Source organism: Dama dama, chromosome 31 (genome assembly GCF_033118175.1).
Source record: "Dama dama isolate Ldn47 chromosome 31, ASM3311817v1, whole genome shotgun sequence".
Classification (NCBI taxonomy): Eukaryota; Metazoa; Chordata; class Mammalia; order Artiodactyla; family Cervidae; genus Dama; species Dama dama.
Genome location: NC_083711.1, coordinates 7,044,119 through 7,115,578, shown reverse-complemented (window position 1 = coordinate 7,115,578; position 71,460 = coordinate 7,044,119). Strand labels below are relative to the sequence as shown.

The window sequence follows — 71,460 nt, the reverse complement described above, 5'->3', positions numbered from 1 at the left end:
CCGCCAGGCTCCTCTGTCCATGGGATTCTCCAGACAAGAATACTGGAGTGGGTTGCCATGCCCTCCTCCAGGGGATCTTCCTGACTCAGGGACTGAACCCAGGTCTCCAACAGGTGGAGATTGCAAGTGGATTCTTTATCATCTGAGGCACCAGGGAAGCCCAGGAGAGCTAGAGGCAATTGCAATAATCCAGATGAGCCGTGCTGGAAATGCAAGAGGAACCTGGGAGGGGGTGCGGCTCCAGTGCAACTTCCTGGTTAGAGAAGGAGGGATGTCAGGGAGGCCCGAGGTTTGGGCAGGGGCAGCGGGAAAGCTGGACTTCTATCCCCTGGGATGGGGAGGCTGGAGAGGAGGCCACCTGAGGAGCCTGGCGGACCCCAGTGGCGGCGGCAGGCTCAGCTCAGTGGAGGCCTTGGACAGATGGGTGTGCTGGGGACCCAGGCTCAGTGCTGAAGGAGGACCTGCCTGGTGCTGGCTGAGATGTTTGAATGGCCGAGGAAGGGTGCATTTGGAGTCCCTTGGCTTGGTAGGCCCTCAGGTTTCTCATCTGTGAAACTGGCACTCTGTCACTTGGCCTGAGCCTGGTTTTTCTCCGTGGGGCAGGGACTGTCTCCAGCAGGAGCTGCTGAGGGCCGTTTGAGGCCCCAGTGCTGGGCTGTTGCCGGGGTGTTGAGTGCTCTCATGGCCTTTAATTACTGAATGCTAACGAGCCCTGAAATTAAATTAAGAAGAGGAGCTGACCACCAGCGTCCCTTCTCCCCCGCCGTGACGGAGTTAATGGGGATCCTGGGGACAGGCTGGGGCGGGGGGCGGGGGGTGGTGTTAATGAGGGCAGGGGGGCTGGAAGTTTGCAGGGTGTTCTGACGTTCAGGCTCATGTCATTCTGCTGGCTCCTGTGGCCCAAGGAGAGAGGGCAGGGCCTGCCCCAGAGCATCCCAGCCCCAGACCAGGCAGTCTCATCGTCCCCCACTCTCCCAGCTGGAGAGACTCAGATCTGCCACCATGGCGGGCAGAGCGACCAGCAGGTTCCTGGTTCAGTGTCTGTGCTTCCGCTGATGGCCCTGAGCCGAGGCCAAGCTCGCTGGCCTCTCTGGTCCCTGGTCTCCTCTTCTGTGGGACAGAGGGACGGGTGCACCTTGTGGGGTCAGCTTGTAACTGTAGGAAAGGGTGGACGTGCGTCCGAGCTTAGCCGGGCTCCGGCCGCAGGACGGCTGGTCTCCCCTGGCCATTGAGGCCTCCCGCCTGGAGCCCGAGGCACCTGGGTCTGTGATGGGCCAGCTTCCCTGGAAGGGGCCTGTGTCCTCTGACCCCAGCCCGGTCATCAGTCCCTGGCCACACTGGCCGCCTCTGGTTCCCAGGCCCGAGAGCGCTGGAGAAAGCCCCCAGGAACACGCTCCTTCCGTTCCACATGCGTTTGTCACAAATCCATGAATATGCCATCTTTGCCCACCCCCTCCAGTGAACTTCCTCCACTTCTGCAGCAAGTTCTACGTTAATCATCGCTAATTGCTAGCGGGAGTCGTTTATGTCAAGAGCCATTATTCCTGGGAATAAAGAGGAAGAAAAGATGCTGCCTTTCAGGAACCCTGGTGTTGGCTCCGGGGGAACAATGCCAGGCCCGGACGAGGGCCCGGCCTGCCCGGCCCACTTCCAGCGGTTCCAAACCGCGTGTGACAAACGTGGGCCTCTGGCCTTGATGCATATTCATGGGAATGAACGCATCCATCATGTTCACGCGGTCTTCTAAAGTTGTTGTGAGTTTCCTTGAAACCAAGGAAAGTTTTTTTTTTTTTTTTTCCCCTTTTTGGCAACAACAGCTGGGAATAAGTTGACACTTGCTAAAAACTGCCACTTCTTGCTTGGGGAGGGAGCAGAGGAGAGAGACCCCTGCTCGCCGACACCCAGGCCCAGCCCAGAGCTTGCCCGCCAGGACCGGTCTGTTCCGGGTTCGCTACTGGGAGGTCAGGCTGGGCGGTGTACCTGCGAGGTGAGGGGCGGGCCGCAGCTGTGGGCTCCGGGACCCAGAGGAGACCCTGAGGGCTTTCTGCACGTCTCACGTGCTGAATGTTGCTTCTGTGTTTTCATTTTTTTTGGGTCTGAATTCAGCTTATTAACTGGAATATTTGATCGGTATTTTCTTATAACCAGAGTACGGCGTCTGATGTCTGTTAATCCTGCCCGAGGCCACACCTGCGAATACCGGGGCATGAGAACAGGTGGGCACAGGCCGAACACGCATGTGCCCGTGTGTGGGTGTGCAGATGTGGGCCCGTGTGCGTGCTCGTGTATGCGTGTGTGCACATGCATCCGTGCGTATGCTTTTGTCTGAGTGTGTCTGTGGTCATTTTACACAAACAACACAAAGGTCTTCAAAGTTCCTGAAGCCCCCCCTCCTCCCTCTCCCCCCAACTCTCTGAGCTCTGTGATTTTAGGCCCATTTTATTGATGAGGACACTGAGGCTGTGAGGGCTTAAAGGGCTCTCCTGAGGCTCCCAAGCGGAGAACCAGCCCAGCTGGGACTGTGTCCACAAGGCCCCCTTAAAGGTACGTGCGGGTAGCCGGCCTGACTGCTCAGGCCCCTTCTCGGCCCTGAGAGAGATCAAGAGGTTCCTCTCTGTCCCGCCACCCCTGATTTGTTAAAGTGCAAATTGGCCTTTCTCACCTCCCTCAAGGAAATCGCTGCAGCCACCATTTGCCCATTTTCCTGACTCTGATAAGATTATCGGGCTCCTGTGAATGGCTTATGTCTAGGTAGTCTTTACCTGATTGTAAGATGCTGGTGCCATGCTCTGCTGGAGTTTTATCTTAACTCCTGAGCTAAAACTAGTGTCTGCAGTTCTGCACGTATGCAAGTCTTTGATCTAAAATTTGGTGAATCCTGTTAGTATATATATGTATGTTACCCCTCAATAAAGTCGTCGGAATCAGTCACAAGCTGACTCCGTCCCTCTCAACCCCATCTTTCCTAGTCTTTTATTTCTCAGGTGCTCTGGTGATTGCGTCCTCGACCTGTTCATTTTGCCGGCAGGTACGGAAGTTGCTGCTTGGAGGGGCTGGGGGCTGGGGGCTGGGGGCTGGGGCCTGGGGCCAGGACACAGGCTCTGCGGCCCTTCCTGCGTCCTCCCCCCCCCCCGCCCCCCGCCGTCTCCCCCTTCCCTCCTGGCTGGTCCCGGGCCCTCTCACCAGCCCCGCCTTGTCTGTCTTTCCCCCTCTGAGCCTGTGCCCCTGGGTGAGCAAGTCAGAGCCCACCGAGGCTCAAAGGCGAAGGGCAGCTGCTGTCCTCCTGGGCCCCGTCTGCCGATGGCCCTGGGGGGTCAGTGAGTCGTCTCTCACCCCCACGCCCCCCACTGGGCACCCGGCACCTCTGTCCTGTCCACCTCTCTGGCACAGGCGGTCTCCCCGTCACACTCGCTCACTTTGCACACCTCCTCCAGGAAGCCTCCGCGGATCCTCCTGAAGTCTGGGCTGGGATCCCCGGGACTGTTGTCACTCTGAGCGATCTGCTCCGCCACGTGCTGTCTGCTCCTGGCAAGGCTGAGTGCTGCGTGTCCGCGTGCGTGGGGCCAAAGCAAATGCTCTGAGGTCTCCCGCGTTGCACTGGAACCTCAGGCCCAGGTCGGCTCTGCCCTCAACGCTGACCCCTGCCCCGTCCCTGGGGGGATTGCAGGCAGGTTCCTCACTGCGGCTGATGCTGCCCATGGGTCCAGGCCTGCTCTGCTGATGTGTCGAGATCCTGAAGCGAGTGCTCAGCGCAGCCAGACGTGCTCCCTGGCGGCTTGGCGATGTCTGCTGTGGGTGAACCCCCCCGGACACCACCTGAAGGCTACGTCCTGGGGGGCAAGGTCGGGAGGGGCTCTCACGTCTGTAAGTGTGGCACGGGGCCTGGAGCCGGGAGCTTGCCTGGTGGCTGACGGAGGCTGGAGGGGCAGGGCGGGCAGGGCAGAGGGAGGAGGGAGCCGGCCGAGGAGGGGCCGCAGGGGCTGGCCCCAAGGGTGAGGAGGGCGGGCAGCTGGCCCTGCTCCTCCCTGCGCTGGTTTCACCTGGCTCCCCGCTCCTCCTCTAGCCGATGTGCTGGGACGTGGGCGGCCCCGAGTGGGCCCTGCAACGCTCGGCTCTCCTGGCAACGGTGCCCCGGCCCCAGCCATTCTGGAGCCAGAGAGCCAGCAGGTAGGATGAGAGCGCAAAACCTCCTGCCTGGGTGCCCAGCAGAGCCTGCCAGGCATGGCGCAGCTCCCAGACCCCGAGGGCCACTCAGGAGGCCCGACAGCCCTCTCAGTCTTGGGGTACCCAGTGTGGACAGTCAGCTCAGGAGCAAGTGGCCTCGGGCCCTAGGCGGTCGTGTCCCTTCTTAAATGCCTCGCAGCCTGACGATGACGGCCCAGCTTCTCCGCCTCCATCCTCCCTCCGCTCGCCTCCCCCCCGCCGGGTCCACGTGCTGCTGGGGCAGCCAACTCCTTCCTCACCTCCTGCCTCCCGCACGGAGCCCTGGCCTCAGAGAGACTCAGGCTCACACCCAGCCATGCCCCTTACTAGCTGCGCCGTCTGGACGAGGGTCTCCTGGCCGCCGAGCCTCTGTGAGACGAGGGTGGTGCAGCACCAAGAGAGGAGGGTGCCGGAGCCTGCTGGCAAACGAACTGGTCAAGAACACAATTGCCAGAGTACCTAGGAGAAAGAAGACTGAGAAAGAAGAGAAAGATGGGGTTGGGAGGGACGGCGCCCGCTTGCGTCTGACTCCGCCAACTTTATTGAAGAACACCACGCCTATATATACTCTAACAGGAGTTACTAAGAATAGATCGAGGGTTTTGCATACGTGCAGAGCTACAGATGTTTTAAATTCCCACACTTAAGATCAGTAAAGCATTAATTACCCTAGCACCCAACATGATTAAGATCATTAGAACATTAGATAGAAAACAGGCTTCATCAATAGAACATTAGATGAAAACAGGTTTCATCAATAGAACATTAGATGGAAAACAGGTTTCAGGCATGATGAGCTTATCAGCACCAGAAAAACAGGCAAAAAGGTCACCGGTGTGTTTTTTCCCTGAAGGAGACAAATGCCAGTCTATACTTTAACAAGAAGGGGTGGCAGGACAAAGAGAGACCTTTTGATCTCTCTTAGGGCCGTAAGGGGCCTGTACATTCAGGCCGGCTCCCTGCAGGTGGGGAGTCTGAGGTTGCTGACTGGGACCCCAGGGATGAGTTCCCTGGAGCTGGGTGGCAGAACTGGTCCTGCCTCCATCCCTGCTGGGAATCTCCAGGTCTCCAGGCGTGTGGGGCCACCTCCACAATGCTTTGGAGTCTCAGTGAAGGACCAGATGGTGTTTTGAGCATTTTAATAAGAGCTATTTGCAGTGTTGTCGCCATAAAAAAAAATTCTTGCTAAATGAGCAAATGCATGTCGGTAGCGAGTTAAAGGCTCTTGGATGTTTTAAATATTATGTACGTCGTGTTCGTGTTAACAAACCTGATTTTTAATTACACCTTCTCTGCTGCCTGGCTGGGCTGAGGGTAAGGGAAGGGAGAAAAAAAATCAGGCAAAACAAGCGTGGTTTGCCGTGAGAAGCGACAGCCAGACTCTGTGGATCCCCCCTTTGCAGACACGGCTGTGACTGCGGGCAGCTGGCCCTGCTCCTCCCCGCGCTGGTTTTACCTGGCTCCCCGCTCCTCCTCCAGCCAACGTGCTAGGATGTGGGCGGCCCCGAGTGGGCCCTGCAACGCTCGGCTGACAGATGCCAGAGCTTGGCAGGGATTTGGTACAGGGCCGCCCTCGCTGACCTTCACTTCCAAGCCCTGACCTGGGCAGAGAATGAGCGCTGATCCCTGGCTGAACACTGAGCTGAATCCTGGCCACACACTGAACCCTGCTCCCCGACCACAGGCTTAGCCCTGATCCTAGCCACACATTGAACACCCACTGTGATCTCAGGCTGAGTCCACATCCTGGGCACTAACTGAGCTTTGACCTTGATCATGATCTGAGCCCTGATCCCAGACATGAGTGGAACGCAGAGCGTGTTCACAGACTGAGCCCTTAGACACCAACGACCTCACTCCCTTTGCTGGTGTCTCCAGTGGAAGGCTTAAGGCTTCAGGAAGTCCCCTCCTTCTCTTTCTCCGTCCCTCGATATGTCCTCAGCGCTGCCAGGCAGGGGACCTTGTTCCCACCTCAAAGACCTCCTCCTCTTGGGTCTGTGAATCCCACACTGAGCTCGTCACCTGCTCACCTCTGCCTTCTCCAAGCCTGCTCTCCTACCGGCCCTGCTGGTTAACGGGATGGGAATCCAGGGTGCACTGCTTGCTTCAGTCTGTCCTCATCGGTCCCTGAACCCCTGAAGAAGGGACAGTGGCTGTTGTCCATTTGTAGTTCTGGCTCTGGGCTCTGAGTCTGGAAGGCAGGAGACTTTTATCACAAGTTTTCTGAATGTATGAGCAAGCTGGTCCAGAGTCTCAAGGCTGGGTCCCTGCTCAGGTCAGCCAGGCCAATGAAGAACTAAACCCAGGAGCATTGGGGAGGTCAGCCGGGGGTCATACCGAGGGTCCTGTCCAGGCAGGCCAGAGTCTAATCTGGTGCAGGGTGGTGGGCTTGGGCCTTCCGTGGGCGTTCACTGAGACCTGCTGTGAGCCGATGGGTTCTGGGTCCTGGCGACACACCGTGGACGAGAGGCTGACCCGCCTTCCAGTAGCCCAGGTCCCTGGGGGACACACGGGCAGATGCTCCTGGGTGGTGATGGGGGCTGCCAGGGTGAGGGGGCAGCTCCGACTCTTTGAGGACACAGTGATGCCACGTTGACGCTGAGCCTGAGGGCAGGAGAGGCGCTGGGGAAGCGGCCCTGGGGCATAGGGCCTCATGGGGTGAGTGCCTGAGGGAGCCTGGAGACCTGGCCCAGGCTGGTGAGCAGCGGGGCCCTGTGCCACCATCTCCGGGCTTCGAGTGTGTGGTGGGCTGATAATTCACTCCACGAGCCCAGCCTGTGAGCCGGGCGCTGTTCCAGGAGGACAAACAGACAGTCTGCCTGCCCTTTTGGGGAGCTTCCACCTTAGCGCCCCAGTTCTGAAAGTGGGGGTCGGTGGAACCCTGAGAGGGGTCCCCAAGATGCTGTCAGGGGAGCCACAGGTCAAAGCCGCGTTCACGGTAACACTCAGATGCTGTTGTTTGCCTCTTCTGTGTTGGTGTTTGCACGGATGGTGCAAAAGCAGTGACAGGCAAAGAGGTTGATGCTCGGGCACAGATCGGAGCAGCAGCGCCAAGGCCTGATAGGCCTGCTACCGAGTCGGGCGTCTCCGGGGCCCGCACAGCTGAGCCCCACCCCGCCGCGGGCAGCCAAAGCCAGCTTCCCTGAGGCTCGGGGCTCTCCTTCCAGCGCAAGCACCCAGCTGTGCAAGCGCTCTGTGAGCGGCGGGAGGCACCACCGTGGTGGTCTCGGGAAGAGCCCCGGGCCTCTGTTTTGAGTTACAAGCTCGGCCAGCTGCCTTTCCCCAGGAGAACTCAGCCCCGATGGCCATCCCCAAGTGTGGCCTCAGCATCCCGGTGTCAGCCCCAGCTCTGTGACTCTCCGAGGGCCCTCCTGGGCCTGGGTCCTGGTGACCGCAGAGGACAGACCCGCCGGGAATAGGAACAGCCCGGGGCAAGGCTGCGGCATCAGGGGCTGCGGACACAGACCCTACTCCACCCACGAAGCCCAGTGGCCCTGGGGGTCGTGACCTCCCGGGATGTGCCCTCTCATTGGGAACACGGGGTAGTTACATCCTCCACGAGGTCTTCTCCCAAGTCCAAGTGTTTGTAAAGTGCCAGCATAGGTAGAAGTTCTAAAAATGGCCCAGTCATCACTGGGAAGAAGAATCTTCCAGCAAACGTTAGGAGATGGGCCCCAGTAGTCTATTTTCAAGAGGAGGAATCTGAGGCTCAGAGCAGGAGCTGACCTATCCGGGGGTGCCCAGGCTGGCCACCCAACTCCTTGGGGCCACACGGGCCTCTTCCCTGCCTGCTCTCTCAGACCCCCAGGGCCCTCCCAGGCCTGCACCCAACCCTGGTTTGTAGCTCAGGCCCTGCAGGGCCCACTTCTCAGAGCGGCTTCCCGTCCGGAGCTGGCTTCCTGGGCTCTGTGCTGGGCACTGCCCTCTCATCCCCACGTCCTGCTGACGGGGGCCAGGTTGGATGCACGGAGGGAAAAGGGCGCTGAATGAGCGGGGGTGAGGGGCGGCAGGGGCGAGAAGAGACAGCTTCTGGGTGGCTGAGAACCTCTGTCCCATGGATGGGTGTGTGTCTTCTCTGTGCCAGGCAGGAGTAGGGGGCCAGAGGGGCTGCAGGGAAACTGGGGAACCGGCAGGCCCCGGGATCACAGTGGGGCTTAGGGGCTATTGTGCTGCTGTTTGATTTCGGCCGGGGAGCCAGGCGTGCCGGTGCTCCTGGCAGTTCCTCACCCCTGCTCTCTGCACGCAGCGCAGCACCAGGCAAGCTGGACGCAAACATGAGAGCAGGGTGACGACCAAGGGGCCGCCTGCCGGCAGCTGCCCGAGTGGCCTGGGCCCAGGCAGGGTTTCAGTTAAGGCCGAGTGGGGGCTGGAGGCTTGGACATGAGCCCAGGGGGCACAGAGAGTGCCCTTCCCTGCATGGCTGGGAAGCCTGGGAGTGCTGGGGTGGAAGCTGTGTGTCAGAGGCGGTCTCGGGAAGGTGCAGGAGTAGCCTTCCGTCAGGGAGCGGCCTGTGCAAAGGTCCTGGGGTTGGAACGATCTGGTGTGTTCTGGGGGAGGAGGCATCTTAGGGCCGGACTGAGGAGTGGGGGTTTGGGGGAAGATCAAGGGAGGTCTTGGCCATGCTGTGGACCTAGGTTTTCCCATGAGCAGGATGGGGGCCCCAGTAACTTCGGGTGGATATTCTTAGAGGATTTTTCTGGCTTCTCGTGGGCCACAGAGCAGGGCAAAGGGAGGCGTGGAGGCAAAGAGGCCCAGGCCTGCGACAGGACACTCCTGAGAGGGAATGACCGGGCCCCTGGAGGGCATGGGGGAGGCAGATGCCCCATCCAGGGTCCCTCAGGGCAGGTGCGGCACAGGCGTCGGACAGAGTCCCAGCCTCGAGCTGGGGGCCCGCCGGGTGCTTTTTTCATGGAGGCTGCAGCCCTCTCCCAGCAGCCCTGCTGGTGACTTGGCCCCGGTGGGACCCACTGGGATGGACAGATGGACGCATCAGGATCCGTGGACAGGCAGACGGTTGAGAGGGGGCTCACTGGGAGGCGAGGGCAGGCCTCCGGGGGGGGGGCACCGCAGGGGGCTCGGGGGACAGCAGGGTGGAAACGAACCCACAGTCCTAGGGGAGCCCTGGATCCCAGGTTCCTCACATGCTGTCCCATGAGAGGTCCCTCTCTCCCACTCCCAACCCCTGGGGAACCTGTGAGCCCCAGGCACCTTTGCCCTCATCAGGGGCCTGGGCCGCTCTCAGAGCTTGGTGAGCCCACCTGTCCCCAGACTCGTTGGAGGGTGGGGGTCCTCCTCCTCGCCGCCCCAGGCCCAGCACGCCCAGGTTCTGCGTGGCTGTGGAGTGAGGCCGCCTGGCCGGGACATGGGCTCGAGGGCAGACTGCATGGCATGAATTCACTGGGTTCCCAGACTGGCCTTGTCCTTGACTTTTGAGGGACCTTGAACCCTCACTGCCTTCTCTGAGCGGCCACTTGCTAGTGAAGGGCCAGAGGATTCCCTCAGCCCCTCCAGCCTCTGTCTCCTGGGATTCCAAGACCCTCCCCCCTGCCAGTGATGGGCAGGGCTGGCTTGTCCCCGGGCGTCAGAGCTGCTGGAACGTTCACTCTTGGAAAGAACACGCTGCACAGAAATAGCAGCCTGGTGCCGACGAACATATGCTGCTTCCCGGGGGGTGGCAGGGAGGGGCGAGGGCCCCTGACAGGCTCAGGCTGGAGGTTTCGCCACTCCCCAGGAGGGCGTCTGCGTCGCCAGCACCGACTGGGCATGGCAGACGGGCTTATGAGGCACCTACTGTGTGCCAGTTACTGCTGTCTGTGGTCTGCGGCTTCCCGAGGGCCTGCGGGCAGGTGGTGCTGCTGTCCTTCTTCCAGGAGAGGAGACCGAAGGGAGAGCGGCCGAGTGACGGCGAGGTCACACAGGGGAAGGGCAGAGCCGAGCTGTCAGCCTGACCTCGAGGGAGGGGGCGCTGCTGTTGGTGCGGGTGGAACAGACTCCCCACCCATACACCCACCCACCCACTTCCTCATTCATCCACACATCCGCCCACCCACCCACCCACTTAACCCATCCATCCATTCACCCGTCCATCCTTCTCTCTTCCTTTCTCTTTCTTTTTTTTCAAGTCTTGTTGATTTACAGTGTTGTGTTAGTTTCTGGTGTACAGAAAAGTGGTTCAGGTACTTATATATATACACACACACATATTCTTTTTCATATTCTTTTCCATTATGGTTTAGTACAGGATGTTAAATATAGTTCACTGTACTATACGGTAGGACATTGTTGTTTATCTATTTTATATATAGTAATTTGTACCTGCCAATCCCCAATCCCTAATTTATCCCTCCCCCACTCCCTTTTCTCTTGGGTAATCATTGTTTCCTGTGTCTGTGAGTCTGTTTTGTAAACAAGTTCATTGTGTCATATTTTAGATTCCACGTGTATGCGATATCATATGATATCTCTCTTTCTGACTTACTTCATTTAGTATGATAATCTCTAGGTGCATCCATATTGTTGCATATGGCATCATTTTATTCTTTTCTAATGGCTGAGTAGTATTTCATTGCCTATATGTACCATGTCTTCTTTATCCACTCCTCTGTCCATCCATCCATCTTCCCATCCATCAGTCACTAGACTGAAGTGATAGTGAAAGTCGCTCAGTTGTATCCGACTCTTTGCAAACCCATGGACTACATAGTTCATGGAATTCTCTAGGTTTGAATATTGGAGTGGGTAGCCTTTCCCTTCTCCAGGGGATCTTCCCAACCCAGGAATCAAACCCAGGTCTCCCGCATTGCGGGCAGATTCTTTACCAGCTGAGCCACAAGGGAAGACCAAGAATCCTGGAGTGGGTAGCCTGTCCCTTCTCCAGGGAATCTTCCCAACCCAGGGATCAAACCCAGGTCTCCCCCATTGCAGGCATATTCTTTACCAACTGAGTCATCAGGGAAGCCTCAAAATGTCCTCACTCACTTGTACCCTAGGCCGTAGCAGGGAGCCCTCTGGGTCTCAGTTCCCCCTATGGTACAGAGGGGGCCCACTTGAGGTCCCCAACTCTCAGGCTGAGAGTGAAAGTCACCTCCCCAGCTCTGCCCGCTGCCAGGGCCACTCAGCTCCCTAGTGTGCTTCCAGACTCTCAGTCCAAGCAGCCTGCTCGTCCCCTCCTCCGGTCGTCCCGAGTCTGCCTCCATCACTCCCCATTCGGGCTCCTCCTTGGTACTCCCAGCCCCCTCCTGTGTGATGTGGGCCCTGATCGGATGGAACGCCATGTGAGGCCGAGGCCACAGGGCTCCGTGGTCAGGGATGTGACTATATCTCTGAGGTCCGAACAAGGCTGCACACCGCACCGGGCTGGGGGCGCTCCTGGAATCGTCACCCTGGGGTTCCGGAGTCCTTCCTCGTGTGTGTCCCGGCTTCCACCTGCTGCAGCTCCGGTCAGCTTCCTCTTTGGAGCCTCAGGGCGGCAGTCAGGAGGGTCAGGGGAGCGCAGGGAAGGGCTCCTGGCCCAGCTGAGGGGGCTGCATGCGCTCCTACAAAGCTTCTTCCAGTTGTTTCGGGCGGCCGAGCTGTTGATGGAGAAGCTGGAAGCAGCCTGGCAGGGAGTGGAGAGGCGCCCCTTGGAAGAGAGGAAGGAGCCATTACGGGAGGACTGCGGGTGCCTCTGCCGCCGTCTCCCCGGAGCAGGATGAGGAGGGGCGGAGGCAGGATGCCCCTCTTGACTGTCGTCACAGGAGGCTTGTGGTTGGACGGGGAGCTCAGAGAGGACCACCCGAACCGCCGCTCTCCCTGGGGACCCGCTGCCCCACTGGGTGAGACGGGCCATCCCCATTTGTGGGGTGAGGTGCCTTCAGGAGCCCCAGAAAGTCTCCCTCACTCAAACATCCCTAGGGAGACTGCCCTCCTAGGGCTTCCAAGTGACCTGAAAACAGCATTTCCCCTGGGAGGTCAGGAGCAGCGTGTCAGGGTGGAAGGGGTCTCGGAGCCACTGGGATCAAGCCCTGATGCCTAGGTCTCACCCTCTGTGCTCTCAACTGTGGCGAATGGGAGGGTCCCTGGGCCCCACCGGCTGACTCCAGGTGGGCCCGGAGCGGTGCCCTCTTTGTGAGCAGAGTCTGAGGGGGCCCCCCGCCCCATGCAGGTGCGGTCAGGCCAACACCCCCCGCATACCTTCTTCCTCGCCTTGTTCATCACCGACAGACGCCTTCCTGGAGGGGCAGGGCACCTGGGTGGGGTCCTCTCCACGTGACCCTCCCCATGGCGGGGTCTTGCCTAATCGCTTCACCGTCCCACCCAGTGGCAGCTCAGGCCTGGACCCGGGGACCCGCCTGCTGGAGGTGGGAGGCCAGGGTGCTGAGCCCTGAAGGAGCCAGCCCCACCCAGGACGCTTCTCACGCTTTGATCAGCTGACTCCACGCTGGCTGGGGAACTGAAGCGAAGCCCCCTTGAAAGGCGGATGGGTCCCTTGCCCTTTTGGAAGACAACACGTTTGAAGAAGGGACTTGGAATCTGATTGTTCGCCGATGGAGGCCAAGCTGCCGCACATGTAAATTTCCAATTAAAACAGAAATTAATCCTCTCCCCCAACTACCTGCTATCTCCAGCCGGATGAGCAAAAGTTTTATTCTGCTAATTAATGTTATCACCCGTTAGCTTTATTTACATAAGCAGATATAATTCACATGGCTTTGCAGAAGCTGATGGAGAAACTTAAAAACATTTTTTTTTTAAGTTAAAAAAATTAATTACCTTGATCCTCCCTCTTGCATTCTAATCACAGATTTGCAGGGTTCCTCTTTGGTGCTCCCCGAAACCCCCGGGTTGGTGCCTTCTTTGATGAGTGGGAGCTTGTTCCAAACAGAAAGAGGAAAAAGTTGAAAATTGAGCAGCTTGGAGGGGAAGCCAGTACCAGTCTTCATATGAAAGGCCCGATGGATGTGATAATTATTTACGGTTTCTGGTGTTGGGTATTTTTGTTACCCAGTTAAATAGACTCCAAATACCACATTAAAATCTTGCAAAGATCCTGGCAGATTAATAAATCACAGCAACTGCTCGGCATTTGGCATGGTTTGGGGGGAAGTTTGAGTCTGTTTGGTGACTGCACCTTCAGTTGCCTCCCTGCAGGATCCACGTCTGGGGGTCCCCCGAGGGGAGGAGCAGCCAAGATGCATGGGACAGGACGTCCCGGCCCCTGGGCTGGAGATTTCGTCCCTCCAGGGCTGTGTCGAGGACCCCGCTCAACTGTCGCTTTACCCTGAGGAAACGGAGACTCAGATGGTCAAACAGGCTGCCTGTTGACTGGAGACTGGCATAAAATATTACGCGTTGTCCTAGGTGGGAGCTGTGAAGTTGGTGTGACAGTCAGTCATCAGACACTTGGAGAACTGTGCTCTGGATCAGTGGTTTTGGCCCCAGGGACTGGCTTTGTGGAGGACAACCTTTTCACGGCTGGGGTGGGGGGCGGGGAATGGTTAAGGTGGTAATGTGAGGGTGCGGAGCGATGGGGAGCGGCTGGTGAAGCTTTGCTTGCTTGCAGCTCACTTCCTGCTGTGTGGCCCGGTTCCGAACAGGCCACTGAAGGATCGGTCTGTGGCCCCGGGGTTTGGGGACCCCTGCTCCATATGACCTGTGGGTGTGAACTTTTTAGTCTCGGCAGATGGAATCAAGACGAGGTCATAACGGAGTGGGGTGACCACCGATTGATGGGCTGCGTCCTCTCAGAAGAGGGAGGGCTGGAGATAGACACCGAGGAGGGTCGGCGCCCCGTGGAGACACAGAGTCTGTGGGAAGAGGCGGAGACTCAAGCCAGGACCTCATGCCAAGGAGGCTGGAAGAAGGAACGGGCCCTCCCTACCCCAGGGCTTCAGAGGTCCACCTTCTAACACCAAGTTTCCAGATTTGTGTCTCCAGCCCTGGTGGGGATGAGTTTCTGTTACATGAACTCACCCAGACTGTCCTAGGAAAGCAACACAGCTCTGCAGAGTTCCCTGTCTGGAGCGGGAGACAGACAGACAGATCCTCAATACTCCCGGAAGCATCAGGAGTCTCCTGGGGTGGGCGGAGGAGTGCAGGCTGCCTGCTCCAGCCCGGGGGTCAAGGAGGGCTTCCTGGAGGAGGGGAGGCTGGGCTGAGGCTGGGTGCTGGCAGTCAGCTGGGGGCTCAGGCGGGCTGTCTCTGCACAGTGCCCCAGCCCCACACCTCTGCCTCTGCCACCCTGTGACCTGGCTGCACTTCCACTGATTCCCCCCTTGGACGTCCGAGTCCACCTGGGGACCCCGCCCGTGGCCCTGCCTGTGGCCCTGGCCTTGGTCCTGGGAGGCCCTCTGGGCACCCAGCCCTCTGCTCTGCCCTTCAGCGGCCTCCCACTCCAGCCCCGGGGCTGGTGCTCCTGCTTCCTTCCCCCACCAGACCTGAAGCTCCTCGGGGCCTCACTCCACACCGTGTCCCCTGCCTGTCCCCTGCCTGTCCCCCTCCCACAAGTGCCTGGCAAAGGTTGGAGACTCTCCGACGGGGCCCCTCTACCTGGGGGGTGCGGGAGCCCAGGGAACCCTTGGGTGCCAGCCTGGCTCTCCCCAAGTCTGAGCCCTGGGCTTTGCGGAATCCGCCTCCCCTCCAGGGCCTCACGTGCCTCAGGGCTGACGTGGCCGTGGGGAGGCCTTGGGCAGCGCTGAGCAGCCGTGGGGCCTGGGCCGTGCGCCTGTCCCCTATCCCAGGTCAGTTCAGTTCAGTTGCTCAGTCGTGTCTGACTGCGACCCCCTGGACTGCAGCACGCCAGGCCTCCCTGTCCATCATCTACTGCCTGGCGGGGGGAGGCCTGACCGTGACCATCCCCTCCCATCAGACGTCACTCTGATCTGAGGCTGGGGCTTCTGAAGAGCTCCAGACAGGTGAGAAGGGACAGGGCTTCTTTCAGGGGACATGAAAGTCAGCCTAACTTTGAAGAAACCCCCTCCCCACCACCCCCACCGGTGTGGAGAGCAGCTGCCAGAGTCTGAAACAGCGTCCTGCCCCCAGAGAGATTTGGGTGTGTTTTTTTTCCCTCCTTGAATGAAGGAAAGAAATGATGCTGAGTGGAGACTAATTACCCAAATTGAGGCAGAAATTAGTCGTGAAAGGGGAAGGAAAGGAGATCAGCTAGGAAGTGCCCCTACCCCCAACCACCGCTCTGCCTTCTCCTCCTGGTCGGGCCCCGGGATGCTGTCATCAAAGTGGTTCTGGCTCTGATGGCCTGGCCCCTCCCTGCCCCCAGTGAGGGCCCCAGGGGTTCTCATCCCCCACCTAGGGTCTGCCAAAAACCAAAATTCTACAAATTTTGCCTCCTAGCCTCACAAGGGTTTCCCAGGTGTCCCTAATGGTGAAGAACTCAACTGCCAAAGCAGGAGACCTCAGAGACATGGGCTTGATCCCTGGGTGGGGAAGATCCCCGGAAGGAGGGCATGGCAACCCACTCCAGTATTCTTGCTAGAGGATCCCATGGACAGAGGAGCCTGGTGAGCTACAGTCCATGGGGTCACAAAGAGTTGGACACAACTGAAGCGACTTAGCATGCTTAGCACTAGCATCATAAAATGGTAAAAATATCTTAAAGGGGCAGAGCCATAGAGTTCTTTTTCTTTCCTCTTTTAAAATTATACTATTTTATTTTTTGGACTATTTCAACCAGGAAAGACTGAATGACACCTGTGAGCAAGTGAAAGCAAATGCAGCTCACCCATCACTGTCTCCAAGAAGACCTTGTCGACACGCGGGGCATCTGGAAATTCTCTTCTTTTTGGTGGAAGCTGTGGCAGGGATGTGGCTGTTTGCACGCTGACCCCATACCCCATGAGGGCCTTGGTACCTCCCTGAGGGGGCTGTTCTCAGGGGCAGACCCACTGAGTTGTTTGAGGAGCCTGGAGCCCATTTCTGAGCTTCGGGAAGTGGTTCTATATATGCCTGGGTGTGGAAGGGGCAGGTCAAATGTGAGGGGCCCACTGGGTCGCCACTTCAGAGTCACAGTGGGTCACGTAGATGGCCAGAGGGATCCCCGTGAGGAAAACCAGTTAACTCTGAAGAAAACTTTTAGCCCCAAAATAATTTATGGAGATATAGTTCACAATGATATATAGTTTATGGGCTTCCCTGGTGGCTGAGCTGGTAAAGAATCCATCTGCAATGTGGGAGACCCTGGTTCGATTCCTGGGTTGGGAAGATCCCCTGGAGAAGGGAAAAGCTACCCACTCCAGTATTCTGGCCTGGAGAATTCCATGGACTGTATAGTCCATGGGATTGCAAAGAGTTGGACACGACTGAGTGACTTTCACTTTCATAATTCACATACGATACAATCTGTCCACTTGCAATGTACAATTCATGGTTTTAAGTATATTCACAGGTGTGCTGTCATTTTTAGAACATTTTCATCACTTCACAAAGAAACCTCAACACCACCACCCCTCAGTCCGCACCCCATTCCCTTCGCAGCCACGAGTCTGCCCTCGGCTCTGAGCGTTTCCTGTTCTGGGCGTTTCCTACAAATGGAATCACACACGTGGTCTCCTGTGGATGCTCCTCTTACTGAACCTCTCGTCGTCAAGGCCCATCCACGTGGGAGCCTGGGTCAGGGCTTCATCCTTTTTTTGAGGCCAAATCACAGCCTGCCGTGTGGATGGACGCGTCTTCACCAGCGCCAGGTGACAGGCCTTCGGGCCGTTTGCACCTTTGTCTCCTGCGATGCGGCTGCTGTGGACATCCGTGTACACGTGTTTGTGTGGATGTGTGCGTTCGTTTCTCTTGGGTACACACCTCGGAGCGGCACTGCTGGTCACGTGGTGACCCCACTTTACCTTTCGGAGGACTCACCAGGCTTTCCCAAAGCGGCTGCATCATTTTCTGCCCCCACCAGCTGTGTGTGAGGGTCCACTCTCACCTACTGCCCAGCCCTTAGCATCTGTTGTTTGATTCTGGCCATCCTAAAGGGTGTCATGTGGCATCCCATTGCATGTTTAACAGTTAAGCCAAACATTCACAAACCTGCTTGAGCCCTGGGCCCCACTCTGAGGAGCCAGGGTGTGGACAGGGTGTAGCCGCCCTGTCGCCCCTCGGGACATGCTGGCCTGGCACAGGGATGCTGGGGGTGGGTGTGACCATGCGAGTTGGCACCCAGGGCCTGCGTGGGGTGTTGCTTAGTGTCAAGTAAACCCTGATGCTTCTGGGGAAGGACACACACACCTTGGCATATAACTTGTTTCAGAAACAGGCAATAGCAAACAGCGTGTTCACTCCACTTACTTCCCTGGAGAAGGGAAGATCCTCGTGAGATGGGATCAGATGGGCCATTGGTCCCAAGTGGAGAGTTTCCCTGAAGGGCTTTCATATTACTGTATTATGGGGGTGGTTTGTGGATATTTCTTCTGCACATCAAACACTTCACAGTATACATTCACATGGAAATCGCTAGCTAAATGTAGCAGCTCTAGAGCTTCCCCGGTGGCTCAGTGGTAAAGAATCCACCTGCCAAAGCAAGAGGCAGGAGTTTGATCCCTGGCCCCAGAGGATATCACATGCCATGGGGCAACTAGGCCGGCGTGCCCCAGCTATTGAGCCTGTACCCTACAGCAGGGGAGCCGCAACTACTGAAGCCCGTGTGCCTGGAGGCTGTGCTCCATGACAAGAGAAGCCTCCACAAGGAGAAGCCCATGCACCACAATGAAGAGTAGCCCTCTTAGCCACAATTATAGAATAGCCTGTGCAGCAATAAAGATCCAGCACAGTCAGAAGTAAATAAAGGGGAAACAAGTAGCAGCAATAATAATGTTTGGAGTTTTGTTTTCATCAGTGGTTTTGTTTTACAGGACACTTTTTTTTTTTGTGCTGAAACCATAGATTCTAAGTTGCTCTGTCAAGGTAATCGCTAGAAAAATAAGCTATTCTTAGCATATAAACTTTAGGAAATTTCTCCTGCTACTCTTCTCCATTTAATGTATTATATGTTGTTTTCAAGAAACAGTCTGCCTGCAGTGCAGGAGATCCAGATTCGATTCCTGAGAGGGAAAGATCCCCTGGAGAAGGAAATGGGCACCCACTCCAGCATTCTTGCCTGAAGAATCCCATGGACAGAGGAGCCTGGCAGGCTACAGTCCATGGGGGTTGCAAGAGTTGGACATGACCGAGCAACTAACAACTATCATCATGTTGTTTTCAAACACATAAGTGGAGACATCACAAAATGAACATAACCTATGGCAAATTTGTTTCTGCACAAATCTGTGTTTTTTTCTAGCTACCAAAAAACTCAGAGACCAAGCGGGGAAAGGAATTGTTTGAATGGCAGATAGTGCATAAGACTTAGATTTGGTTACAGTATAAGTTTAGCATAATACATTATAAGGTGATGGCCTGGATGATCTTCAGAGGTTGATGAACTTCAGTGAATAAGTTAACTTTGAGGTTTTTGTTTTTTTTTCTGATTTAAGGAATGTTGCTCACCATACCTCTCCCTTCCTCCTCTGTATTTTTAGATTGATACACTTACTAGGGAAGCAAAATACAGCGGGATTACATACCTGCATCCAGTAAGGAGTCTGACTCTCCTGAGACCACCACGCGCTGATGGCTGTCTGGCTAGTCCCAGATGTCCCAGCCTTCAGAGACGAGGCATCTGACGGGAGAGTGAGGAACTCAGCTGACAGCCAGAGCAGACCCTCCAGCTGCGTGGCCCTGCATGAACCGTGTCCAGCAGCTAGATCCATTCCAAATGAGGCCCGAACTCTTCTGGGTCAGAGAGGGGTGGTCCCCACCGTGCCCTGCCCGTGAGGACCCACAAAATTGTGAGCATTAGAAAACGACTGTTGTTTACATAGATTTTCATTGGTGTACAGCTGCTTTACAAAGCCATGTTAGTTTCTATTGTACAGCAAAGTGAATCAGTTACATGCATACATATGTCCCCTCACCTTTGGACTGCTGCCCCATTTAGGTCTCCACAGAGCACTGAGTAGGTTTCCCTGTGCTACAAAGTCGGTTCTCATTAGTTATCCATTTTATACACAGTAGTGTGTATATATCAGCCCCAGTCTCCCAACCCATCCCACCACCTCCCCTTCCCCCTTGGCGTCCCATATCTGTTCTCTATGTCTGTGTCTCTATTTTTGCCTTGTAAATATAGTCATCTATACCGTTAAAAAATGACGATTGTTTTTAAAAAAATGCTCTAGAGGAACAGAAACTAGAAGGAGAGGCACACACACACACAAAAAAAAAAATAGAGAAGGCTGAAAAGTAAAGAATAATTGTATCAGTTCTCAAACTGTGATTGCTGGTACACTTAGTCCAACTTTTTAACTTTTCCAACATTTATCATTCATTTAGTCATTCAAGAAAAAACATATTGAGCCTGCTGCAAGCCAGGCATTATACTTTGTGCTGGGGATACCAAAAAGCTGAATAAAATAGCTCTGTCCTCAGGGGAATGGCTAGTTTAATGAGGATGTCAAGCTATTACCATACAATGGGATACAAGGCTGCTTTAGAGAAGGAACTGATTGCCCTGAAGATGCAGAGGTTTCCTAGCTTTAATAGTCAGAGAGCACTGCAGAGAAGGTTCTGCTTGAGATAAGCCTCAAAAGAATGAGTAGAGGTTTACCAGATGGCCAAGGTGGGACAGGGCAAATTCTATGACTACAAAGAACAGTCAATTCATTTTTGGGACAGTAGCTTCAGCTGCTCCTGTGGTCTGGATTTTTCCTTGTGTCTCCTGGGCAAAGCATTGATTGCATAACCAGAGAATTACTTTCAGATGAGTATTTGGTTTTATCTGCATGATAAGTATGACTGGAAAAACACAGGTCACGCGGTGTATGGCCTTACTCAACCTAGGCTTGTCAAACAAGTGCCCTACATAAGCTAAACTTACTCAACACAGGGCACAAGGCCTTAGCCCTCCCCACCCCCTACACCCCCACCCCCAATGTAACCTGTGTTATTGGTTTGTTCGTTTTTTTTCCAAGTGTGCTGTCTATTCAAATCTGACTCTTCAGACAAGTTCCCTGGCCCCTACCTCCTTCCAGTTTGCTGTCTTAATCCCTTTTGATAGAAAAGTTCTAGAAGTATTTCAGGGTGAATGCCATGCTATGAGGATAAAAATTGATTTGTCTCCAGAAAAGGGCAATAGATTTATACGAGAAACATTTCATGTCCTAAAAAGCCATGAGCTTTGTTTCTAGGAGACAAACTTGGTGAAAAAGACATCTTCAGACTTTTCCCTACTGCCAAGTTTGATGAAACTCCTTTTTCTGCAGTGTTTCTAACATCAACTTTGTTTCAGGAGGCCGTTGTCAAAAAGGCTAGGAGAAACTGAGGGGAACATGGTGAACCACTGCGAGAAAATGGTTCTAACTTCAATAAGGCAACTTGGCCAAGGATTCCGTTTTAAGTGTATAAAATTAAATGGAAGTGCAGAGAATAAACGTCTTAAACATCCCAAGATAACACACAAGGGAAACAAGTGGAAGTAGTGAAATTTGGAAATGCTGGGGGGAAAGAGCGTTGGCATGATTAAGAACAAACAACTGAAAGCATCTACTGTGAGTGTTTTTAAAAATCACTCTGCCTTGTTCTAAGTGGATTTGGCAGTGAATTATTTCCTGGGTAAGTATAGAGGGGAGGAGCTCTCTTATGAGACCAGTTAAGTACAGACCACATACTGTTACAGTCTTTGGAGCTAGGAGCAGCTGGCATCTGCTTTAGGAAACCAGCAGCCTGAACAAGGCACTTCCAGAAGAGAACGGCTCCTCTACCTTCGCTTGGAGGTGATCAGAGGAAGCACTGGTGGGCTGAGAAAGATTTGAGATTTCCTATCATACTTAAGACAAATGGAACTAGAAGTAAATAAACCATTAAATGGCAGAGGAAAGTAATGGCCCCAAGAAGGCAAAAGGAAACCCCTTGACTCTTCTAGAAGTGCAGACTTTTCCTAGAACTTGTCTGAGAAAATGCTTCAATATTTGGGACAGTGACTTGTCCAGTGAGCATTCATTGCCCTGATGGTATGGTAAACTAACGACTTTTTCATTTTTTTAGAGCATCATTTCAGCTAAATTTGCATTCGCATCTCAACAGACTCACTTGGCAGAAGGAAACCTAGATGGTGTGAGAAGAGAAAGAAGGTGGGAGAACGGTTCAGAAGGTGTAGGGAAGGAAGAAAGCTGGAACAGACATGGGGTAGTTTATTACAATATGACTCCCAGTATTGTCTAATACCCCCACTTACTCCAAAATCTGGATTATAATGTTCTGAAGTCGGGAATGAGAGAAGTCAAGTTGTTCCACATGAAATCAGGTATAATAGTAATTCTCAACTTTTTTGTTCACACATGCCACTGAGAATATGATGATAAGGGTAGACTCTACATCCAGAAAAAAAGTGTACCTATTACACACAAAATCCTCTTTTATAAGACCAACAAGTTATAATACTCAGGATAGAATCCAATTACTCACAACACACACATATAATATATAATCCTGTTTACTTGACCATTGTGGACTCTTTCTTGCATCTGACCTAGTTTCATTCTACAGTTTGTCTTTCTCCATTTTTTTGTCCTTTTAACTTAAGAAAAGATCATTATAGAACTCCTTGTATAACTTTTTCAAATATGCTTGCAAAAGGCTATGACATTTTATCATGATCTTTCTTGCTTTAAGTTGAGATTTCTCTAATCTTTCCTTACAGATTGTTCCTTACAAAGCGTGCTTTCAATATCTAGTTTCACTGTCTAGTTCTCCCTTCTGCATTAGTTACTCAGCTATATAATTACATTTTCTGAGCCTCCCTTGCAGCTATGTATGCCCATGGGACTAAGCTTTAAGCCAATGATATGTAAGCACTGTGCTTTGAGGATTTCTGAAAAAATCTCCCTTCTACTCCTCCACCCTACCGTCTAGAATGAAGACACAATAGCTGGAGATAAATAGACATCCTGGGCCATGAGCTTGAGGGGTGATGGATAAGACTGGTTTGTGGACTCCCTTATCAGAAGATAAATTTCATGAGAACAGGGACCTTGCTTTTCTTGGTCAAAGCAACCTAAACCTGAACCTAAAAAGTGTGGCTTATAGTAAGAGCTCGGGAGCGTGCATGCTATCTCTTCAGTTGTATCCCACTCTGTGGGACCATATGGACTGTAGCCTGCCAGGCTCCTCTGTCCATGGGATTCTCCAGGCAAGAATACTGGAGCGGGTTGTCATGCCCTCCTCCAGGGGATCTTCCTGACCCAGGGATTGAACCTGCATCTCCTGCATTGGCAGGCAGGTTTTCACCTCTAGCGCCACCTGGGAAGCCCAAGAGTTCAGATGCTGTGCTTAATTGCTCTGTCATGCCTGACTCTGCCACTCCATGGACTATAGCTTGCCAGGCTCTTCTGTCCATGAGGATTCTCCAGGCAAGAATACTGGAATGGGTTCTTTGCCCCACCCCAGGGATCAAGCCTAGGTCTCCCACATTGCAGGCAGATTCTTTACCTTCCGAGTCATCAGGGTATTGAACAGCCATTAAATGAATAAGTTGAATTAATGAATGCATTTACTCCAGATCCATGTAAAACAGGGAATGTTCATACATCAGTTGGCATATGCAAATATCAGGTTCTATCACAGAATCAGACTCTAGCTTAATTCAAACGTCATTACTGCTCTGCTTCCCTTTTCTCTCCCAGATTTGCCACAGTCATAACAGGATAAGGTTTTTTCTCACTGCCCTCCAATGTTCTTCTAAAACAAAATATTTTCAAATCTATTAATACTTTCATAATGGTGCTTCTGAATATTTTTTCTGCTTAGCAAGTTTAAAATTCTTTAATTTTCAAGGTCATGCCTATCTATTTTTGTATGTGCCTGATGTTAAATGCAGGCAGTGTGTTGAAACTTAATCTTAGGCATTGTCCCAAGTCTATAAGAATCATCCAAAATGGTAGCTAATGACATTCCTAGGACTTCAGACAATATTACTATTGTCATGGAATGTAGTCACTAGGTCCGAAGGATTTAACGAGAAGTTGTTCACTGAAACTGAACTTCCTTGAATCCTTTCCCATTCTACCATGGTTTCCCACATTTCAATATATTGCCTGTTTTTGTATCCAAACCTCACTTATATCTTTTAAACAATTAAATATTAATCATCTTTGCTTCCTTGATTTTTGAGGTGACCTTTCCATCCTGGTATCCTTTTAACAAAGGAGAATACTCCCTCTGGGTTTTTTTCCTTTCCTTTTGGTCTTATGTGTGATGAAAGGGTTTGTAAAAGTTCACATTTTTGGCAATTACATGTAATTCCTTAATTTTTTAAAAACTCTTCCCCCTTGAAAGTTGTTGCTATTTCTTTTTACTATTTGGAGGAACAAATGTTCCCATCATTCACTTTTGTGACATACCTGTTTTATACCCTAGCTCCTTGGTTTTTTGCTCAAAGTTATTTTCAACTTTTCTGATTTTGAGGGAAGCTATCATTTTCTTTTTATTAGGTATATCAAGCTTTTCTAGTGTTTAAACTTCTTTACACATTATCCTCACTTTCCTGGAGTAGCTTTCCAAACAGAAGCCTATTATAACAGAGAAAAATAGAGGTCATCAGATGAGCTCTTCTTAAACATCTTCTCTATCAGAAATGTCTCTATTCTGACAGACCCAGAACAGGCATCTGCCACCCAGGTCCTGTTTCCTTCCTTGCTTTTCTCTCAATCCAAACCTAATCTATGTCTGCCCTGGTGGACATCCACTTCTGCCTTCTTGAGGACCTTGCTCTGTCAATTTTCCCATCTCCTCTAACCTCAAACTCCTTTTTTCTCCATTGGCTCATACCGTTTAACATATAAATATACTCACATTTTTTTTCCATCTTAAAAAATTATTAACTGCACATTTCCTTCTAATGACTGGTACATCTCTCTTCTCAGTCAAATGTTTGGGAAGAAAATCCTTGTCTCCACTTTTTCACCTCCTATTTATTTCTTTTACTCACTGCTTGCCTTCCAGTTTGCACCCAGCCTCAGTTACCCATGTACCACGGTCAGTGGTATTTGTAACTTTCCTGCCCTCTGGACAACACTGGACTCTGTTTAGGGAATTACAAATTAGAGCTTCTACTGGCCAGGTACTGTGCTAGGTGCTCTGTTCCAGAAAAGAGCAGATGTGATTTCTACCCTCATGGAACTCAGCTGATCAGCCATTTCTGATTAACACACAGGTCCCTTGATTTCCACTTCTCCCTTTGGCAGGTTTACTTACATGCCATTTAAATGTCCCTATTTTTGAAGTTCCCTCTCTCCCTCCCTTCATTCCTTTCCTTATTATACATGTCTTCTCGAGGCAATTACTTCTACACCCATGGCTTCAACTACTTTGTATGTACTCCAGTGACAATTTTAATATTGTTCTCATTTAACAGCTTTAGTTTACATAGGACATGTCATTTACTAAAACCATAGATTCCAATTTGCTCCATGAAAAATATTATAGTCTTAACTGTCAGCACAGTGTTAGGGGATTTCCCCAACTACATTTTAAAATTGATTTAGTATGTGTTATTTTCAAAAACATAAGATGGGATTATCACAAAATGGACTTGGCCTACAGAAGTTTACATCTAACTTTCAACTGGAGAGCTCTAATTCCATGCTCTCCTTAACAGAGCCCCAAATGATCTTCCTCCTCAAACCTCTTCCTCTTTCTGCACTATCTAGGAAAAAGTCACTGTGCTCTCCCTAGTTCCCTAAGTCAGAACCCTAGCAGCCATTTTTACCTCTCTTTTCCCCCTCTTGCTCCGTATCTAGTCACCAAATGACCTCAAATCCCTTCCCACCACACCAGTATCTGCCACTGCCTTCAGTTTAAACTCTCACTCCGCTCTTAGATGAATATAAAGTCTCTTCATTGCTCTTGTTTCTCCCATCAATCCTCCTTATTGTCCTGAGTGACCTCACTAGAAACCACCTGATTGTGACTCCTTAACGTCACAACATTCAAAGGCTTTCATGTTTCTGGGGGGGAAAAAAAAATCAAGCTCTTTACCCCAGAACCTACTTTGGGGTTAGACAGATCTAGGTTTGAATTTCAGGTTCAAGTACTTGGCAGCAGTGTGAGTGACCTCAGACAACTGGACTTTCTAAGCCTTTGTTTTCTCTTGTGCCTGACGGAGCTCATCGAGGGCAGGGCTACTGCAGGAACACAGTGCCTAGAAAGTGGGAGGGACTAACCAATGTTGAACGAAGGGAAAGAATTTTAAAATCCACTTCAAAAAATTGTTCTCCCTTAGAGAAAATCCTATGCCACTTCTAATCAAACTTGACTTCTACCTTTATTTTCTTATGATCACAATTAGGTGCCTTTGCGGATCCAAACAATCGGAGACCAAATCCTGGCCATACCCCTGAGCAATCATGTGACCTTGGGAACATCTCTTTACCATCACCTTCATTAAATCAAAACCGTGGTACTTCACTTTGCGACTCTTCAGTTTTGTATGAGAAAATCGTGCTTTATGCTTTATGTGACCGGTGAAAGTAGGGAAACCTGGAGACTCGTGCCGTGGAAGAGAGAAACAGCGAGAAAATCGAGTGGCTGAATCCCAGCGTTTCAGAGTTGGGAGGGAGGCGTTCGGTCCCTAATTTACCGATGAGGAAGCGGGGGGTGACGCGTCCTCGAGTCTCATTCAAGACACGGACACAGCTCTTTATTGAGGACCCGGGGCATTGCTATGGTTAAACTGAAGGCGGAAACTAACACTCTTTCGTAGTCCGTTCGAGAGGAGCATTTAGTTACAAAAAACTGTCAACAATTCGGGTGTAACCAAGTTCGTTGAGGAATGCATCAAATGAGTCAGCTGTCAGACCCGGTGAAACCGAGTTGCTTAACGGAACTGACTCTTTACTAACAAGCCTTCTACAGAGTCCACTGGCTCTCTAGCTTCGATTCACAAACTCCCGCAATGCTTCTCGAAGGACCGGAAAGCTCCGAGCGCCGCACGAGGAATGGAAACAGGAGTCCGGGGCGCGCCACTCGAGGGGCGGAGCAGTCGCGGGGTGGGGGCGGGGCATCGTGAGTCACGTGCCTGCTCTCTGAAGCGGGCGCTGGGAGGAAACTCTGTGTGTGATTGGTCCGCGGTAACCAGGTGCCCGAAGGACGCGTTCCGGTTGGCAAGGGCCAGCCAGGCGAGCGGCATTCAGTCGGGAGGCGGCGGCGGAAGGAGGAGGAGCTCCGACCGCGCTCTCTCCCGGCAGTGGCTGCGCGTCTCAGCGCTCGTCGGGTCCCCACCCATTTTAAATAAGCCGCGCTGGTCGCCGCCTTCACAGACTGGTTGACTCCGGGGAGGCGGCGGCGGCGAGACAGCGCGGCTGCGGCCGGCCCCGGGCCCGGCGGCGGGGCGGACAGGAGGGAGGCAGGCGAGGCCGCGTCTGCATGTGCGGCGCAGCCCCGGCATAGCCCGGTGCCCGCCGGTGCCCGCCGCGCCATTGTTGGGGGAGGGGGCGGTCTGAGCTTGGCGGAGTCCGGGGCCGAGCGGAGGCGACGGCGGCGAGGAGCGGAGGCGCCCCATGGGGAACACGCTGACCTGTTGCGTGTCCCCCAGTGCCAGCCCCAAGCTGGGCCGGCGCGCGGGGCCGGCGGAGCCAGACTACGAGTCTGAGGTCTACGAGGCGGCGGCCGGAGACGCGGTGGCCGTAGCACCGGCGCCGGCTGCCGTGGAACCCACCGAGTTGGATTTCCGAGCGGGTGAAGGCCACCACCTGCAGCACATCAGCGACCGGGAGATGCCCGAAGGTAAGGAAGCGGCCGGCGCCGTCTGCTCTCGGGCTTACCTCTGGCCTCCGCCGACCCCCAGGTCCCCCGGGAGGGAGCCGCCGCCTAGGGCTCCTTCCTGCCTGGAGTTGGCTCTCTCGGGGCTGGGCACCAAGGACGGAGGCTGGCCCTGCCTGGCGTCCCCACCCCTTATTCTTTCTCCGTCGCGTCCGGCCAGTCTTTCTCCCTCTTCTCTACCCGAACGGCCAATTCTTCCCCATTCCCTTTTCGCAACCCGACCCAAGACCCTCAAGTCTGTGGCTCCTGTTCGTGATTCTATTTAACATCTCGTGGGACTTTGTAAAGACTTTCTGATGTATTCTCTCGTTTCTCAATGAAAACTTAAATACTCCCAACTTCGGCGATATCCATCCCATCTTCCTATCCTTACCTCTTCAGATGGTACCTAAGAGAAGGAACGAGGTAAGGATCTAGATACACTTCCACTCGTTAGGATAGTTGATACTCGGGACAATTAAGACAGATTTTAGGGTTTGTTATTTAAAATCAAAACTGATATCGACAGAATTAGTGTGGCGTTAAGTAATATACTGTCTAGAGTTGTCCTGATTGAAGCGACCTTATTCTAACTATAATCTGAAAACGATAAGAAAGAAAAAGGTTAGAGGGGGTCTTAAAATAACTGAACGGTGTGAAACGTTACTGCAACGGCTGCAGGGAATAGTTTTGTTGTTGTTGTTGTTTTTACCCAAAGACGATCCCAGGGAGCTCTGGTTAAGATTCCCACTTTGACACAAAAATGTCTTCAGCTCCCCAGCTTTAACCAACTTCACTTGCATGTTGCCTCTTCTAAGGGAGGATTGGGGGTGGTTCCTGAGACTGTTGGTCAAAAGTTTCAAAGGAGAAAAAAGAAATTCAGACTTTAATTTGTAATACAAAGATTTGGCAGTTAAGATGGCAGATCCTGCAGGAAAGTTGTCTCCATGGCTACCTCTCCTTCCAACCCCCTCCTGCCGGTGGAATCCTATTCAACTTTTATAGTGTTCAGGGAAAATTCTGAAGACGAAGTGGCTGGGGGTGGGGGTGGGTTGTCATGGAGAAGAGGAGAGAGAGGAGAGGAAATGTTTGATTTTTTTTTTTTCCTCTAGAATTTTGAAACTGGACGGCTCTAGGTTTTTAAAAAAAAAGATTCTGGATAACACTGTGGCTCATTAATAAAGACTGTGTTCTTTAAAGTAGAAAACATTGTGCCGTGAAGATGTTAAAGCCCCACTGGCCCACTTGTTTCATTTAAATGCCAGAGAGTATTTCTTTATTTCATAGAGGATATGTCTTATAGCTCTTCTATTTAAATTTTATTTGGGTTTACTTAATTTCTTTCAAAGTTAGGATAGGTAAGCCTGTGAACTCACCCATATGATGGACATGGCTTTGTAAGTGGAAAGTACTCCCTTTTCAGAATAGTCAGATACTGTGAAAGAACAAATTATGTGAATTAACTGTAGCTTTAAAAACAAAGCTTGTGCATACCTGTGAAAACTGCTCAGCTTGTTGCTATAAGGTAAGCCTCTAAGTGATGTTAAAAAACAGTAGTAGGCTAGTGTATGGAGACCAAAGTTGGACTTCTGTATGATTCTTTTACGATTTACAACGTATTTTCGGGTGTATTTCAGCTGACCCTTCCATCTATAAATAAGGCCTGTGAATATTCTCCCTGTGATGCCAATGAAGAAGCCAAGACTTAGAGCCCTGAAATAACTCTGTAACATAGCTACTGAACAGAAGAGACAGACTTGAGAATGGTAGATACACCAAATTCAGTTGTTGGGTGCTTAAAAAAAAGTTTGGAATGCACTTTTTATTTTATAATTTATCCATAAGATAGGCCTAACTCAACTTCAGTTTGGTTATTTCCATTTGAGTTTATTGTTCACAACTCAGAAGCAACACATACCTCTCCATTCTGTGTCTGTACATTTATTACAATGGATAGGAATAAAAGAAGTCGTGAAATAGCCTCAATTTACCAGTCAGGTAAACGTGTTGGTATATTTTAAAGAGTTTGTTCTTCTGACTCGAATTGAAGCCGAGAATGCCCTGGACAGAGGGGACATTAGGAGAAACTGGTAAGCGGGCAGGTAAGGTACGAAGCATTTAGTGAGGGGGAGTGCTGAGTCGGGAACTAGAAAAAGAGAGTTCATGAGCACAGAATTTACCTTTTTATGTTTGACATGATTGTTAAAATTTTACTTAAATTTGTCTCTCTTTTTTGGCATTCAATAAAGTGATGAGAGAAACCTCAATTTCAGCATTTGCCTATTGTTAAGTTTCCATAGATAGGAGGTCAGAACACGAATGTAAAGTGCAAGCACATTGGAAGTTTGCTCTTAATGTTTTTATTTCAGACAATTTTATATCAGTTTCCCTGGAAACTGAGAAATACCTGCATTGATATAAAACATTTTGGCTTTTCTGCAATGAAGAATTATTTGGTTACTTAGACAAAACCAAACATAAATGATGCTGTGTGTGTTTTTTTCGGAAACCTTTGAGAAGAACATGGTTTCTTCAAGCTGTTTCAGTTAACTCCTAAGAACCTAGTATAAATATCAGATAGACTCAAAAGAATTTCGTCGCTATCTTGCCTTTCGCAGTGTATCCAATGTAGCTGATGTTCGTGTCAATAATAGAAAATAAGGTGCTGAGGTCCTGTTACCTGATTTTACTACTATGCATCAGCTTTTCAAACGGCCTTTATATTCTCCTCTCAGGACCTTTGCTCATTCTCTGGTGCAAGCTGCTCTCTCAGGTGATTCCTTCCTTCCATCCTCCAAGGAGTGGGTAGGGAAGGAATTGACAACGTAATGGGGGAAAACCTCTGAGCAACAGGTTTTTCCTCCTTTCAGTAGCTATTATAAACACTTTTTTTTTTTACTTTTTTGATAACAGTAAACATTTGAGGTAAAAGATTTGCAAAATACTAAAAAGTCATTCACTCATACTCAGAATATCCAGAATTTTCACTAATATTTTGGTGTTGGTTCTTCCTGAACCTTTTGTATACAAATAAACAGAATGTTGTGTTTATTGTATGAGATTGTTCTTTGTGTGCCACGTTGTGACTTTCTCTTGTAAAGTGAAGACGGGAAGCTCCTGGAACCGCGCTGACACCTGAAGCGTGCTCCAGGATGTATTTCCACGCAGCTGCATGTAGCTGTGCAGTCTGCTTTTTACCACCTGTTTAATGGTTGGAGCATCATTCATTTACCCACCCTTTATGGTTGTCTTTTATAATTTCATCATATTGCTTTAATCTGGGCACAGACATAAAAAGTGATGTATCCTACTTCCCTGTAGAATTCTGGTCTTGTGGCTTTGTCTTACGACTTAATTAAATTCATAGGGTGAGTCATTTTGTAGTTAAGGTATTTTAACATTAAATGTTCTTTCCCCAAATTGAAGTTACCATTGATTTTTCACTGAACAGTAGATTTCCTCTCTTAGGTTTTTGTGGGTCTTGGTAACCTGTCGGTGTCTTTGAGTCTGAGTAACTAAACTACCACTCGAAGAGATCTGAAATTAATGCTGGTGTTGGGTGACAGACACATCAAAGGACAGCATTAGAAGAAATCTTAGATGATGAAGGAAAATTGGGAGAAGCATAAATGATTTGGGGCACACTGAAATGGATGATTATTGGGCACAATTTAGGGGCAGGACAAACAGAGGTTATACTGACAAAACCCAAACCCTAACTCTGGTCTTTACTTCCTAGAAGTACCTGGGGCCCGTTGACACAGGAATAATGTCAAGTAGCGAGACACTGAGAAGAAAGAAAATGATGGTCACGGACTGGGGAGGGGGCAGTGTTACTGGGGGTGGTCTCCTTAAGTGACAGTGAGCATCCTAGGAGTGAGGGGGAGCCTTGTGAGGTCCTCAGAAGGAAATATGCTCGGTGTAGGCAGAGGACAGAAAGAGGGTGGCTGCAGCTGAGTGAAAGAATGCCAGGAGGAATATCAGGGGGTTAAGGCCTTGTGTCTAGTAGACCTTGACAAGAAAAAATACGGATTTTAGTCTAATTGTAATGGGAAACCATTGAAAGGTTATATGCAAGGGAATGGTGATAATTCTTAAAGAAGGGGAAGGAGACGTGGGGAGAGGGGAGGGAGATCAGACGAGCTACTCTAACGTGGGCAGGGGCAGAATGAAGCAGGGAGACAAGTTAGGAGGCTGGTGTAGTCACTCAGCTGAGAGCCAACAGTGGTTTGAACAAAAAAGCAACATTAATAAGGGCCTAAAACAGGCTGACTTGAAGAAACTGAGTGAATCTAAAAGTAGGCTAACAACAATATGAATGGGATAAGTCACAGAAAAAGAAATGCAGATGGCTTTTAAGCATATCCTCACACACAAGAGAAATGAAAATACAACGACTGTAGCTTGGGTTGGGAGAAAATTCAGAAACTTGGCACTGAATTCTTTGGTGATACTGAAGAAAGTTCCATTCATATATTGCTGGTAAAAATGGGAAATTGGTCAACCCTTGAAGGGGAAGTTTGCACAGTCTCACTTAATCCAGAGATCCTACTAAAGGAATTTATTCTGAAGGTATAGGCTGCATATGTTGCATTATCTTCAGTAGCAAAATACTGGAAATAATTCAGATGTCCAGTAAGGGACTGGTAAACTAGCACATCCAGACACTGAAGAATTAGGGAGCTGTGAAGGAGCTCTCTCCACTGTTAATGACTTCATCTGCAGGGGATGTTAACCTGAAAAAAAATGGGGAGAAAATATACACTAATCTCCATGACAGAAGCAGGAGAAAGGATATGTATTTGCTTATTAAAGAAGAAAAAGGAAGAACACTAGGAGAAATGCTTGCCCTTGGGTACTCTTATCCTCTTTCCTTTAGTGGGTGGCCTGACTCAATGACATGAGTTTGCACAAACAGAATCGTGTAGGACTGGGAAGCCTGGCGTGCTGCAGTCCATGGAGTTGCAAAGTCAGACACAAGTTAGTGACTGAACAACAACAAAGCACTATCTATTTAAGATGTTATTTGGCTGAGGGTGATAAGTGGACATCAATTTTCCTATGAAATGCTAAATGTTCACTTTTGGCTTTTGAGTTAATTTGTGAAAGCTGTGATGTGTCATTTATTATGCTTTATATAGTATATCCCCTCATGGATTGCAGCCTTGTCATGGTGAAGGGGCTTGTGTAACTCAGTGAAGCTATAGTGTATGGATTGCTCTTGAATTTCATTTGATTCTTATCATGTTCTGAGTTAGGCAGTGTAGGGATTCTTCTCTGAGGTATAGAATTGTCCAAGGTTTTACTCATTTTTAAAACCTTGATAGATCAGGACTGTAAATTCCATATACATGACATATAGGGATAGAATGTATTGATGTCATTTTGTGCTCTGCTTTGAAATACTACCTTTTTTCTCGCCCCTTTTAGAAAAATTGTTTATTTTTAGGATATTAAAGTAATAAAACTTGAAGAGTTAAAACAGTAACATTGTATGATGTGAAATGAAATCACCGTAGCTTGCAACCCAGAAAGGTTCTTAAAAGTCCAAGAAGCCCGAGCTAAGTACTCTTTAGAAATACATAAAGCCAGGTATACTTACCTGGATATCATCTCTTGGTCATCATCATTACAGCATTTGATTGAGGATTAAGGTAAGGCAGGACTGAGAACCAAGTTAGAGGCAAGCTGAGAAGCAGTTTGGAAGCCAGGTTGGTCAGAAACTGGGGAAGCAGGTCAGTTGAGGGGGTTGCAGGAGCATGCTGTGTGCCCTCCGGTGAGACAGCCCAGGTCAGCATCTGCTGGCAGGAACCGCTTGGCTAGGGTGTCAAGTGTGGACTCAGATGAAATCACCGGCTGACTGTAAGACATGAAATGTATTATTAGCCATAAAACTAATGTACTGTAGTACTAGTGGTGATAGGGCAGTTCAGTAAATGGAGTAAACCTTTAAGTAAACTGGAGCCCAGAAGTTGGCCCAGAAAATGCTGACAGTCCTGTTTAGTTGCAATATATGAAGTGAAGAAGAACTAAAGAGCCTCTTGATGAAGGTGAAAGTGAAAGAGGAGAGTGAAAAAGTTGGCTTAAAGCTCAACATTCAGAAAACTAAGATCATTGCATACAGTCCCATCACTTCATGGCAAATAGATGTGGAAACAGTGGCTGACTTTATTTTTCTGGGCTCCAAAATCACTGCGGATGGTGACTGCAGCCATGAAATTAAAAGACGCTTGCTCCTTAGAAGAAAAGTTATGACCAACCTAGACAGCATACTAAAAAGCAGAGACATTACTTTGCCAACAAAGGTCCATCTAGTCAAGGCCATGGTTTTTCACTGGTCATGTATGGATGTGAGAGTTGGACTATACAGAAAGCTGAGTGCCAAAGAATTGATGCTTTTGAACTGTGGTGTTGGAGGAGACTCCTGAGAGTCCCTTGAACTGCAAGGAGACCCAACCAGTCCATCCTAAAGGAGATGAGTCCTGGATGTTCATTGGAAGGACTGATGTTGAAGGTGAAACTCTAATACTCTGGCCACCTGATGCAGAGAGCTGACTCATTTGAAAAGACCCTGATGCTGGGAAAGATTGAGGGCAGGCAGAGAAGGGGACGACAGAGGATGAGATGGTTGGATGGAATCACCGGCACAATGGACATGGGTTTGGGTGGACTCCGGGAGTTGGTGATGGACAGGGAGGCCTGGCATGCTGCGATTCATGGGGTCGCAAAGAGTCGGACTCGCCTGAACTGCACTGAACTGAAGTCAGTATGTTGGCATTAGTCTCCTCCTGTCAGATGATTTCTTGGTCACTACCCTCTCTCTGATATTTTGACAGGGAAAAATCATTTATTGACAGTTTGACAGCATAATTTTAACACTTTTAGGCTTCAGTAATGCATCTTGTTTGTCCTAAGTTGCCTTTATTTTCATATTTTTAACATCTGCAATTGAGATGGATCTCACGATTGATAGAATGTTAGGTTGGAGGAAAAGTAATGTTCAGTGACCTGGTATTTTACAGGTTTCCTCCTGGGAGTGTTTATATTAAGACCCGAACTTAAATTTTTTTAGTCATCCTTTTTCCACATAAGTATCATGCTGTCAAATAAGTTGCAATTTAAATTGGTAATATAAAAGTAATGGGTCTTAAAATATAACTTTAATGATAACCCCTAATCATAAGCTCAAGAGTATTTCTCCTGGGTTAAAACATTCTTAAAGATTGCTAGAGAAGTAATTTTAGGAAGAATTCACATATAAAATGCACAGTAATTTCTCAAAATACCTCTAACATTACTGTGTGTGCTTGTGGGAGAGGGGATGAGGGGAGGTGTGGGTGGTAATGCTTTGGTTCAGAGTTGACAGTCTTTCCTTTGTGACAGTGAAGAGTACGGTACATTTTTTTCATCGTCTCCTTAGACTCTTGGCAAAACAGTTAATGGAGTGTGCAGAAATATTGTGTGTATGTGTGAGTTTACTGTCTAATGGCTTACCTGTCAAGTCTATTATAAAATAGTGATGTAGTTTTCACTGGCAAAAAGTGCAAGTTGTATAGAAAATTGTTATATGGGCTGTAAACAGAAGATTAATATTTTCTGAAAACCTCATGCAAATTGACAGCAGTAAGGCCCTGGTATGTTTAGTATGTATGAATGATAGGCAGCTCACCAAAGTGGAAATGATGCTGATAATTATGGGAAAGTAGTAAAAACTGTGTAATCGAAGGAAATACAGATTAGATCTACAGTGCTGTTCCTTATTTATATTAGTAAGACACCCCCCCCGCCCAACTGTACAGAGTAGGGGTCGGAACTAAAACTGTCATGATTGGTAGTATTATACATTAATGTGGCCCCACCTTCTTCAGGAAGCAGTTTAGCCCTGTACCTTGAGCCATGAAAATGATCTAACCTTTTGGCTTAGATATCCCACTTTTGAAGATCTCTGCTAAGGAGATAAAACCATTATTTATTTAAAAAGCTGTATAACAATAGATGAAAAGTTTCCTCATCAAAGAATAGAATGTTGTAAGTACCTAAACCCCAGCAATAGGGGATTGGCTAAGTCCAGCACAGGAATAACGCTTGATGGGCTGTTGTGTATTCATTAAACAGTAAATATGCAACAGTCAGATGTAGAAGGGTTGTTAGTAACAAGAAGACATAAATTATACACTAATTAGAGCTTTTTCTAATGTATAAGGAAAACAACTAAAAGTAAGGGTTGTAAGTCTGTGGGTTAATTTTTAAATAGGGTCATTTTGGCTCATGCAAATTTTTGTTCATGACATTTGTTAAAGGAATGAACAAGTGACTTTTAGCTTTCCCCACCTTCATTGTGATCATCAGTACTGCTGGTTAACCAGGTCTCTTTCAGTTGCAAGTTTGAGAAAATGTCTCAGAATAGCTTAAATTAAAAAGTATATATATATTGACTTTTATATAACTGGAGTTGAATGAGTAAATTAAGCAGTACTTGACCCAGGAGTTCAATGACCTCGCAGCCTATCTCAGTTCTGCTGTCCTCTGTTGATCTCTCCTGAAAAGCCTTTCTTTCCCCTCATGATGGCAAGAGGAGTGTCCAGCAGCCCCAGACTAGCTAAGGGTCCTAGGGCACCCCTCTGCCTTCTTCTGCTTCTTGGGAAGTTCCAGGAAAGCTGTGATCTATCAGTCAGTTCTGGGTCATGTGCCCACCCTTGAAACCTCTAGGGTAGGGTAGGGGGAGTGCCAGCTCTTTTCTGATCACTTGGGCAAGTTTACTTTTTTCCTGCGTGTTGTCATTTCTTTTATCCCAGCCTTCTTGCTTTCTGTATATAGATCCGTAGTAGCACATCATAGCATACCTGTAACACACCCTGTGTGTGTGTGTGTGTGTGTGTGTGTGTGTGTGTTAAAGCTTGCTTCTCTTTGATCCTGACACTTATTTTTCCTGGACTTCCATTGACTCTTGTTAAATTTTACCATTCCATAAACCCTGATGAAAAATATGGCTACTTTGCAAGCATTTCTGTTTATTTTTTAGATTCCAGTGTAGTCTGTTTACTTTCTGGTACAGGTAAGTAGTCATGAATCCTTTCAGAAGCCTTAGGTTGAAAGTCTGTGCCTGTCAACTTTGTGTATAACTGAAATAATTTATTTTCCCAGTGTCCCACTTTTCAAATCTGTAGGGGGGAGAAAACTTTAAAATAATTTTATGGGTCTTTTACATAAAACTGTTGAGTAGAATATTTTCTCCAAAACCAGCTTAATAAACTCCAAATGCAGTGAAGGAATTTTCACGAAGAACAAAGCAGTCGGTTTAGCTATGTAAATTTCTAGTGCTGGCAGTAACAATTAAATTCCCATTAAACCAGGAAGTCCCAAATTACTGTTCATGCAAAATTCTTTCTTTGGGGAAGAAAAGGATTCTAGGTAGATAACATTTGTGAAATGCTGGGTCAGACAGAATTCACTGTGGGACTGGTTAGTTTTTATTTATTTATTTTTTCATTTATTTTTATTAGTTGGAGGCTAATTACTTTACAATATTGTAGTAGTTTTTGCCATACGGGATGGGGAACACCTGGTTAGTTTTTAATATCTCAGTGTATATATTCTTTTGATTCTCAGCGATAATGTGTAAGTCACGTTGACCACCAAAGTCGCCTTTAAAAATAGGCCAATTATTATGTGGTTTGGGAAATGCTGCCTTAACTGTTGCTCTTTAAAACTCTTGGTCCAGTTTCTTAAAAGATTGTTTAATTGGTTTGAGGTGGACTTCACTAAGTAACTGCCCACAGGGCTTTTAGGTTTGTTTTAAACAACAACCTTACTGTCCAGCATGGCAGCTTGTGCTTGCTTGATATTTCTGCCTAAATAGAAGACTGTCCCACCTTGGTGCAAGGTGAACTGCCAGCAGACCCACCTTTTTTATGTAGGTATGGGCAAAATTTTTTTCAAGCAGCCCTTTGATGTGCTCCAGGAAGTACTCTTACTGAAGCCCTCTATTAATCATGCAGCATGAAAGGAAGAAGTGAGAGTTTAGCTTTGGAAATAGAGGGCAAAGTTAAAACTCACTATCCTGGAAGTGTTCCTATGGATCAGAACATTGAACTCTTATGTAATCCTCTTAAATCTGCCATGATGAATAGCCCCTAGATAAACGGCAGCCAACTAAATGAGTTTGTTTGTTGAGTGTAGTTGGAATTAGCCATTAGATTGTCTGAAGAACGTTTGCCAAAAGCAGCTCATTTGGTTATAGCATATTTGATTGATTGAGCTGGTATCTGATAGTAATTGACTACAGCATAACTTGCTTCTTGAGACTTCCTGAAATGTGCTAGTAATATCAGCTTAAAGAGAGGTGACTGAATTTTTAATCAATACGTAGGAGGGGAATCACATACATGATTCGCCTAAAAGTGGCATAGATTAGGTGCAAGTTAAAAAAAAAAAGCCTAAGACATAGCCCTGGTTTTATTCCACATATATGGAGAATTTCTACAATTTTTCTGTTTCCCAATAGAATTTTTGTCTTGTTGCCTTTACTACAGTTTCCTTCTTGTCATTGCTAAACGCTCTTCTTAAGACTATTAAACTTGATTAAAATCAGCGTGTAGCTGTTTTAAAAGTCATGTCTTTTTCTACTCAACTAAATTGTCACACCTTTTTCTCTTTTTCCTCTGCAGACTTAGCTTTGGAATCAAACCCTTCTGACCACCCAAGGGCAAGCACAATTTTCCTGAGCAAATCTCAAACGGACGGTAAGACAGTGTTTTCCCCCCCTGAGAAAAAGATTGAAAACTGTTTTTGTTTTGTGTATTACAGGAAGATACAGAAAAGCACTTAGAATGGTTGAAATTTTTTGTTTTCATATGTGATAATACTTTAATATGTGATGTTTTATTTTAATATGTGATGATACATTTTTCATTTAGGTGTCACTGTTTTAATGAGGAGAAACACTTAGACCATCTGTTTATACACTTTGCTATTTCTTTATCCGCAGTCAGCTTGCCACATGGTTTAGTTGTGGTCTGTTTTTCCATGCTACTTTGTCCTTTTCCTTTCGCTCCAAGAGCACATGAGTTAAAGATGAATGATACGGTTTAGGTCACAGTTAGGTTTGCATAATCAGTTTTTATGTATGGGAGTCGAGGCTTGGGATTTCAGCACCATTTTGCACAGTGCTCAACCGGGTGAACCTCTCTCACATCCAGATTCATGTGAATTTTTAAGTTCTTTTAAAAGTTCTTTCATCCTGATGTAGTGCTGGGTCAGGGTAATCAGACCAATGTGCCTGCCATATGGGATTTTCCAGAAGGTTATCCTCAGTATGGGAAACCTTGTGTAAATTTCTAGTGTCCTGCTTGTTTTAAGATGAGAATCAGAAGTTTTTGCACTCCTGCTTGTCTTGCCTGCTTGTCTTCCTTAATATATGTTAAATCCTAGTTCATTTGCTAAAAAGCCATATATGATCAGGTTTTTCGGTTGTTTATGAGAGCAGGAATACCAGAAGTGAACGTTCTATAATATTTGAAGTAATGCAGCACAGTAAAAAATAGAGGGTTCTTTTCCTCTTTTATTTTCATTAGATTACTGGTTTTTATCAAAGGGTCTGTCTCAGGAACAGCCAGATGGAAGAGGGCCAGGCATGGGGCAGGGCCCGGAGTGTACCACATGTTCTCCAACCTGGGAGCGCCTGGGGTTTCTAGTTTGCATGTTCTTAAAGTGTGTGTACTTTGCCTTGAGGCAATTATTTTTAGTTAGGATTACTGTATTTCTCAGTCTTTTCCAGACTCATGAGCTGCTCACACTGTAGAGAGACGGTGGAGAGAGTAAAAGACACACTCTCCAATGCCCCTGTCTCTCCTCAGTCTAAAGGAATTCGTGCTTGTGATGCCATGGGAAAGTGTGTGGCCTAAGACCCTCTTTGAGCTTATATTCTTCTGGCCTTTGTTGGAGCAAAACAGTTCTATGTGCTGTCGATGTATGTTCAGTGAGGTCAGCACGTATGTTAAAATTCATAGATTACTTTCCAGTGTGTAAAGAACCTGTATTTTTTAAGTTGGGTGTTTGAATAGGTGACCAATAAGTGGTTCAGGATGCTTCCAGAGACACGGGTGCTTGACCAGAAACTGGAACTTGGAGTTGTCATCTGTTAATCCTGGTGACTAAAGTACATGTAGAACTAGAAAATACTACATACTGTGCAGCTGGTAAATTTTATTAGCTAAATATCTCACCTGGCCTAATTTGCTTTGTCCTTTTCTTTTGTAAATGGAGAGTCTTTGATTTGTACCTAATACAGAGTATCTGTTAGTATTAGTCAAATAGTAAAACTAAGTTTTTAGATATTATTTATAGGATTCATTTTGCTGGGTGGTTTAAATTATATATTTTGTTGGAAATTATTTTAAAAAACAGAATGAAATTTTAACTCATTGTGTATATTGGTAATCCATCAGATAATTAGTGACTTATTTTTCTATGGCAGTTTTATCAGAATTCATCAGTTAATTTTTTTTTTTATTCTTAGTGCGAGAAAAGAGGAAGAGCAACCATTTAAACCATGTAAGTAAATAGTTGAAAAGTTAAGAAATCAATAGTTTGATTAATTAAAAGCATGTCTGCCATGATTCCTAAAAAGTATGATGGATCCAATACTGTTAGCATTAACCTCTTATTTATAAAATTTCTGAATCTCTAGTTCCTAATTATCAAGTATATTCAGAAAGGTTTTTGACTTAGTAGTACCCTTTTTTTTTTTAAGGGTCCTGACATTTAAGTTAAATTTCAATAATATGGTTATAGCATGAAGATCTACCTTAAATTCTTTTGCCTTAAATTTTTTATCTTAGTTTTTAACCAAAGTAATAAAAGTGTAATAGGTAATTTAATTTTTAGCGCCGTCCATTGACTTCTTGGCACAACAGGTGAAAGCGTAACTTCCTCGTCCACCGTGATTTTATTTCCCTCCTTCTGTTCCCTTTACACGCATCAGTTTTTATTAAATCGGAATCCCTGTTTACATTATTATGACTAAGCAAGTGTTGTTCATTGCTGAGCCATGTAGTTCTCTGTGCCACCTCCTTACGCACCTTTCATTCTTCTTCTTCAATGTTAATGAAATCTGAGCACTTCCACACTTCTCAGGATAATCCAGTTCTGCTTTTTCTAGCAAACATGATCTCACACAGCCCAGCATAGTTGAGTAGCTCCCTGGCCAGTCTCCCTGTTTTCACATTCTTCATTTTTTTTCTGTGGAATTAATTTCCTGACTATATTCACTTGCCTGTTTTCTAACAGCTATTTTTTTCCCCCAAATGTTGTAACATTTGTCACATGCCTATCAAAAATATTTACCATCCACAAAACCATATCTGTTCCATTTCTTCTTGGAGACACTCTTCGCCAACCTTTTGTCTTCCTACCCCCTACATACTAATGATTCCTGGACTGGCTCTGTGCCTGTTTTCCTGGGATATCTGTGTGAAGTCACCTGGGATCTCACATCACTGCTCTCTCGTGTTGGATCCCCTATGTCCTAGATTCTGTTTCCCTCTGTCTTGTTTTACTGGAGCACGTTATCCTGGAAAAAGGCACATGAGCAAAAATTTTATAAAGACCTAGCCTCTGTGAAACTCCTTCTGTTTGATAAAGTGTAGAATTCTAGGTCGAAACTAATTTTTGCAGTTTTAGAGACATTTCCCTCTTGTCTTCTCATTTACAGTTCTGCTCTTAAATCTATTGAATTTGATACATTGTATATTACCAAGTTAGTCTTTGCTCCATTCCTTCCTCCTGTGGAACCTTGTAGTACCCTCTGTCTTTGTGGGGTTTTGAAATTTCATAACATGGTTTGATATAGACCTTGTCACGCTATTGGGGCATTTAAACATGCAGAACATCTTTTCTTCTAGTGAATTTTTTTGTGTGCTGCTTTGGTATTTTCTATTTTTTTCTTTTGGATTCCTGTTAGATGTTGAAAATTTTAGAGCAATATTTCTGCACAGATTTTTTTCCCCTTCTGTTTTCCATTTTGTCTTCTTGTCCTACTTCATGGAGGTTTCCTTGACTCTGCTGTAATCCTTCTATTGAATATATTGTTTTGTCTACCTTATTTTTTAGAGTTCTCTTCCATCCTTTCATTCTTTTTTTCACTGATGCAATTTCTCATCTTTCTGTAGATGTTGAAGATTTTTTTTTAAGTTTTTATTTGCTCCTGGATTTTTATCATTCCCATCAGTTCCTTCTCCCTGCTTTGATCTGTGACTTCTTGGAGGTTTCCCTCAAACATGTGATGGTCCCTCGCTGTCTGTTAAGATCTAATTGGAAGCATCACTTTGCTAACTGATAGACCTCACTGCACGGATTTGGCGACCACGTCTCTGAATTTTGAACCTGCCTTGGGTTCTGTAAGCCAGATTGGTTTTGTTGTTCCTGGCCCAGTCACTCTGTAGTTCCAAGGTTGTGCTTCCTCTGTTATGCCATGTCAGTTACTACTCCTTTATCTCATTTTTCATCTTTCAAACATCAAAAATCATCTGCAGTTTATCCTGTCTTGGGTACAGCTTTTTTAAAAAAATACTTTTAATTCTAATGAGATGATATCTCTGAAAGAAGGTGGGAAAAGAAGTAGATTTGTGGTTGGTCCACTCAAAGTTGGATTTATACTTTGAATGTAAATTCTGAGTTTAAAAGTTTTGATTCAGTATAGTTAATGATAGTGATTCAGACAATACTTTCTATTATACCTACAATTAAAATACTGTACATTTCTACTAGGGCCTTGATTAAGAATCCTGTTCAAACTACTCATCCTGCCACGTTGTCCATTAATGTGCAGTAATGTGGATGGAGTAGTTTACCCTAATGCACTTCTTGTTGTTTTGTTGCTAAGTCAGACATGACTCTTCTGCGACCCCAGGGACTGTATCCCACCAGGCTCCCCTGTTCATGGACTTTTCCAGGCAAGAATACTGGAGTGGGTTGCTATTTCCTTCTTCAGGGGATCTTCCTGATTGAGGGATCAAACCTGCGTCTCCTGCATTGGCAGGTGGATTCTTCGCCCACTGAGCCACCAGGGAAGCCCCAGGCTAATGCATAGAATATTACAAAATTTTAAGTTAAAGTCTTAATAATTATTAATAAACACATCTAAAGCTTGTGGAAAGGGGAAGAAAAAAGTGAATTTCTGCTTAATTTTTTTGATGGGTTAAACTCAGGCAGTAGGCAGGATGGGAAGATTCACTTGGGTGGAGGCAGAATTTCAAAAGGTGCTTGACTTTTAATGATAAGTTTTGGGGGAGATTGTTACTTATTAGTCTTCCAGTATGATGATTTTCTAGTCTTTGCCATTAAACCTGAAGTCTACTAAGTAAGCCTTTTCCCTTCTTGTAAAGATTGTAGAAGTCCATCTGTTCTGTCCTTAGCTCTGAATGAAGGTAAATACTCTTCTTCATTGAACATTAAACTATCAGTGAGTGGGTTCTGCTGTTTGATTTTTGTATTTGCATTTTATATCATTAATCTTTGTCAGTGTAGTTTATTGAGGGTTTGAGCCAGTGATGATAAGGCTTTAATCATAAAGGACAGTTACCTTAAATTTTAAAGTGAGATGAGGGGAAAGTAACCTGTTGGCAGCTAACACATCCAGGCTTTGCTCAGAGGCTTTAATTCTGCCATCCTTTAGTGAATAGTAGATGCCAGAAGTTTGAATCGCTTCAGGAGTAGGCCTGGAGAAGTGTTCACTATTTCTTTGGTAGGATCTAGCCAGTAGTCTGTAGGTTACTGATAGACTAAATGAGCACCCATAGTCTGTAGGGCTACGTCTGATGAAACTTCTTAAACGTTTCAGCACTAATATTTCCAAAGATAAACAGATATAATTCATAATAAAGAAAAAGTTTTAATAGAGAAAAACGGGACAAATGTTACCCAAAGCCAAAGCTCTACAAACTAGTCTATATTTTGGTGCATTTTCTTACTATTTTTATTCCCCTCATAGATAGATTTTATAGTCAGAACTGACTTTTACTGTGTGTAATGTGTCATACTCTTAATAGTGGTGACCTTTTAAAAGATAACTTCATTTAGAATGCAACTGTTTGAATGAACAGTTTTCATGCTATGTCTCTTTTGAGATTCTAAAATTACACATTAACCAGATGGCTTAAGGAATATATGAGTTTCAGTTGAAATCATTTCTAGCTTGAAGGAGAAATTCTTCCAAATAGTGGTACTTTTCAGGTATGTTATGTGTAGAACTTTTTGTTAATAAGGAGTAAGTGGCCTTGCCATAAAATACCTGAAACAAGCAAAACGGTGGCTTATACACCCATTTGGATAGTTCTTATTATTGGCTACTGGCAATGTTTATTTAAATGCTCTGTATTTAAAAAAAACATTGACTAGATTTTCTCCTTGTTTCACCTTTGATGCGTTTGTGGAGGACACGGATAGAGTGTGACAGCGTGGTGAAAACTACTTTATTTTAATAGAAGGAAGGAAGGCTCATCTGAATTAGTAAACAAAAACCAAGAAAACCAAGTGTTAAAACTGTTTGTGTTGTGTGGTATTAAAGAATGCTATTACTCAGAGCTACTGACAGTGACTGGGATTTGATTATTGGCCTTTACTTAAAGGAAGAGAATTGTCCTCACATAGTTCAGGCTGTTTTAGTATTTGACTATGGCTGTGTTTTGGGCTCTTCACAAATAAGTGGATACTCTAAAGTGTTTTAAAGATAGCTTACTCTCTAGAGGGTCTGACAAAGCTCTTTGTCACCTACCCAGCACCACTGCAGATAGTTTGAATGTGTATCATTAGCATGATTTACCTTCCAGTTGTAATCGATCTTAAATAATTGGTCAAATGCTTCTTGATTCCTAATTTGTCCCAGATTCTGTCCTCAGCAGCTGGAGGAGGAGCAGTAAGAATCTGTCACCTGGAGGAGCTTGCTTGCTTACTTAGGAGGGGGATACCAGGCAAGCAGTTGAGACCATGTAACAGGTGGTGAAACCGAGGTGTAAGTGTGCAGAAAGGTAGAAGTTTGGTGGTGTGGCTGCTGGCTGAGGTTTGCTGGAGGTCGATGGGGTCAAGCTTGCTGGGACAAGGAGGAGGAAGAAGCCACTGCAGGCAGAGAGCAGCATGCGCAAGGCAGCAGAGTGGCATGATGAGTGGCAGATAACATGTAGAGTAGAATTAATAAAACTGTGAGATGAGTGGAAAGTATTCTCTGAGGCTCTCCCTTGTGTAATATAGTGGCAGTCTTACTTAACCGTGAAATTCTCAGAGCTGCTTTGTCTGTTTCTTGGCTGTGAGAGAATCTTAAAGCTATACCCTTTCATCCTCCAGATAAGGAAGCTGAGGCTCAAAGAGATCTATGGCCTTCAGGTCACTAGTGATAGAGCAGCCCTGGCATGCCCAGCCTCTGATTCAAAAACGCTTGTTTCCTCACACTGTCTCCCAAACTAATACATTTATGATTGGCGTTCATTTACTGCAATGAAATGCTCTCACATCGATATTATATAAAGCATTGCATTTAATTGTAGTAAATGAATAGAAATAGAAATCTCCGCTGCATTTCATTGCTTAAGGAAGAAACACTGAAGTCTTACTAAAAGCTTTCTCATTACTATAAAGGCAATTTATAACAGGTGCTTTCCAGGTTCATTTGTGGGTCCTTTTTCAAGAGCAGCAGTTGATACCACATTTCTCAGATCTTGCCTGTGGAAGTTAGAGTACAGAGGTTTCCCATGGAGCTGCCCGTGATGCAACACTCAGCAGTTCATGGAGTATAAGGAAAATCTTAATGCTTTATCGCTGGACATTTTAACCAGGGAAAAAACACACTTTTATAGGTTTAACTTACTGTGACATTTTCTCCTATCTCCCTTCCCCTTCAGGTACCTTCAGGGCAGCTTACTAAAAAGTATAGCTCATGCCCAACCGTATTTCTAGATGACAGCACAGTCAGCCAGCCTAATCTTAGAACCACAATAAAATGGTGAGTACAGCTAGGTTGCCAAGGCTGAGTGGCAGACCCCGTTCATGCTGAAAGCATCCTCGCCATACATAATTTCATTCCTTTGGTTTGTCCTTTTCAGTGATCAGGTTAAGAAACTGGTGTCAACTCTATGTTGGTTTCAAGGACCTCTCAATATGAGTCTTCCGTTTCCATGTTAATCCTAGAGTACATGATAGAAGGGAAAGTCAGTTAGCAAGTGAGAAATCCCAGGAAAAATGTAAACCTCATTTGATTCATTTCTATTGTTAAGACAATGTTGAACATAATGAGAAACAGAGGTACCTGTTTATTGTATGTTTCTAGAAAAAAATTATTTCTTTATGAGTTGGGAGAGTCCTACAACTATGTAGACTAGTTTGGAAGCTACCATTAGAAGAAGGAACAGCTTGTCCCCTACTGGCACCGAAGTGAATCTGCAGTTAAATTTAACTGGACTTGGTCAGATTTATCCCACTGTGCATTTTTTTCCTGTAGTATTTCTGTAGGAAATTTTACTTCTCCTTCCTCTCCCCCAAAGAGGGGGAAAATATATCAAAACCGTTTTAAGGGGCATACTCTCAAGCTTAATTTCTCCATAGATGAAATTTGTTCAACTGAGATTTTAACTTAATAGACACTTTTAATTTTTGTTTTTGTTTTTTTTTTAATTTTTGTTTATATATGTGTATCTCTAACACACTGTATCAATCAAAGCAGAGAACAAAAAAAGAGATGAAGTTTCAGAAAGAAGGCTGTGGCCAGGCTTATACTTAAGAAGACACGAACAGTGTTACGATGATGAAAACTATTCCTCAACTTCTGGAAGCCCCTCATAGTCCACAATTGGAGATGCACAGTCCAAAACGCCCTAATCATGGGAATGTTCAAGTTTATTTAAGAGAGAGAATTAAAAACCAGACAGGATGCAGAGCTTCCTACCTCCCTTGGGGTTGTCCATGGAACATTAGCTAATGTCTTCTTAGCATATGAATGTTGACTTTCCAGAACAGTTTGGGAAATGCTACTTGAAAATATTAGTATCCTTATCATTAATTTTACTTTTCTGTCTTAAAAATATAATTAGCTTATGAATTTAATTTAATTTTTAATGTGCAAGGCTTTTTATTTGTTAGCTATTTAAATGATCAGTAACTTCTAACTTTAATTAAAAACAACCAGTTCACAATCATAATAATGTAACTTTCTTATAATATTAGTTTCAGTCAAATCGTATTTCAACAAAAACTGAGCCCCATTGCTCTTTAAAGTCCTGAGTTTTGGCACTTCTCTCATAATCACTGAATGTTTTTATTCAGCCAAGACTCTAAATCTGTGGGTTAAAAACTGCTCTCACTGTGGCTAGACTCACAGCTTCTTTTGAATTCAGAAGAGCCTGATGTTCCAGTATATAATTCAGAAGTAGTTTTAAAGATTAACCTTGCTCAGACAAGTAGGTTTCATGCTTTTTATTCTCAACCTAGTCTTAGTGTTTGGAAATACAGTAAATTTTTTTCTCATTAAGTTTTAAAAATGACCATTCACATTCATTATTGATGAAATAAAGGTTTACTGAGAAAATTAATAGGGCAAATTGGCTTTTAGGAATGATTTTGAAAAATACGATGGGATTAGTTTTCATTTGGGGTAGGTGAGCCTTACTAGAATCACTTACGCAACTTTTTCAAGATGTATGTCTCTGAACACATACATGAATCCCACCTTTCCTCCCTGCCCTCAAGACACAGTCTGTGGGTCTATCTGCCTCTCTGTCCCTGTGTCTCTTTCTCTCACACACAAACCCCTTTTGACGAGCTGAGGAATGATGTGTGAGGCATGATTTCATAGACAAAAGCATCCTGAGAGATTCTGATCTTAACCCTGACTCATTCATTCCTAGACTTGGCTGCACGTTGCAGTCCCCTGGGGAGCTTTAAATACAATCCTGTTGCCCAGGTCGTACCTAATGCAGTTAAATCAGAACATTTTGAAGCAGAAGCCAGGCAGTGTTTAAAGCGTCCCGGGTAATCCAGTGTGCAGCTGACCTTGGGAACCACTCTCTGCTTTGAGGGTAGGAGAAAGAGAACTACTTCTGATAATTGGTGGGACCTTGAGTAAGTCAATTTTAAGCCTTGATTCTCTTATTTGTAAAATGGGTTAAGTATCATATTAGGTCCAGTTGCCCTTTTTATCATGTAACTTTTAATTCTGTGACTTTAAAATCAATTTGAAGAAACTTTGAAGCACTATAGAAGTATCCATCTTTGATGCTAACAGTGTTACAGGCCTTTCTGCAAATGCTAAGATTCTATAGACGAGTTACAAAATTCAGGTTTGCCTTCTCTCTATTATTTTGAGTTTCATTTTAGATACTGAGAACAAAGGGAAGCAAATAACTTAATCAGAGAACCCCTTAATTGCCTAATACACAGCATCTGTGAATAACTTAGGGCTATAGTAATGTAAAAACTATCTGAGGACTTGTACCTGTTGGTTAGTTAATACCTTATTTAAAATAATGTGGAAATACCTGTCATTAATAGTGTACTGTGCTGTATTGTGCTGCCTTATTAGCAGTGCTTATTTCAGGATAACTAGGCCTATCATCAATTTTGTGACTATAAAATTTTGCTATTAAATTTTCTAATAATTATGTGTGAAAGTGATTTTAAATCCGTTTTATTTGATATGGAGTATTCGTATTACTTACTTTTAGAGAAATAATGGAAAATAGATGTTTTAGGGGGAATACCGAACGGAATCAACTGAAATGCAGTGCCTAACAAAAAGCCACACACACAAAATCTGTATGGCTTAAATTTAACCATGTGGATAGATGATGTAACTTGTATGGGATGAAAGATTCTTTGCACAGAAGGACAAATGACCGGGGACATATATAGTAATTTATATATTATAATAATCAACCCAAACATGTCTTCTAAGAGCACATCTATATTTTGGGTCTCCTAATTTTGCTAAAAGCCAAAGAACCTAAAACATGGGGGATACCACCTATGGGTACTGCTCTGAATTAGGGTGTGTGGGGGCCACTGGGCATCTGGATGGTCTTACCTCTCTGCCAACCCTTTAAAATGTCTTCAGGCCTAATGTGATAAAAACCACTTGTTACAATATTTTTTTTCCCTCCACAGTGTGATCTTAGCAATATATTACCACATAAAGAACAGGTGAGCTCTTTTAAAACCTGTCTTGTTATTCCAGCTAATTAATTTACACAGTATCAAGTTTAGTGTTAATAACAATAGACAGTATTAGAGTAAGCTTTTACTGTTAGAGTGCTTTCATTACAGTATTGAAGTGAATCATTTATTTTTATTTTGGGACTCTTAATTCTTTAAGTTTTATGTGGTTTATATGGATATTTACTGTATTAGAAATTGAAATTTAAAATTTAAAAAATTAAATCCACTGTATGTTAAAACAGGCTTTCCTTAGCACTGCTGAAGTTTTGAGCTGGATGAGGCTTTGGTGTGGGGTGCCACCCTGTGTGTCGCAGAGTATTTAGCAGCACCCCGGCCTCTGCTCTGTAGGTGCAAGTAAGGTGTTCTGCTTCTCTCCACATTAGGACAGGAAAACTGTCTCCTGAGGGATGAGATCACCATCTGACTGGGGACCCCAGTGTTTAACATAAGTCATTTTTTTAATGAAAAATAACCATTTTCCACAACAAAATAGTGGAGAGGATAGTATCTCATTAATAGGAGACAGTTGATTCTCATGTCAACATTGTCTTCAGTCATTTGCTTTGAAGAAGCAATATGAAGATCCAGCTACATGCAGACATATAGTTGGGAAAAGGTGAATTTTTAAAGCCTTGAGATAATTGGGCATATTCTTTGATACTGTCCCCAAAATCCACATGTGCCAGTTTATTAAATTAGTTAAGATGGAGTTCCAAGTCATTATCAGTGAACTTGAGGTAGATACTATGTTAAATTAATGCCCGTTGATCTGTCATGCATACTGAGTGGACCTTTTTATCTGTACATGATTTTATAATATTATACATTGTCATTTGCCAAGTATTGGTTCACTTGTCTTCAGACAGCGTCAAAAACTCACTGTTGTTAGTATCACTACCAGTCTTATCGGAAAAGTCTTTAAGTATTGATAAATCAAGCTCACCATAAATAACACACTGGAAGGTACAAATTTTCCAAAAATCCTAATATTTTTAGCTTGATGGTTTGAATTTTATCATTGGCAACAAATAGTTTAGAGTTTTCTTTGAAGTGACAGGCTCACTTTGTTCATTTTTGAAAAAATGACTGTCAGTTGGTGTTTCATGAAAAAAGTGGTTTAAATATGTTCTAGGGGAAAAGTGACATGGTTCCCGGTGAGTTACAAGTGCTCTTCCTTGGCACGGCCATGTTTCAGTCCATGCAAGTGCTTAATGCATCCTTTCCGCTTACTCAGAGTATGAGGAAGAAGAGTACAGGTTTGAGAACACTTAATGTTTACTCTTTCATCATGGATGTTCTTAAGTGAAGCAGATTTTTTACATTCATTTGGCCAGGAATAAGTGAATGACTTCTAATTTAGTTTCATACCACTGCCTTGATTCACACTCAGAAATGAGCAATTTTACCCACTTTTGCTTTTATACCATCATAGTTAAGTGTCAAACAGTGTAGAGGCAGGTGATGTCTTGGTATTCTTATAAAAAAAGTTTTGACCTCTTGGACTTACAGGATTTCTGAAGAGGGGCCAGGGGAGATTCCCAGAGGCCTATAGACCACATTTGCAGAACTGCTGTTTAAATGGGCACAGTGTAGTAGTGTGGTGGAATTTAAAAGAAAAAGCCTGGTCTCTCTTAAAAGACAATTAAAATTTTTAACTCAAACTATTTAAAAGAGACAAGAAGAAATAAACAATAAGACTATAATATGAAGAACAAAAGGGGGTGGAGACAAGAAAAAATCATGAATCTCATATTTACATTCATTGAAGTTAGAAGACTTTATTGCCCACTACTACCACTTTATAAAATGTCCTTGTATATTCCATTGTGAGGTTAGTGAAGTGGAAATGTATTGGTCTACGAACATTGCCTGTTAGAAGGGGTCTGTGTGGGTAAAGGCAGGTCTGGCTGGTTGTAGAAGAGATTTCATGCAGCTTGGTGTGCTGAGTATAAAATAGGTCAGAAAACCTTTCTAAGGGCAGAATCCAGGAGAATATGTAAAACTGTTTGCTTCATTAAGGTTAAGCTTCCTCTACTCCTCTCTCTACTTTTAGCAGATGTTTTACTAAGCTAGTAACTCCTGAATTAATTTTTAAAATACACATTCTTATTTTATAGAGATGCCAATAGGTCCTTGGACATTTTTGATGAGAGATCACATCCACTCACAGTAAGTGTCACTTTTCTTGAAGGTGTATTTTTCTCTTATTACAGTTGTGTTTATTTCATGCTGATTTGCTTTGAAGTTAATTACTAGAAGAAAATTATTGCCTCCAGCTCAAAGCCAAGGTTGTCTTCCTTTAAGTCTTCTTCCCCCACCCCATATTATGTCAAGTAATTTTACCAAAAGCATGTTGTGTCAGGGGTGTGACTGATAAGAACCAAGTTACGCTTTGTATGATGAATGAGCAGGTAAGTAAACATACCCAAGTAACAGAAAATGTAGGTTTTTAAAGGATGATTTTCCATAGCATCACACAATAGAAACATTTCCTAACACATATGTAAGACCTCTAAGGAGAAAATTTAAAAACTGTTTAAATTTTAAAGTAATTAAAATGACAGGGTTTAAAAACTCACTTCTTCAGGTGCTCAGTAGACACATGTGGCTGGTGACCGCTGTGTAAGAGAGCACACTCTTAGAGCCTCTGGTTACAGGACACTGGAGAGGTGTTTTCATAGTTGACTGCAGAAAAGTCTGATGACGTACAATGATCAGCAAGACTTTGAGCCTAAAAAGAGTTTGCATTTGGTTAGAATTCTTTGGGGAAGAAGGTGAAAATACATTTTCTGAGGTTGTGCTTGCATTTTTCTTTAATGAATGGTAGTGAGTATTGAATCACTATGGTACTTTAGGATCCAATTGTTTATATTTAAAAGACTACAAGATATGTCACCTAGTCAAAATTATTTTAAGTAGCACGTGGGCCCACGTGTGAAGATTGCTATCTTGAGGGTACTTTTAAGTATTTTTCTTCAGTGGATACTTAACATTGTGTTTTTTCTTCTTTCAGCGAGAAAGGGTTCCGGAGGAGTACTTTAAGCATGATCCTGAACACAAATTCATTTACAGATTTGTTCATACTCTTTTCAGTGCCGCCCAGCTGACTGCTGAATGTGCAGTAGTGACTTTGGTAATATATTTTTCTCTTAATAGAAGCATCTCTAGAAATTTTTTTCTTGTACAGAAGGTATGGGCCTGTTTTTCAAATGAAAGTAGGTTCCTGAAATGATCATCAGAACTTTATTAAAGAGAAATGTATCAAAAAGAATTAAAACATACAGATTTGAGCTTTAGTAATCATCATGATTTACAATGTTGCCATTGCTTTTCTCATCACAAAACAGTTGATGTTAAAGGCAGCAGGAGAGACTTCTGGTTTCTCCTTCCACACCTCAGGATGCATGCACACACAGTGCACTCAGGTACACACCGGCAAAGTGTGCTGGGTGGTAGGATGGAGGCGATCACTGAACTTCCTGGCCCACGGCAGGTGTAGATTCAGTGTGTTTCTGAGTCTCAGGCTGTGTTGCCTAGGCAGTTGTGATGTGTGTCTTGATTGAGACCGACTGCCTTCACCTCCCTGACCTTGGACGACAGTGTTAACCATCTCTGCTGTCCCCTGGTGCCTGCGTGTGAAGGTACCCAGGACTGGGGTGTCAGCAGTGCTTGGAAAGGCTTTACTCAGGTTAGCCTGCCGAGCTCCAGCTATGTGAGGACCTTTCTGTCATCCATACTGAATTCCTATGGTAAGATTTTATTATTTGAATAATACATCATATTCAGCTGAGAGGTAGTTGGGATTGCCTAACTCCTCCCTATAGCAAACCTATAGGGGAAGGTCAGCTGCATGGTCTGAAGGGAGGGCCTGCGTCCACCGCTGCCTGCGCCCCTGCAGACAGAGTGTAGGAGAGGAGGCTTCCCCCCAGTGGGCCCCGGGTCAGACGCAGGCCTCTTCTTGGAGCTGCGAGCCAGTTACAGTGCTCAGTTAGCATGTGCTTGAGAGAGGCAGGAGTGGCGCTGGCACGTGGAGAGCTGGGAAATGCAGGCAGGAGAGGGTGTGTGGGTTGGAAGAGGGGCATTTCTTTGTGGACAAGTGAAGCCCGATGGACCTGTGCGACAGCAGAGTGACCGTGTCTAGCAGTCATTTGACTGTACGGGATTGGAGCCCGAAGCTGAGCGAGAGGCAGGGAATTACGTGTAGCTGTTCAAATGCAGAGAAAGTACGTTAAATAAAAGTTGAGGAGAAGATAGATCTGTGGGGACTGTCAGCACTTACAGGACACATCCCCAGAGGAGTGGCCACTCGGAGCGGTAGGAAACCCAGGAGAGAATCAGAAGAGCTGCCAGGAGAGCTTGAAGAAGGAGAGCATGGTGCATGTGCTGAGTGCTGCCAAGGAGCTCCTTAGGGCATACATAGGCACCAAATGCCTGCCCGTGTCACGGTTCTCAGTGCTGGGCATAGAGGAGAGTTCTTGCCTTTCTGAGGGTAAGTATAGCAGACATAAAGGTTTTGTTTTTCTCTAGTTTTTATGGAGTATGGTTCATTTACAGTGTGTGTAAGTATCGGGTGTACCACAGAGTGTAAGACTTTTTAAAATGAGTATTTTTAAAAAGATGACTGTTTGAAGTAGTAGTGAAAGCTAGAAAGAGAAAGCAAGGTAACGGGATGGAGAGATTAGAGGGGCTTCCCTGGTGGCTCAGACAGGAAGCAGTCTGCCTGCAGTGCAGGAGACCTGGGTTCCATCCCTGGTTTGGGAAGATCCCCTGGAGAAGGGAGTGGCAACCCACTGCAGTATTCTTGCCTGGAGAACTCCCCATGGACAGAGGAGCCAGACGGGTCCATGGGGTCACAGAGTCAGACACGACTGAGCGACTTAAGGCATGCACGCTAGAAAGACCAGGAAGAGCCTCTTTACAGAGGTGAGATCTGAACCAGGACCTGGCTGGACTGAGGAAGATGAGGGGCCTGATAGCACAGGCAGGGGGCAGATCACGAGGCACAGACAGGAGCGGTTCTGTGCTGAGGGATCAGCAAGGCGCCGCTGTGATCAGAGTAGGGAATGAGGGAAGGCACAGGCGATGAGGGCACAGAAGGACGATGGCATCTCACACAGGGCCTCGTAGCTAGCAGGCCACAGAAGTGACCTGTTTGATGGGAGAGCCCTGGCAGATGTTGGGCAGGCCCGTGAAGTGCACTTAATCTGAGAGGCTCTCCTGGCTGCTCTGGGGAGAACAGACTGTGGTTGGCGGTCAGTGGAAGCAGAGAAGTTAGGAGGCAACGGCAGTGATAGAAGCCAGAAGTGTCGGACAGAAGAGCAGAGCCGGCAGGTGACCAGTGAAAGTGGAGATAAGAATTCCCAACAGATGGTAGTGAGATAACTCAAGTGGAGGTCTTTGGTCCCGGCAGCCAGGCGTGTGGCAGTGTCTCTCAGCTCTGAGGGCAGGCCTGGGGAGTGGGGCGCTGTGATGAAGAGTGCTGGCTGTTTGTCATGAAGGCAGCAGTGACCATGCCTCAGTAGTTTCAGCGGGGCAGTGGCGGCCAGGGGCAGACTAAATGGGCTAAGGAGAGGATGGGTCGTGAGGAGCCAGTGTCAGAACATTTCCTGAAGGAAGTGTTCTAAGGGGTGGTGACGGATGGGCTGAGAACGTGTAAGAGAACATTGGAGAAAATCTCTGACAGAGAAGGGGGTTTGTTCAAGAAGAGATGAATTGTGGGAACAGTGTTCTGCAGAAATGAGAGGTGGGACTGACTTCATTCATAGAAGAGTTAGCTTCAGGGAAAAGAAAGAGATGTCACTTCCACTGAGACAGGAGGGCAAGTGGTGTAAATGAGACCAGGTTTGCCTTTAGTGAAGCTGAGAGGAAGCTGAGGGACTGCCCCTGAGGCTGAACTGCCTCTGTCAGTGCCATAATACAGCAGAGGGGCGGACCCTGTGGGAGACTCGTTCTTAGAGAGTACTGCCGCATGCGGAGTTCTCTGGGGAGTGGGGGGCAGAAGTTCACTAAGGGTATATAATCTCAGTAACCGTGTTTGAAACACAATTGAGTTTGGAGAGCTTTGGTAGATCGGAGCTGTCAGTCTGATAACGGGACATTTTTCTTTTTGTCCAATGGCATATATTTTCTTCTGCAGAGGTAACACCATCACAACTTATGTCTTTAATCTTTACTCAGCTGTTAACTTGGTCTGGTTCTTTATAGAATAGCCATTTGACACATATAAAAGAAGCCATGAAGTCATCCCACAAACTACCTGGCTGATTTAGAGGAGCCCCAGGGATTCAGACACCGGCAGCTCTTAACCACCTTAGAACCAAACAAATTGACTAAGTTGCAGAATATGTAAGACCAATGAGTTATGAAATAATGGAGATGTGAAAAATCGGGGATATGAACAGAGAGCTCTTTTGTGCATGAATCTTCCCTAAAAAGGCACTAAATGGAAAGCACAGCTGCTTTGTGCTGCCTGTCCTGCGTGGCACAGCAGGGAGGCTCCTTGACCTGGGAGGCTCTCTTGACCACCAGTTATTATCTTCAAGTTCACCCTCTGAAGAGAAGATAAAGAAATGCTCAGTCTTACCAGAGTTTTACATACTCAAGCTTTATGTAAAATTGCCACGTACCCACCACCAGTATGGTAGGTACGTTGCACACGGTAGGCACTCAAGCATTTACTGAACGGTTGAATCGATGCTGGGCTATACGTGCTGCCTTTTACAAGTGGGAAGGTAATAACACAATGCCTGTCTTTAGAATGCTGAGATGTCCTTTCATTCCTGTGACCAAAATTGGGTTGGAAATTCACATGGGCAGAGTAGAAATACCAGACTGAGAAACATTTGCCTTACAACTGGCCTTTGGCCTTGGCTGGCCGAGCAAAAGTATCTGTAGAACCAAAAAATAAAAGACATGTTAAAAACAGATGAAACCTATCATTCCTAACAATTCTATCACGGCCCTTAAACTGAACTAAAATCAAAGGTCAGTCTTCTACTTTTGCAGGTTTACTTAGAAAGGCTTTTAACTTATGCTGAGATCGACATTTGCCCCACTAACTGGAAAAGAATTGTTTTGGGAGCCATTCTTCTTGCCTCCAAGGTTTGGGACGATCAGGCTATTTGGAATGTGGACTACTCCCAGATCCTAAAGGACATTACAGTTGAGGACATGTGAGTTTGTAAGGTTACGGTGAACTGTCTAACCATTTTCCAATACCTTATTTGCTCCCATAAAGTTTACAGCCTAAGAAATGTTACATTTTAAGAAAGGTTACGTTGCGCAGAGAGCTGAACTAGGTATAAATATAAAATTAGACCTCTTTCTGTCTAGCTGTAGTGTAACCATTTGTATTTCCCATCATTAATTAGTTAAATCTTGGTGTGTTACTGTTGTAATATTCTGCTTGATAAATTGAAATTACTTTTCTGGTGGTTTTTGCCGTTTTACAAGCTCACTACCAGAACAACATGATGCAGTAAAGAACTTCACGTCTTTCTTAAAGCTGTCTACCAGGTCCAGTCTGTTTTTAAGAGACACATGTCTGGCCTTGGAAGTTAAGTGGTCACTGCTGAGGTCTTAGCACCTCCAGACTGCTGAGGTTATAACTTCAACTTGAGTCACACATTGTACGTTTGTTTTTGCAGGTCTTTTCTTCTTTTGTAATCTGAGGTTGTCTCTAAGGTTCTGTTGTTACGGAAACCGTGATATACAGATGACCAAATAGAAAGGTTTCAGATCTCTGTGTTCTGTCTCCTCCACTGTCAGGAGTGTTCCCCATGTTTAGAAGTAGGTCTGCTGAGTTAGGAAACTCCTTTGTCTCGGGTAGCCCAGGAAGTGTCAGTGGGCCTCACCCGGGGCACTCAGCAACCACAGCGGTACTTGGTGGGGCCTCGAGTTAACTTGGGGGGTTCCTCACAGATGGCATGCTCCCATGGGCGTGAAACATCAGGCTTGCTGTCTGGCTGCAGGGAAGGGCCCCGAGGGTGGGAGGCAGCAGGAACCAGAGAGGTATTTGCAGCAGACTCTAGATGTGCTCACTTGACAGCAAAAATGTCCTTGTGGGTGGCATTTAGGAAAACGTAAAGGGGCACCTCTTTATTATAATGAACAGCAGAGGACAATCAAGGTCATGGCAGGCAGTGGCAAGAGTTTGTTTTTGTTACCTTTGCCCCTGACTCTTAATTCAGATTTACCAAAGTGCATATTTACAACTGAAGCAAAGAAGCTTGTGACTAAGAGAAGGGACCAGTGATTGTTGGTAGCTGTCCAAGTGGCTTTTGGTGAAAATGTCCACTTTGATGATAAAAAGTGTCATGGTGATAATGCTGGTAGCCACCTTAGTGTTACGGCAGATAATTTGAGATAAGTAGAAGTACTTTTGGAATTTGTAGAAACTAAGGTGACATTGAGCACCACTATCATCCATCTTTGAACTGGTTCCTTGAAGGAAGGAAAATGTGTAATCATAAACACCAGGTCTGCCATCATGGCAGCTGAAATTTTCTCAGAACCTGCAGCTAAGCTAATGGGGGCTCTGGGTCCAGTTACAGCATCAGAGAACATGCAGGGAAGTGTGTGGATGTTCATAGATGTGAGCCCAGTAGCACTGATGGCAGTGCCTAGCTACAGGAAGAAGCTAATTGTAAACAGCACTTTTCTGTGTACAACAGAATCACCAGGAGCTATGTTCGTAATAGGTTGCTTTTGTTTATGATCTTTGGAAACTGGAGAGCATTACAGCCAAGTGTTCAAGTCACATTTGTCTCATCCCCCTGCTGTTGGCTGCTATTTGTAATGGTCTCATTTTGAGTCTAAATTGAAAAATTGGCATCTATCAGCTTTTCCTTAAAAGTTTTCTAACATCCATGTATCTTGTTTGAATATATTGAGCAGCTGCTGTTCAGAAAATTTGCTGCGCCTATCAATGGCATGCTCTTCAGTCATCTAGTCATTAAAAAAAAAAAACAACGCAGAAGCGTATTCTGTAGTCCTAATGCTTTTTTCTTCAGTAAGTAAAGCTCTGTTAATAGACATGTTAATCCTATGAAGTACTGTGTTTCCACACAATTAAAATGTATTAGTGGAAGAGAATATAAAAGGGATAGTGAAGTGCATTTATTCCCGTAGTAAATTAAGTCCTGATTAGCTGATTATCAAAACATTATCTGATTTACATTTCTATAGACTTATGGCCATATGAACAGGAAATTAATTTTGGAGGTAGGTTCAGTTAGGTTTAAAGTTCGGCAAATGAGAAACCTCATTTCTGCTCACACTCTGCTCTCCACGCAGGAGAACATCAAACATTTGATGACTTACCAATGGATAAAATAGTAACACTTTAAAACCAGGAAACAAATATTTTGAAAAATAAGTCACTTTCATTTGTCTGGGTATTTATCATTTTTATATAATTAACTCTTTAAAGTGATTGCTGTGAAAGTGGTAAGACTTACTCTGATTTTATTTACTTAAACATTAGACAAGCTAATGACTGTGTATGGTCCCACAGGAAAGACCTGCTCCCAGGACCCTACTTTCCCACTTCATTGAATTTGCCCCCTGCGTGCCTATGCACCTTCTGTCCTAGTCAGGGCCGGCGGACGGAGCACAGGGGGAAGTGCTCCATTGGGGTCATTGCTCAGGTGCATTTAGTCTAGCCAAGACGTCTCCCCTTAATCCTACTGCCTCCCATAGCTTAAAAAGTGTATCCCATCCTGTCCCAGGAACACCTTCTGGTCCTACTGGGATTAAGAGGAACAGAAACTTGCATTCTGCCCTTTGCCACAGTCCCCTGCACTGGAGCGGGGGGAGGGGATTCCCTTTCACATGGAGTGTAGCTTATTTATTTATTTATCTGAGATGAATCCTTGTTGCCTCAAGAGTCTTCTCCCCTCAGAGATAATAGCAGTGGCTCTCCATGGCCCCATTTGTTGCCGTGGTGATGTGCCTACTGCTTTTGTTGGCGTGTCTCTACTTCAGTAAGCCCCTTCCTGTTATCGGTGAAAATGTCTGCAAGTTCTCCAGAGCTAATAAACAGCATACATCATTCCTTTCATCTGATGACTATAGCGGGGCCTTGTGAGTGAGCGTGGAGCATGAATGCACAGCTGCACTAATGGAACTCTGAAGAAGGAGCCCCCGAGTCAGCAGCATGGGTGCATAAGAGGGCCGTAACCTCCCCACCTTGTCCCAAACTCCAAGTGCCAGGACGCAGGAAGAACCACAAAGAGCTGCACCTTGTTTGAACATGAGTGTATTAATCCAGCTGGGGAGCCATTATTTATTTCCAAACTGTATTTAGAGCTGTTGTGGCACAGAATGGGGTTTCTAAAGATAGCCCAGTTGACTAAAATTGTCCTATGTTGGTTTTGTCTTCTCCTCCCCCAGGAATGAGATGGAAAGGCACTTTCTGGAGCTCCTTCAGTTTAATATTAATGTTTCCGCCAGTGTTTATGCCAAATACTACTTTGACCTTTGCTCCTTAGCAGATGACAACAACCTGAGTTTTCTAACTGCTCTTCTTAGCAAAGAAAGAGCACAGAGCCTAGAGGTAAGACTGGGGATTCACTAACTGGGTTTTCTGTCAGCCACCAAAGCCAGCATCTGTGGCTGACTTACACTACGCCGTGACTAACAGTTTGAAGAGCTTATTAACCCATTGGCATCTTATTCCCTGTGTCTTTTATGGGTTAGATAGAGATATCCCATTATTTTTTTTAAAAAAATTACAGATATCTCTTATGTAACCATAATTCAGAATATTTTAAATCAGATTTAACTGTTCTTAATGGTTTTCCATTTGAACCTCCACACTTACATATAACCATACAGGAATAATTTCTTATAATTGTATCCCTAATCATATGTACATTGATAATTACTTACCACTCTTAACTGCCTGAGCTTGTAGTGTGTGTTTGTGTGTATCACAGTTCAGCCCCATGAGTTTATTAGACCAGAAGCATCAGGGGCTAACCTGTGAGACCTATACTTGGAAATTATAATGTGGGTTCAGAAACTGGATGTAGAAAGTAGGTGGGTTTTTAATGGAAGTGGTAACAGACATGGGATGAAGGCATTTGTAGTAGTGGTTTGCAGAGTAATTTGAAGTCGTTTGTGATTTCTGGTGGGTATACAGCAGAATGTGCCACTGAAATGAATACATATAAAGTTGACACTCTTTTGGTACCTTGGTACTTTAGAAATAAGACATTTTTCTACAATAATTTACATGCATGTAAAATAGCACCTTGTAGTGCTTCATCACTAGACCTTTCTTGCCTTCAACACACACCTACCTCATTAAAATGTTCTTAGTGTGTAGTAAATAATGAAGACTGAATAGAAGTTGAATAGCTGGGTAAACACTGGTTTTGCTCAGGTGTGTTCATTATGCTTAAGGACCTAGTATGTAGGTAACATCATATTGCTGTTAGATGGGGCCTATTTTGGGAACCCGGTTGTTAAATATGTTCCTCCCTGCCCCAGCAATCTCATCATAGCCCTTGAAGAATATTATCTTAGGGAAACAGCAGTGTAGATATGAGCTATCCAAAGTAGCAGCAACTGTCAACCTAAATGAATGCAGATGTGTGGCTTATCAATGCTGCTTTCTTTAAGGTTGGAACTTTTTTCCCCCAATTATACTTACGTTCTATCTGATTGACTTTCTTAGGCCATCTCCAGACTGTGTGAAGACAAATACAAAGACTTGGGCAGAGTTGCTGTGAGAAGGTCTTTCAGCGCTGATAATTTCATTGGTATTCAGCGCTCCAATGCCATCCTCTCATGAACAGAGAGAGGTGAGGGGCTGTAACATCATGAACCCCTCGCAACAAGGACTGGAGAAATACCACCTCTCCTGCTCAGAAACCAGCAAAGTTAGTATTTTCACCTAGGAGAAAGACACTGAATTCAAGAGACTTGCAGACAGCAAAGGTTATGGTCATAGGAAAAACTGGACCTTGTCAAGGCAACACACTCTTCTGTCCTTTTTAATGGAAACAGAGTTACAAAAACCACTCCAAAGCTAAAAGCTCCCAACCCACCCACAGATATTTGCTTACTGTGTAGGCCGATAACTGTGAACTATGTGAGGTTTTTTTTAATAGTTTAAATTTTTAGACTTTAAAGACACTATATAACTTTTACTTTTTCCTATTTTTCTCGCCCATATTGCTGCATATTCCTTTAGAATCAATGCAGTATTGCTGTTCAAACAATGAGTCCTGACGACTCATAAAGCCACTTAGGAACAGACTGTTTGAAGGATTCTTCCTCCCTATTTCATTGAAGCTGCTAGTCATTTTTGGCAATCAGTTTAAACCAAAAAGCTGCTGAATAACACTTGTCATTCAGTTTTTTTGCAAGCACTACTTATTAGCATATTAGCATGTTTGGGATCATAAGCAGAGAAAGTATGTTGTTACCTACTTCTATTGGGTCCGAGCTGCGTTTCTTGTTAACTCTAATGGTGCTTCTCATTTTCTGATGATTTTCCTCTTTGTTAAATACTTGTATTAAAGGATATTTTCATAATTCTAGCCAACCTGTTAGTCCAGGAATAAGCAGATAGTGAAATAGAAGGTGTCCCAAAAGTCTTGGTGCAAATTTAAGCTTTAATACAGTGTGCTTGGATGCTACAGACACAAAATGTCACTTGAAAGTTTGCTTGAATTTCTTCTAAACTCATTTAGTTTTGTAAATCTTAGATGTTAAGCTTTTAATTTGAATTTTTTGTTTCAGTCCCTCTTGAAGATGGCAAACAATAGGCTGAAACAAAAGATTAAAATTAAGAGCTTAATGTTTAAAATTTACAAAACTAAATGAGTTTAGAAGAAATTCAAGTAAACTCTCAGGTGATGTTTTGTAAGTTTGTAGCATTTATATTTCTACAAGTATCAAAGCTTCAAATTGCACAAAGACTTCAGGAGGATATCTTGTATCTTTATAGACCTGGCCTCCTCTTTTTAAAATAGTCCTTTGCCTGGCTGGGCTGTTGATCTGCTTGAGCACGGAAGTTTCTTTTTTCTAGGTTTGGTAAAGGAATAATGAACAATAGCATTAGTTCTCGGTAATAAACTGAAAGGAACTGGACCCTAGTAGTAGTGACAGGAAAGTAAGCGACATGAAACAGCTTTTCTGTTCTGCGTGTTAACCTGGCTGTAGGTGTGTCACTTCAAGTTGTTACTTGAGGAAAGATAAATCTTAGGAACGCTTACCTCAGGCTTTTTAAAACACAGGGTACCACTTAGCCACCAGGAAGCCCATTAAAAGACAGGGAGGTCCAGTAATCAGTCTTTTAGGAAATTGGTAATGATGTCACCTAAACTTGAAACATTAAAAAAAAAAAAAAACATGTTCTCAACTATGTAAAATCTTTCTCCTACCTTCTCAAACATAATCCTAGGAATTTTGCCTGTAAACAAAGCATTTCTGGGCTAGAAATACTTTCTCTCTTTATAGCAAGGCTTCACATTATATTGAGTGCCACAGGTTCCATCATTTTTAAAGGACAGAGACATAAATGATAAATAATGGATATAAAATATTACAGTCTACCACCTCAAAAAATATTGTTTATGGAGCTTGGAGATTCAAGTATCGATTGCAGTTTTATTTTGAAAAGAATGCTACAACTTGTGTGGTTTTTCTTCCTCATGTTTATATTAAAAGAAAAGCTAATAAACTCTATTTTAATTAAAATACGTGGCTGTTGTGCATCTTCTCACTGCTCACATAACATCACGGCTCTGCTTAGCGCAAATGTTCTCAGTCCACTCTGATAGGCAGGCCTGAAAGCATTTTCCGACTCCCCATTCAAAAGTTTCTTTGACCGTTGCCTTTAGTTAAGAGGCATTTATTTCTTCGGCTTATGTTCTTTTCAACCAGAAGATAATTTAGTACACTTAAAATCACTGGCTGTGGTGCTCAGTGGCATGGTGCGTTAGATGGCACTTTGGAATTGTGTGTTATTGTACCAACCGGGGAAAAAAGCACACTGGAAGATAAAAGGTAAAACACAGAAAGGAGTTACAGAAATACTGTTGAATCAGAACATGAGTTACTTGAGGATTTCAAGCCACTGAACAGGAGAGAAAATGGAATAAGAGGAAGCAGAACTGTGTTGTTATAAAGAGGGTGATGTTAAACAAGCCATGTGATACACCAGACCACCATCAGGTTTCTCTAGGACCCTAGTCACTGTACTCGCGAAGTATTCCGTCACTCCTGATAGTACTGTTGTGTCTTCATCCACCTTCATTCACTACCTAGGGTCAGATCTTTTAACTTTGTTCTTGGTAAGTTGTTGATTAGGAGAAATAATCTGAATTAGTGCAGAAGGAGAGAAAAACTATGACAAATCACTAAGATAGTTTGTACCATGTAATAATATGCCAGTTACTAAGCAGAAATGCTGTCACATCTTGAGTGGTCAAAGGTTAAAAAAAGTGGGGGTAGGAACACTGCTTGGACACGACTGTAGTTTGAAGACAAGTTAGAATCACTAAAAATTGCTCTTTCAGTGTTAATTCTAGAGACAATTACAGCCATTTTGATAAATGGAAAACTTAAAGATTCTCATAAGTACTATAGGGCATGAAAACTAGTTCCTAGTAGGGGCAATAGGGTAGTGTTGAGATTTTATACCTAGGAAGAGTTTATTCCCTAAAGTACTAAGACTATAAAAGAATACCTCAATTCAAATTTATTTTCATTTTTAGTTTTTGGAATATACTGACGGTGCAATTTTAACTGGAATACTGTGAACTGAACTTTATAAGGACATGACAAAGGTTTCAAATCTATGTTTGAACCAAATGAAATTGTCATTTTTCTACATTAAATTCACGTGGTTCACCCTAAGACAACTTAGGGCCCAGTGTTTCTGAGAAGTTTTTTCCATTCTGTATCAGATTCTATCATGACCCTATTCTATCACATCTAAAGTACCCTGTATGCCCATTATTGAAATTCAACATTACTAAATCCTGGTTTTATAACAACTCATGTTTCATTTGTTAGTTTTCCCATTTTATAAGATATACCATTACTTGATTTTTTAAAAGTGCTGATGAAGTCAGTATTTACTGGAAAATCATTCACTCTATATTTCAGGTTATGCAATGTTTTGGGAAATGTTTCCATACAGCATGTAGGTTACCTGAACTCTTTGATCACACAAGCCTTCTAACCACGTGTAGAGTGACTAGGACTGTTCCTCGCCCAGAAGCTGTGGTCTGTGAGTTCAGAGCTACTAGGTAAAGCACCTGATGGCTGGCAGAGCCTCTCTCAGGCAAGCGCTAGTTTCTGTGCAGAATCTGTTGATTATCCCTAGCATCTACCAAGGATTAGATCACCTAAGATCTCAACTGTTGGCCACTTACCACCCTGGCCGGCCTGACACTGCCAGCAAAAATAAAATCCAGGAGCCCTTCAGCAAAGTCTGGTCCCTTGTACACAGGTGCAGTCTGGTTTCTGAGGCAATTTAGTCTATTTTAAATGGGTTTGGCAGATGAGAGAACAATTTACTTAATGTGAAACAAATTTTAAGAATACCAGTTTGTGGTTTAGGGAACTCTAGGATGCAGAAAGAACTAGGAAAGTGAAATAGAAATTAAGAGGAATCCAGAGTCAAATGAAAAGTGGTTAACATTCTTTAAAAAAGGCCCAGGTAAATGTGAAGGGAGCTAGTAATTTGAATGTTAGAAAAATTCAGCGACAGCCTCAGAACCTAAGGTACTCAAGAATGTGTCCATATCTACTCAGATTGTTCTCCTAACTTTTTCTTAAAACATCTATTCCTTCATCCTAGCATTCTCATTTCCAACCTTTACTTCTGGCTCCCCAGACGGTGGCCCTGTATTTCCTCCCTGTGGGAACTGACTCTTCCAAGGGCAAAGGTTGAGTGTTTGGTCACCTCCCACTGGCCTCTCTCAAGAGGATCATCTCAGCTTCACCCTCTGACTTTCTGCTAGTGCCAAATGTGGCAGTGCTTGATGCTGGTTACTACTGTGATCCACTTCCAAAGCCTTAGCAGGTTCCAGGAAGTACAGGATTTATATGGCTCACAGGCAAACTGGTCCCTGTGATCCCCTTTAATCAACTACTTGGGCCCTCCTCAAGGTGCTTGTTCCCCATCTGCTGCACTCAGTCCCCTGACCTGCCCACAATTCTAGACGTATCACCTCAGGCTAAGCAGCAACCCCACGTTCCAGACTCCACAACTTGTTTCACCTGGCGTTAGGAACCGATGCCTCACTCTTCAGGTAACCCCTCTCATCCAACGGAGGCAATTCCATCCCAAGGCTTAAAATCAAACTGCTATATCCACCCCCATCCCCTCCAGAGCCTCATCAGTTTATTGCCTTCTGCTTCAAAGTTGCATTCATCTTCCCAACATGAGGATAGGGCAGTTTGACCTTGCTTGGTCCTTTACGTGTCCCAGTATTTCACAAGATGTGGTCCCTAGACCATCTGCCTCTCATGGGCTGAAAACCTGTAAGAAATGAGTGGAATCCTGGAACAGATAAAGAAACATTAGTAGAAAATCTGGTGAGATCCAAATGAAGTCTGGAGTTAATAGTAATATGATAATCTTGACTTCAGTTTAACAAAAGTGCTATAATAATATGTTAATATTAGGGAAAGATGTATATGTTTTTGCAACTTCTGTGTAAACCTAAAATAATTCTAAAAGTTGAAACAAGCAAACAAAACAAAAAGAACCATTTCCTGGACCCTAGACTAAAGGAATCTCAGTTCCTGGAGCAAAGCCAGGAAATCTACATTTCTAATAGGAACCCCCAATGATTCTTACACAGACACAAACTTGAAAACTAGTCTTTCAATTCTCTCCCATCCCATGCCTGAATGGCTGCTTCCTCCTCATTTTATTGATACTTACCTTAACCTGGTTTAATCCTTCAGATCCTCTCAACTCTAAAATATAAATACTATCATTATCGCCCTTTCACAGATGAGAAAGTACTAAGATGAGAGTACTAAAAGGTCAAACAATTTGTCTAGGGTCAAGCAGCCCATGATTGATGGAGCTGGAGTTTGAGTCCCTAGTCAGTCTAGCCCCCAAATCTCTGCGTAGAACAATCACACTGCCTCTCCCTCTGTTGGACGTGACCAGTTAAAGAGCTCTGCAACTAAGCACTAAAAATGCATTATAACCTGTTTCTCTAGCCACCCAAGTCTAACAGGCCCCTTTTCTACTGGTGGGGAATAAGCAATGTCTTAGAAAGCATCAGGAAGATGTGTCAACTATGGAGACCTGTATGGGGAAGGCACAGTGGCTCTTCTACCAGGATCCAGCTCAACTGCTGTATTTTCTATTCTCTCAAATGCCCTAATGTGTACCAATCTAACAATGCTCATCTTACTTTGACACTACATTCTCTCAGGTTTGCTAAGCATCTGTCCATATTGTCAGGGAAGTGGCAACTTTAAATCAACTTACAATAGGTCCTCTGTATCCACAGGTTCTGATCAGTGGATTCAATCACCATGGGTTGGAAATACTTGGGGAAAAAATTTAAGAAAGTTCAGAAAAACAAAACTTTAATTTGCTGCCTACCACCAACCATTTGCATTATACTTAAAACAACTCCTTACTGAGGATTTGTATTAGACATTAGAAGTCTAATGTCTAGTCTAAAGAAATCTAGACATGATTTAAAGTATATGGGAGGATGCAGGGGGAAGACGGAAGGACTGTGTGTAGGTTATATGGAAATATTGCACCATTTTACATAAAGGACTTGAGCATCTGTGGATTTTGGTATTTGCAGGAGGGAATGTTCCTGGAACCAGTTCTCCACAAATATAGAGGGAGAATATATATCTCCTTATCTGGACTCCTTGACTGGTGTTTAGACCTTAATGAAAAGTGAAGGTGTTAGTTGCTCAGTCATGTCCAACTCTTTGTGACCCCATGGACTATAGCCCGCCAGGCTCCTCTGTCCATGGAATTCTCCAGGCAAGAATACTGGAGTAGGTTGCCATTTCCTTCTCCAGGGGATCTTCCAGACCCAGGGATTGAACCCAGGTCTCCAGCATTGCAGGCACATAATTTACCGTCTGAGCCACCTGGGAGGCCTTCATACCAAGTTGTAAATTGAATGATCAAGTTTGGGGAGTTCATGACTGCCAAGCAGACACACAGAACAGCACCGCTTCCATCCGAATTGCTTCAGCAGTCTAGACAGAGCTGACGAAACAACACAATGTCAGGCAGTGCCTCTGTTCTTGTGTATTTCCCTTCTTCCAGTGAATCATAAAACAATCACAGGATTGGCAGGAGAAACCTAAGAAGTATATTCAAGTAAAACATGTTTTCATTAGTTCTGCTTCTGTGATTGGAGTTTGCTTAATTTCATTATCAATAAAAAGGTTGCCACTCATATCTGAAAAATCTGATAATTAAGTTAGAATCCACATAGGGCCTTCAGCCAGCACATGCTCATTCATGTCCAACTCTGTGAGATGCTGTGAACTGTAGCCCACCAGGCTCCTCTGTCCTTGGAATTTTTCAGGCAAGAATACTGGAGTGGTTTGCCATTTCCTACTCCAGGGAATCACTTAGAAAGCAGTGTGTCTCTTTGTAAAAGCATGAGGAGAAAAATACTTGTGTAGCATCTTTTTACTTACTTTACCGTTGCTTTAATGCACTTTAAAATTTATCTATGTTAATTGGGAACAAAGAAACAAAAACAGACATTTCTTTGTTTTTCATAAATAGCTACTCTCCATATTTGATAAAAATCTCAAACCATTATTTTAGCTTCCCACAAATATAATACATACAGATTTTTTATCTGAAATAGTGTCAGCAAATTAAGTACCTTGAAACTAACATAACCACATACAACTGCTGTTCTACTGACTTCCAGGAACAAAACAAAAAACTCTTTATCAAGATGCTCTGGATTTCCTTTTGTTAGTGTTAAGAGATTCAATATTATAATCATCTACCAGTAATAATTTATAGATTTGAGTTGATTGTCTACAAATAAAATACCACTGGCATTGCTTTATGAGTTCTGGATTTGACATGACATCGACAATACCTCATGGGACAGGCAATACACATATGTGGAAATCAGAAAAAGTAGTGAATGCCTTGGGCTCAAAGTACTGACTCAGTATGTGCCTCATTTGGCTCAGTAATAAATTCACCTGCACCAAACCCGTATCAAAAGTCACTAAATCTCCCATATATAAAAATTATTTATATACACCCACAACACATACATACTATGCATACAGTTTTTAAGAACATGAAGTAATATTGTCTTCAAATGATGTACCACAGACATTATCCTGGCTGAAATAAATCCTGTAATTGTCATCAAGCTGCTAGAAGCTTTTGAGAGTTCTGAGTCTGGTTACTTAGTTACTTTCATCCTGCCTACCCTTCACCCTGCTTTCATGTCCTGGTAGCTTTTTCTTTCAGAACCACCCTCCTCAACCCAGGCAGATTTCTTTCCCAGGATCACTTGATTGGACTTTGGAGGCAAGAAAGGGCATGCAGAGGGAGCAGGCAATTCTCAGCCACTGTACCTCACACCTGCCTAGATTTGTGATGTTCTCTGTCCTGTTGGCCCCATTCGGTGTTAGAAAGCAGTGATTCAAAGCTTTGTCCCTCCTACCCCCCTTGGTCTTTCTGTAGAGCACAAAAGTGAAAGAAGCCTCTTTAGCAGGGGTGGCAGTTCATTAAAATATACAACTACGTCTCCTAGCTCTGGGGTTCCCATTCTGTACTTGAGACTGCAGGTCACGGATGCTGTTACTAAGGTTTGGTGTGGGATCCATGAGGTTTTCTCCTGGCAGCCGGTGTCAGGATTAGTGCAGCCCTAGCCCAGGAGGAAAGGGCCTAATGAATACCAACTTGGAAACAGGGCTGCTGGCACATTATTTAAGCCTGTACATGCGCACAGTGACACACAGCACACACATGGGCCCGTCGTTGGAAGTGTTATAGCCACGCTTTCCGGGAAACAGACTCACTCAGAAGGACAATGCAGATAGTGGAGTGCAGTTTATTACGCCGGCGGGTCCAAGGCAGAGTCTCCTCTTAGCCAAGGACCCCGTCCAGCATTTGTGAAAATCTTTTATACCCCATGTGTACGTGTCCAGACCCAACACCTACCCCATGTGTACGTGTCTAAACCCACCCCCTACCCCATGTGTACGTGTCCAAACAGTCAATAATCAATAAGCCTGCAGTTACATTCCAAATAGTTAATAACCGATAAGCCTGTGCTTACATTCTGATAGATAGTGTCCGGAGGCAGGGGTGATTAGTGTCTGTTTTCTCTTAGGCAATGAGTAGCCTGGATGTGATCTTCAAGATTCCCCTGTCTAGAGGGGGTCTTATCCTTCCATTGTCGTCCCCACAGGCACTAAGCAGAGAGTTCAGAGTCTGCTGGAGAGGCAGCCGAGCACGGCCAGCACGGACAGGCCTGAGATGGAGTCCAGGCCCTATGAATTCCTTCTTCAGAAGCGACGGCAAGAAAGTATGACAAAGGTTTGCAAGGATAAACCAATAAGGCACGAAGAGAACTTTCTTCCAGTCAATTTAGACAGCTTCAGAATGTGAGGTTAATAATACATAGTAAAAAGACTTCCTAAGGCTCTTGTCAGCTGATTCACTGATAGGTCGCATATTAGTTCCTTCTAAATCTTCACCCTCCTGTCTATGCTGAGAGACATTGCTTAAAATTGAACCACGAAAGGGACAGCCCAAAAGCTGTGTAGGAGACTAAACTGGGCCTTAAATCCTCACTAAAATCAGAGCTAGCTCTAAAGAAGTTGCTAAACTACCTCACAACCTTTCATTTTATAATTGCTTTCATGAGTATGGATGGTCTGCCTAATGAAAATAAAAATCAGGAGAGAACTGAGTATGAGATGGAAACGGGGTGAGCATAAATAGATGGGTTTCTCTGCCTGGGTAGGGGGAGGGGTGGTTGATGCAAGACTTCAGGAAGCAGTGGGCTTAATCTTTGAGGGAAGGGAGAGCAGGGGTGAGAGAGAGAGATAGACTGAAAACAGGCAACGCTAACAACTGGGATGAACCTAAAAAACCTCCAGTGCATTACCTCTATTACTGCTCTTTGCCTTAGTATCCTTTCTCTTAACTGTCTTAAATTGTTTTTAAAGTAAATTGGTTGTTCTTTTTAGGTTTGGTATGTTGCCGAAATAAAAAAATAATTGTTTTAAAAGTAAGAATTAAATCACTTCAACCACATCCTCTCACAACTTTTAGATAAATTCTGCATCATCTTTACACTCTTCCACAAAAAAAAAAAAAAAAAGGAAAAGGAACAACCCAAACTAGTCACAATGACAGAAGGCAGCAGAATAATCTATGTACTTTCTGGGAAGAGGTCAAGGTGATCAGAAAAGGTCCTCATTTGAAAAACAGGAGAGGAACTGGCCCTCAGGCAGGGGATCTATTTCAAGGTTCTAAGCAGCTGCAGAAAAAGCAGACGAATTAGATGTGCAGAAAGTTCTGTAGCTCGTTCTGTAGCTCGGTGTACCAGGTTTTGTCAAATATACTGAAATTTAATTTTGATTTAGATGAGTGTTTAAGAGCAGTGCATTTTTATAAACATGAACAGCCTTTGAAAGTTAATGAAAACTATTAACATCATGCTTCTTTCCATCAGCATAGTGCTTAAATCCATTGTCGAAAATACACACTTGTTTACTTAATATCCATAAAGTAAAAGCTGACCTGGGCTTAAATCTTACTTTTCCAACTTTGGTATAAATGAAGTGCAAATCGTTACAATTGTCATTTTTCTAGAGAGGCCTTCCCAAATTTTAATTGCATTTGCCATTTTAGCTTCTTAAATCTAGTCCCCAGTATTTTACCGGAAAATGCACTGTCATTCCCTTCCCCAACTATAGCCTCACACTCTTCTTGAATGAATGGTTAAACAGATTAGAAAAGCAAACAGCATTTTTAATAGTAAAGTGTGTGTACGTGTGTATTCAACAATACGCAGGCTTTCATATAAGAATGAGGGAATGGTTCAACAGATTAGAAAAGCAAACAGAATTCTCTAACAGTAAAGTGTGTGAGGGTGTGCTCACCAATATACAGGCTTTCTCAGAAGAGGAGGAAAAGAAAAATATATTGAGGTGGGGTGGGGAAAACAGCTTTCCTTTTGCTACACTGATTCACGTTTCAAAAGCTTAAGCAAGTGTGTTATGGGTCTCATTTGTTGTCAGAGGCTGCAGAGAGCAGTGTCTCGCTGCTTTTGAAATATTTGGCTGTAATCTAGTCCAATGTCCAGGGACAGTCATTTTCCCTCATTGCTGACAATGTTTGTTCACAGGTAGCCAGCCTCCCTTTCAAGCACCTCATTCAAGGATGGGTGTGGTTTCTAATCACAGCTCTCCAGGAGAGGAGGAATAAGAAAAGCAAAAGGACTGTTTAACATGATAAAGGAGGTGGGATGGGGGAGGAGCAGATAAGAGAAGTGTTGGAAATTTACTTAATTACAGGAGGTATATCCAGTTTAGTCCTTAAATGTAAAAAGGAGACCCCTTCAGCTCTATCACTAAGTACTTTCAGAAGAAGAAAGTGGGCTCATTTTTACCAAAATATAACACAAGTTTTTTGTTTGTTTTTTTTAAGTAAGATCACTAGAGTCTATTAAGAACCACCCACTCCTCCAGCACAAAGCTGCCATCTTAACAGTCTGGAATTGAAGTTCAACCAATCGCCATCCCTTAGGTTAGCACTATTCCAAACATTTATTCTGGACACTTACAATGCTACCTCTAAGTCATTCAAGCAAAGCTGGCACTGTTAAGAATGAGGATGATTACAAGGACTACAGAAAAGAAACTCAAGCTTGCTAAACAAAGCGAGGACGCACACAGAAACTCTCAACACTTCCTAACCTTGTCACTTTCCGGAGGCGTAAACCCATTATGCTCCCCCTCCTCAGTATGACTTAGGGTGTCCCCAAAGTTAGGGAAAGGGCCAAGCAGCTCATCTTAAAGCATCTGGGACACTTTAAGCAGTGGAAGGAGAGGTAAGCTGGAGAAGCCCACGGGAAACTTCCCGCTCACAGCGACCTAAACTTTCACTGTTCACATTCTTTTTAAAGACACAAGTATAGGAAATACATTTTCCCAATTGAGACCACACAGTTCACAGAACCCTGAACCAAGTGGACCTTCATTATAATGCCAACCTCAGGATTGTAACCGCCC

The 71,460-nt window shown here is 45.1% G+C and overlaps 1 protein-coding gene across 2 annotated transcripts; it reads left to right on the top strand.

Moving 5' to 3' along the window:
• Positions 1–26,622: 26,622 nt before the first annotated feature.
• Positions 26,623–61,925, top strand: LOC133050098 (cyclin-Y-like protein 1). Of its 2 annotated transcripts, XM_061134222.1 has the most exons (10): positions 26,623–27,003; positions 37,686–37,760; positions 39,536–39,570; positions 44,910–45,010; positions 48,163–48,198; positions 50,331–50,382; positions 51,227–51,346; positions 55,219–55,385; positions 58,606–58,768; positions 59,894–61,925. In XM_061134222.1, exons 1-10 carry the CDS (start codon positions 26,778–26,780, stop codon positions 60,008–60,010), a joined length of 1,092 nt encoding a protein of 363 aa, XP_060990205.1. In that variant the 5' UTR covers positions 26,623–26,777; the 3' UTR covers positions 60,011–61,925. The 2 variants fall into 2 exon arrangements, with proteins under 2 accessions (XP_060990205.1, XP_060990206.1); XM_061134223.1 differs by lacking the exons at positions 44,910–45,010; positions 50,331–50,382.
• The last annotated feature ends 9,535 nt before the right edge of the window (positions 61,926–71,460 follow it).

Bases quoted from the DNA above. Each gene is read 5' to 3' on its own strand.
- LOC133050098 (XM_061134222.1), top strand. From the start codon at position 26,778: ATGGGGAACACGCTGACCTGTTGCGTGTCCCCCAGTGCCAGCCCCAAG. The intron at 39,571-44,909 runs GTAAGTAAATAG...CTTCCCCTTCAG, and splicing joins AGAGCAACCATTTAAACCAT to GTACCTTCAGGGCAGCTTAC. The intron at 51,347-55,218 runs GTAATATATTTT...CTACTTTTGCAG, and splicing joins AATGTGCAGTAGTGACTTTG to GTTTACTTAGAAAGGCTTTT.